This window comes from Agelaius phoeniceus, chromosome Z, assembly GCF_051311805.1.
Source record: "Agelaius phoeniceus isolate bAgePho1 chromosome Z, bAgePho1.hap1, whole genome shotgun sequence".
NCBI classification, from domain to species: Eukaryota; Metazoa; Chordata; class Aves; order Passeriformes; family Icteridae; genus Agelaius; species Agelaius phoeniceus.
In genome coordinates this window covers 27,788,264-27,860,352 of record NC_135303.1, presented here as the reverse complement: position 1 = coordinate 27,860,352, position 72,089 = coordinate 27,788,264, and the positions used below count along the sequence as shown (strand labels likewise).

At 38.4% G+C, this 72,089-nt stretch overlaps 2 protein-coding genes across 5 annotated transcripts in view; one reads left to right on the top strand and one right to left on the bottom strand.

Annotated features, from left to right (window-relative positions):
* Positions 1 to 25,332: 25,332 nt before the first annotated feature.
* GRAMD2B (GRAM domain containing 2B) lies at positions 25,333 to 56,106 on the top strand. Of its 4 annotated transcripts, none has more exons than XM_077171547.1 (14): positions 25,333 to 25,484; positions 38,712 to 38,834; positions 40,840 to 40,921; positions 41,234 to 41,300; positions 42,246 to 42,349; positions 45,769 to 45,864; positions 46,551 to 46,622; positions 46,739 to 46,819; positions 47,453 to 47,564; positions 49,208 to 49,330; positions 49,519 to 49,606; positions 50,080 to 50,181; positions 51,710 to 51,803; positions 54,850 to 56,106. In XM_077171547.1, exons 2-14 carry the CDS (start codon positions 38,794 to 38,796, stop codon positions 54,889 to 54,891), a joined length of 1,104 nt encoding a protein of 367 aa, XP_077027662.1. In that variant the 5' UTR covers positions 25,333 to 25,484; positions 38,712 to 38,793; the 3' UTR covers positions 54,892 to 56,106. The 4 variants fall into 4 exon arrangements, with proteins under 4 accessions (XP_077027662.1, XP_077027660.1, XP_077027661.1 ...); XM_077171545.1 differs by having other exon boundaries at positions 25,368 to 25,598; positions 54,856 to 56,106; XM_077171544.1 differs by having other exon boundaries at positions 25,369 to 25,598.
* Positions 56,107 to 68,675: 12,569 nt separating this feature from the next.
* Positions 68,676 to 72,089, bottom strand: part of ALDH7A1 (aldehyde dehydrogenase 7 family member A1) — a 16,483-nt gene continuing 13,069 nt past the window's right edge. Inside the window, exons 14-18 of the mRNA XM_054651932.2 lie at positions 71,515 to 71,631; positions 70,981 to 71,078; positions 70,742 to 70,815; positions 69,923 to 69,998; positions 68,676 to 69,170 (exon numbers count right to left, since the gene is read on the bottom strand). Coding sequence (XP_054507907.2) covers positions 69,116 to 69,170; positions 69,923 to 69,998; positions 70,742 to 70,815; positions 70,981 to 71,078; positions 71,515 to 71,631 — 420 coding nt within the window. The 3' untranslated portion in view covers positions 68,676 to 69,115. The remainder of the gene's footprint in view (positions 69,171 to 69,922; positions 69,999 to 70,741; positions 70,816 to 70,980; positions 71,079 to 71,514; positions 71,632 to 72,089) is intronic.

Genomic DNA, 72,089 nt, shown 5'->3' with positions numbered 1-72,089 from the left:
CAGGCCAGGACAGCTTTGCTTTCTTCACTACACTCCTTGCACATTTCACCAGCATACTCTTTAACCTTTTAAAGACTAGGTGTTCTGAACCCTGGAATAACAGCAAGGCATCATGAATTTCACATACCAGCTGAAGCTCCTCTGAGGATAAGTGAACACAGGCACATTCAGCTAGCAGTTTTATCTAGCTTTATAACAGGCCTTGGAGATTACACATTACCATCTGCACACTTTGGATTTAATTTCCATAGTTTGGGATGAGCTGAAACGCCAATTTGCCAACAGCATACAATTGCCTGCATTTTGATTGACTGGCAGATGAGGAAAGAGTTTTGTATTTACTACAATGAAGTACATTCAATAAGTAACATTGGTAGCATTACCAAAATTAATAGTTCCATCTTGCCAATGGTACTCTTGCTGAAAGAAGTGTACTGACACCCTTCTGCCTTCCTGCACACAAAGGCTTCATACAACAAAATCAAACATAATAGGAAATCAAAACACCTCTAAGTCCTTCATAGCACACACTAGCTCATCCAGTTGTTACCATAACAACAATGAAAGATAAAGTGGATGAGACTTTACTTTTAACACTGAAATATCTGAAGAACTACTTTCCACACGAAAAAATCGAGGATACTAGATATTCTCTTCTTCAGTGGCAAAAGTACTGCAACCTCTCACAAGCTGAAAAGCTGCTTGAAGAAGGAAACCTACAAGATGCAATTTAACAGAGGAAAAGAATACACTAATAGTCAGATTTGAAAAATTTGAAGTAAAGTTTTTTTTTCTTCTAGCTGTGTGAAGGTCAAAGGAGCTGTGACAGGACACATAATGTCCACGAAAAAGATACTTAGTCCTGTATTTATGTAACTAAATAATGAAATTTAGCAGATGAAGAAACAGAGCTTAAGCACACTCAATCTTTGTTTTAATTTATGCGATACTGTTTCTCAAGACCACAAAGTTTGTTCATATAAGCAAAAACACAAAATGTCTAGTTTAAATATGATATCAATACAGGCAATCAGCTATTCTAGCCATCTAGAACCCTGACTGTGGACTTTGTGACTGTCTGAAGGGAAGAGGCACAACTACTCACTGTGTAGAGAAATTGGGCAGAAAAATTCAGTCTTCAGATTAGAAAATAAAGTCAAGCACTGCAGAAGCCTTCAAAAGTCATGAGTTCAGAAACAGATGTAGGTGAAAAGAAGGTAAAGTAGAACACTTCAGCACATTTCATGGAAAAATTGATATTTCTATCTCTTCTACTTCTTCTATCTGTCTCCTTCAAGAAAGTAATTTATAAATTTTTTTCAGATACTTTTGGTCCTAAAGAATCTAAAAGTGAGTTTGGGGTTCTTTTTAGCCAAGGGGTGAGGAGTTCTTTTGAAAATGAAAAAGCCAAACAAGAAAATCACACAAACATTTTTCCCTCCCATAAAGAATTCTAATGAAGAATAAATGAATTAATTCTTGCAATGAATTTTCAGAATTTTAATAATTTCAAGTACCCAATGAGTAGCACTTCTTGCTAATACCAACCAGCACTGTATGTACTTCTGTGTCAGTCTGTGCTGACTTCTATGACTGTGTGTGCTGGTTTCAGCTGAGTTAATTTCCTTTCCTTCACAGTGGCTGATGTGAGGCTGTGTTTTGAATTTGGTCTGAAAACAGGCTTAATAATACAGAAATGTTTTTCTTATTGCTGAGCAGGGCTTACACAAAAAGCCAAGGCCCTTTCTACTGTTTGTACTTCCACTGATGAGGAAGTTGAGGGTGCATGGGAGGTTCAAAGGACAGCTGGGACAGGTGATCCCTATCTAAAGGGACCAAAGGGGTTTCCAGGCCTTCGTGCTCAGTACCTAAGGCTGGAGGGAAGAAACAAAAAGGGGGAATATATGTCCTCCCAAACAAGTGTTACACATGGTGGGGCCCTGCTCTCCCAGAGATTGCTGAACACCTGTCTGCCATGGGAAGCAGTGAAATAACTTTTTTTTTTTGCTTTGTTTGTGTACATGGATTTGGTTTTCCCTATTAAACCGTTTTTATCTCAACTCAAAAGTTTTCTCACGTTTGCCTTTCTGATTCTCTCTCCACTGGTGGGGAATGAGCATGCGGCTGGCTGGGGTGAAACCACAACACTGTGACATTTCTCTTTCTCCAGCTTCAAGTGAAGTTTCACTGAGTTATGCAAGCTCTATGTTTCCAGCTGAATATTGCTGTAAGATTTTTATGCAGGTTTACATCCAGAGGTTCAGTCTGTCAACATGTTCTTCCATTACCATACTCCTTTGTCTTTAGTACTAAGGGGAGCTACAAAGGAAGGAACCAATATCAAAACTAATGCATCTGTGCATATGAAGAAATCTGAGACAGACATTTAATGGGAAACAGGTTAAGAGCTTCACACTACTAAGTATGTCAGTTCTTAAGTAAGAAATTCTTCACTGTGAGGGTGGCGAGGCACTGGAACAGAGTGTCTAGAGAGGATGCGAATGGTCCATCCCCAGAAGTGTTCAAGACCAGGTTGAAATGGGGCCCTGAGCAACCTGATCTTGTGGAAGAAGCCCCCACCTGTGATGTAAGGGTTGGAAATAAATGGTCTTTAGGGCTCCTTCCAACTTTTCTGTGATTCTGATTCTATGAACTCTTCATCTTAACTTTTATAACCTCCCTCATAAATAACAAACAACAAACATCCCAATCACAAAAAAAGATACACGTTATGTATCAGGATCTCACAAATACTCATACCTGGTGGACATATATTATCTGTTATCCAATAATCTCAAATGTAGAAAACGCAATATTGACACATAATGTAGACAACATTGAGCAAAAAGCCACATAAACATGCTTTTTCTAGAAACAAAAAAATTATGAAACTTCCTTCTGTTTACATAACTTTCTTGATTTTGCACTAAAACTAACAAGTGACATGCAAAAAGTAAATTATTAAGCATCTGTTTTGACACCTGCCTGCTGTTGGATATCAACTTTCTTGTTTGTTTCATCATTCTTGGCTCAACCACTTAAAGTAGCTTTAACTTAAATTCTTGCTAGAATAATCTAGATTTAAGGCACTTTATGAGAGTCAGAAGGGTGAATGACTCACAGTGGAAAAAGTTTTCTTTGAAAGAAGGCCATTGGTGAAGAGTCCTGTTAATACTCATAAATGCACTGCAGAGATAATCAAGAGCACTCTCAAATGAGGAACATTTGAAAAGGATGTTTTTAACTGATATTTTATCGGAATAGTTTTTAGAACAATTAAATTAATCAATGAATTCTTAAAGATTCTCAACTCACCCCAAGCTGTAGAAAAGGCATGCACTAAATTTCTGCATAATGCATTCCAAATTGACTATCATTGGCATCAGGCCCCATCCCAGGCAAATGGGAACTGGCAGCTGCAGCACCAGCCCGAGAGGTGCGGGTATGAGTCCATGACTGCGGCTCCGCGGGAAGAAAAAAGCAAATGCCCCGGCACAGGCCGCCAGGGTGGTGGAAGCCGCTAGATGGTGCTGTTTGACCACATATTTTGTACCTTTGGCTGAAAAATACAAAAAATACCTATTGAGAGCTACGATTTTTGGGGAAAAAAAAAAAAAAAGAAACCATAAAGTTTCGGAAGAATTTTTTTTTATCAGCTTTGTCCTCATCATTCATGTGAATGGTACTGGTCCCCATCAAATCTCTTTGCTTAGGCATTAGATCAGAAAACTAAACTTTGGCCTAGTGGGCTTAGAGATATATTCTCTCTTTTTTAACTGTTTTTAGGCTTAAAAACAATTTAACAACTTTACAATTCTTAGGCAGCTCTAGTGATAATGTATATTCTTCAACCATATATTAAATTACAGCCTGGAAAAGACGTCTCATTTTATTAATTCAAAGAAATAGTTAGGTTTGAAAAAAATTTACATTTCAGATTAAATAAAAAGCAAAACCTAGATTGTAGGAAACAGAACATGACCTTTTGTTTCCTGAACCTTTTCCAGTTTACTCACTGACAAATATCATAAGTTCACTGCACAGAAAGAAGACAAAGTTTAGTTTTTCCAAATGGCTTGTTCCACTTTGTCTACATTTCAGAATAAAAGTCTATACCAGCCTAACAGTTCCATAAACCTTGAGTGCATGCTAGGAAGGGGGCAGGAGTGAATTATGTAATACCTACAAGAAATTTTGGTGTAAAAATGGCAGCTAGCTCACAAAGGATGGCAATTTTCTCTTGGAAAAAGAAAGTTACACACACATACACATACACACATAGAGAGGTTAGACATGTAGGATTAGGAGGCAAGAATAATGTGTTGAGCCAAAAGGAAATTTTACTGAAGGGGGCAGAGACAAAGTATGTAAAGCACTAAGCCATTAATATACAGCATACTGTAAAAGAAGAATAAGAGTGATAATGGGAGACAATGAAGGTGTAATCACTAGTAGATTCAGTAGAATTTAGAAAATAGGCTGCTTATTGCTGGAGGCCTAAAAGTTCATAGAGAAGCTTTCAAGGATCACAATACAATTTACTTTTCCTGGTTTCTTATGAAAAGCTCAGAAACAAGGCTGAACCCAAAAGTTAGCTTTGACATCTAAGATAAATAACAAATCCAGTGCTTGCCTGAGCAAGAATATGCAGGAAGCAAATATGGTGGTGAAAACTGCTTATATATGCAAAATCACCATCATGCCTCTAGAACCTAGTATAAAACAGTGACTTTTAAAGCATTTTAAAGACATTGTTTTAGAGACAAGACAAGAGAATGCAGCCTCAAGCTGTGCCAGGGGAGGTTCAGGATGGACATGAGGAAGAAGTTTTTCACTGAAAGGTTTTAAGCATTGGAATGGACTGACCAGGAAGGCAGTGGAGTCACTGTCCCTGGAGCTGTTCAAGAAGAGACTGGACGTGGCACTCAGTGCCATGGTTTATTTGTCATGGTGATATTCAGACACAGGTTGGACCTGATGATCTTGGAGGTCTTTTCCACTGTCATGATTCTATGATTCTATCACATAGGATTTACATAGCCTTAGAATGGTGAGCACAAAATACAAACTTCCTAAACTACACAACATTTGGTTTATAATTCTGATTATAAACCAAAATTGATTCAAAGTATGACTGCAGGTGTTTAATTTAGTCTTTCAGATATAAAGCTGACAACAAGGTTAAAGGTAAACCAGAAAACTAAGAACTAAGAGAATAAAGTATTTCTGATATTTTCTGTCTTTCATTAGCACAAATAACATACTACCAGAGTAGATTATTCAGTAAATTAATAGACAATATTTATTATAATTTCTAATTGCTAGTAATTAAAAACAACATCAGTGAAGTTCAAGATCTTAAAAGACTTGAAGCATTGTTTTCAGTTTTACTGGAACACTGGGCCATGTCTTCTGTTTAAGCGTAAACAGCCTTTGTTCACTGCTATACTACCAATGACAACTTGATAGCTTGGCATAGCAAACTGACCTACAAAACATAGATTTCAACATAAAAGATTTTTCAGTACAAATCAACAACTTCTTATGCTATTAGCTTATCTGGTAGTTTACCACATATTTTATTGTTCACTGTAGAATACAGTGAGTACAGAGAGTAATGAGCTGATGAAAATTTCAATTCTTCTAATTTTTAATAATAAACTATGTTAGCACTGAAAAGTAAAAATGGGTTGCTATATAATGCTAGATCTAGTAAAAATTTTAAAAGTGCTTCCTTATATTTTCAAACTGTATCTGGATATACTAATTACTGATAAAAATTTCTAGGTGTACTAATACTGATACAAAGTTGTCAACTTTGCTGCACTAGTCTGTTTTAAATTTGTTCACCCTCATTCAAAGGCTAGGAAAATTTGCTGTAAGAATATTAAAACAGATTTGTAAAAAAGGTTGCTAAAAACCTAAACCCAATTACCATCATCTGAGGAATGCATGCAGGCACACATAGACTAAAATTACCATGGTTCAGCTCCATTAAGTGATGCTATCTACTGCAAACTGATCCAAAGCATAGCTTTATGTAATTCATCTAAAGTGGAATGGTTTTCAAGGACACAGTCCTGTATTGCTGGTCAAATTGAAGAGTTGAAGTTTTGAAGGCTCTCCCTACCCCACTTATTTGAATGACATGGGCTGCTTGAACAGGCTTTTTAAACACTCAGCGTTAATTGGTAACAGAGACTAGATTGAAATCAGTCGAGTTCTTTTAACCTTTCCCAAATACCCTCACATCTTCAAGTTTCACTTAATGTAATTGTAAAAACAGGTCTACTGTTACTCAACTCTCAAGGGTGGCATTAACTTCATTAGGTGCTGTTTGTACAATGTGTTAAGCTCCTCATTAGAACATGCACAGAGGTATTTTAGACTAATGAGGCTCTATTGTTATAACCTATCCCTGCTTAATTGCAATTTCTTTATAAGTAGATGATGTGGTGCAAACTCTCTTAAATGGCAAGTACTGGTACAACAATCAGTTTTAATTGATGTGTACATTAAAATAAATCTTCCCATTAGGCTGCAGGCTGTATGCCTATTAGCCTCAGAGAATAAAAAATATTTTTTAAAGAGGAAAGAAAAAATACATATGTCCAACCATGGACCTTACCCATTTGCAGAAGGGTGCTGCAGACTCCTTTCTTCTCTACAGCCCTACACAGCACCACCACATGGCCCCTACAGCTACTAGTGAGATAGAAACATGGAATCATTTAGACTGGAAAAGACCTCTAAGACACTGAGGCCAGCACTGCCAAGTCCACCACTAAACCATGTCCTCAAATGCCACACCTATGAGTCTTTTAAATACCTCCAGGAATGACAGGTTTCAGCTCACCACATCTGTATTTTATAGCAACAGCCTTCATCGTCACCCTCAGTTCAGTTCATTCACTGCCTTCTCTCACACTAGAAGAGATACACACCCAGAGGTCAGGATAGTCATTCTCTCACAGGACCTAAACTCTGCTATTGGAACTGTGCTTGTGGTGATAAAAGGGATAGATGAGGTCACTCAGCTTGCAAATGCCTCAAAAAATCCTCTACACAGGACAAGCATATACAGCAAATCATTTGGAATGAAATAAATTAAGCAAATCAAGGCAAAAACAAAAGCAAAATCAAATAAAGCAATATGCAGGCTGCAAGTATGAATTTTGTTTCTGAACAATGTCAATTCTGTGGTCTTCTGTCCTCTTCATGCAGGAAGGATGTCAGGCCTATATAAATTTAAATCATGACAAATACCAAACCTCCAAGGGAAAAGAAATGCCCCTTCAAATGCTCCTTCAAATTATAATTCCTGGGCAAAAAAGTCTTTAGATTTTAACACAGAGAAAGACAGTAGATAAAGCCATGTCTTTGTATACAGGGATAGAAATTAACCTCTGAAAAGGCATTCAAAAGGAAAAAGTATCTTTTAAAACAGAATATGTCTTTTTATTTCAGGAAGCTTTCTACTTTCAGGAAACGCTCTACTCCACAATCACATAAGATTAATCTTGTATCTCTAACTTTTCCTTCTACTGTTTGTGTTAAATAAAAATATATGGTAAGAGGTAGAAAGGGACAATATAAACAAGCGGGGGCAAATTCTGCTTGGGACTACATGAAGGCAGTAAACCACCACTTTTCTTATAGAGAAGAGAAAAACAGGTTTGAAGTGCTTATATTTCATGGATCTGTTTACTTTCCTCCTGGCCTATTCTAATTACTTCCTGAGAAAATCAAAGCAACCAAATCCATGAGTTGTTCAGATCATCGTTATGATTACTGTAGGCAAGTTTCTATCCAGTGAGGGTTTTCCATGCTTCCTACCTGCAAATTAAGTTCAGTGTTGCAGCACAGGGTTGTCTGACAGCGATTGGATCCAAATTCTGATGAAGTTTCCATTCACCTAAGTGGGGTTTTGTATAATACCTCAAATACCATTCCTGTTTTAATTTTTTGCTACATGGATATATTAATAAAACTGTCCTTGTTGGCTTCCTATAACCATGTTGTTGTTGCTTTGCTAACCATGTTGTTGTTGTTGTTGCTTTGCTGTATTATTAGGTGGTATCTCTTTAATGTTATTATGGTCTTATGCATCTTCTTGGTGCTGCTACTCTAGCTGAACATTGCTGGAATTTCCTATTTTATTCAGTAATGTCTTTGCCCATGCACCTCTTGAGAGGAAGTGTCACTGTACAGTCAGCAATGATATTTTACATGGGACATACCAATACCTCATTTACCAAATGACGTGTTTAATAAAGCAGAGGTCTAGCCAGGAGGCAGCTAGCCCACCACAAAGATGACAATAGTATGGATAAGCAGAAATTTCCAACATTTCACAATGCTATTCGCTGAATTAATTTCTTTTTTTCATGTCAGCAGCCACCAGCTTAGTAAAATAGTTACTTCTCACTCCTAGCAACATTTTACTCTAGGTCTCTCAGTAATCTCCATCATTAACAGAAAATTTGAATCCATGACCTGAACAAATTCATCAGATTCAGCTGTGCAAATAAAGATATTAACATTAGTATTACAGTACTGAAGAGAATAGATCAATTCAAATATTTTAGTGGACTGATAATACAGCAAAAGTCTATATATCATTTAGAGAACACAGCCATTTACAAAGCTGAATTTATTTAACTTTTTAAAGCATATCCTACAAAGAGCCAGTATTTATTAATAGTAATGGTATTTCAGTCAATCAGATGAAGTGGGTTTTTTTCTTCTTAATCATAAACCCAAGTCTCTCACACAGGGCAACAAACTTGGGGTTTTTGTCTCAGACACTTTTTGTCTTACTTTTCCTTATCAGCCTCAGGTGCTCAAAAATTAAGGCTTGAATTTTGAGGTTTCAGTGTTTCCTTTTGTTAAAAGAAAATTTTGCAAAGTCTCATCATCTAAGGTAAAGTTGCCTTTCATAACCCCACATCAGACTGTCTCCTCCAGCCCAATGGCTTTCTTCCAAATTCATTGGGTGTGTTTCTTTAAAAAGCTTTTGCTGCATGGAAGTAGAAGCTTCCAAACACAAATACAGACCTCCAAAAGTTGAGCATATGGGAGTTCCAGGATGAGGAAGGGAATTGGATGTTCATACATTGGAGTAACTGAAACAGCATCTACTAAGGTCACCATCAAGAGAGGGAGCAAAAAAGACATAGTTTAAAGAGCATGTTCTAACAACAAGATTACTGAAAAGCAAAACAGTCACTGGCTTCCACAAATATGGACACCGCACCATTGTTTTAATTCCTGTGTACTTCTAGGCATAATTCTTCTATGCTACACGTTCTTCTATTGCTCTCACTCCACCTGACCAGTTTTCTGTCCCCTTGCTCCACAAACTTGTCTGTGATTTTACACATGAGTTCTGGTCCCATGCAGCATTCAGAGTAGCACAGGAGGAGGCACAGCAATTCTACATATCTGCCTGTAGCATCCCACATACTCAACACAGCATTTGTGTAAGTTCAAGCAGGAACAGGCAGAACTGAAAACTCCCTACATACAAACTGAGTGTTTCTCACTATTGCAAATAAAATACAGATTAGAACAGATTAAACCCCAGTTCAAGAGGGAAACCAAGAAATCTAAGATCAGAAAAAGGAATGGAATATTGGAAACTAGATATAAAACTTAGCTAAAAATGTCCAAACTGATTTTAGAGTTACCAACATGTGACCCATATTTCTTTCTGGAATTATTTGTGGAAAGGTGCACTTTTCATATGTCCAGTTAAGAGGGAAAATATTATTTTATGAATAGACTTGGTACAAGCAAGGAAAAAAAAATGAGACAATCCTAATCATGAAAGACAATGTTGGCTCTGAATCACAGCAGCTGCTTCTGTATACCACAGAAAACAAAAATTATGAGAGCTAAACCCATAAAGCAAGAACTCACCTCCCCATTATTCTAGGGATCATAACAGACTAATTATGCAGTCCAATTTACAGGCCAGTAAATTCTGGAACTCAGAACAAACTGATAAAATGACCACTCATTGATTCCCCTACTCCTTACTAAAAAATCTATAAGCTTTTGTGGCCACATTCCAGCCAAGATGTAAGCTCTTATAAGAATGTACATAATAACATTCACTACCATCTCAAGTCACTAATATGACCTTCAGCCACAAGTTCAGCAGCTGGTTTATTGCTCATTTGGTTCATTCCTGGATGGTAATAAAATTGAATGTTTTTTTCAAAATACACTTCTTGACATCTCTTTACAAATTCTGTCTAACAGCATCTCCCTGTAAGATCACTTCAACTTGCGATATTTAGGCAGTTTCTTAGCAGTCATCTATCACAAGGCACAAAGTCATCCCTAGCATAAATGAAATCTCTTGCTCTGAATGCCCAGATTTCACCACTTTTTTCTTCCTATCGCATAACAGGAGACCATTTAGTACAGACAAAAGGACTTAAAATGTGTGTAACACAATTGGCATTGTTAATATATTTCTGAATATCTCTATCTTCAGAAGATATACTCCAGGGACTGAGAAAGCAAGAATAATCCACAATTTCTTTTCCTGAAGTAATTCACTTTATTTTGATGGGGGAAAAAAAAAGCCAAACAAAAAAAGCCCACAGTAGTCATAAGGTAAAAAAAAAAGTGTACATTTTTCCAGATAATTTCTAACCTTTTAGTGACAACTGCTGCAGACTGAAAATAAAATTGTATGAAGTTCAAGGACACCAGCCACATTTTTTCCCCTCCCTGACTGCCTATCAGAAATAATTGCAACAGTCCTAGACTCCACAAGATATAGTCTAGCAGATAAGCGATAACAGAGTGTCAGTGACAAAGGTCAGAATTAAAGGGCATAGTTCGATAATTGAGAAAAATAAGGATACACTTGGTCAAATATGAATATGGAGTTCAAGAAAAGTAGGTTAAAGGGAGAGGAACTCAAGAAATAAAGGGGAAAAGTTGTTTTCATTGTATGAGACAGCAAGAGATAGAGTAAAAAAATTTACTCAAGCTTACAAGCTACTGAGCTACCAGTTTCTTCAGAACATGAAGAACAATTCTCTGGGGAGAAGTCCACGTACAGCAGATAGCCACACCATCAGGAGTATCAACTTCTTCCCACACCTGATCCATCGCATCAGAAAGAGAAAAGATACTGGTGTCTGTTAACTACTGCTAAGGGATGTGAAGTGAGCAGCTATAAAAAGTAAGTTCTGTATCTGCCCCACATCTCTATCGGTGACACTTCTGTAGGTATCTAGACCTCTCCTGAAAATATTTATGAATATCAGAAAGACGGATGGAGCGATCAACTGCTTTTAAATTTGCCTAGTGGTTATAAACTACACGGTTTTCATATCCTTGCATCAAAATAGGGCAATTCCAAAGATTATAATACAGCATAGATCCACATGAAATAAAAAATGCATTAATCCAAGTCGTATCACTTATACAGACACCATCAGGTCAGCCCTTCTGGCCTCCTAACTACAACTAACCATCTAATATTTTCAGCCCTAAAATGATCTCCAAAATAGCTCGAGATCACAGTTGTGCAATGAGCTGGAAATCAATAGTAAACTCAGGTTGTGTGGGCCTGATAATGAGGAAAAATCATCTCTTGACTATAGGTGACAGCAGTACCACCACTGTACCTTCCTGTTCCCACTAGAAATGCATCTCATAGGCCTGCTCCTTTTCACAATCCAGGGAGTTATTGCTGCAACATTCAAGGCAGATAAGACCTCTTAATAAGCAAGAGCCATGAGAGTCTCGGGGCACTGTCACACAAACCTGTTTTTCTTCACATGGCCATACATAACACTGATTGTCACTACAACAAAGCTCCAGAGGTGGAACTGGCAGTGTTAGGTCTATGGATTGACTTGATTTACATGATTCTGTGATGGTGTGTATTCAGGCCTGAGCTGACCTAAACTATCTCAGTAACACCAGCTGTGTAGGCAGGAGCATTTGACTCCCCAGCCTAGTCCCTGACCTGGTTAGCATTGCACTAGCATGGCAAAACTAGAAGCCCTTCAGCACAGGAATATACAAGTAGCCATATAATTGTAGGCTGGAAAACACACACTTACCACTTACTGCTGTGGTATAGGATGGAAAACAGTAGTTTAGAAGCAGGCATGGTCCCCTCTACGAAACTGCAAAACTTGACTGTTTTGTACAACAGCAAAGATGCATAAAATTGGAGGAAAGGAATTGTGTCATAGTTTTTTCTTGCTAAGAATGCTCCTGCAATTACTCATTTAGGGAAAAATTCAATTGCCCTCTCACTGTACTTGCTCTTTAACATAGAGAAAGAACACAGTTGCTATTCTGACTCTTAATGAAGGGGTTTCATTACATTCTACTGTACAAATAGATTGCTTTCAAAGATAAATATGTCATATTAATGATTTACAAGCTCATTATGTCACTTAAGTGTTCTAAATAGTTCTAAGAATATTTCTTTCTTTGGAAAAGATAAAGACTTCCTATCCTAAGTGAATAGATATGAACACAATAGAGCCAAAGCAAATTCTTCTTGTGATTAGAGAAGGAAAAAGCTTTTGTATTTGTTGAAGGTTATATCACTTGTTTTATGGAAGAGTAATAGAGTACAGAGACTTTGCCTGGTTAGGCAGCTCCATGTTTGTAGCCTATGATCATACAGGATCAAGTACAGACTAACAAAAAGGCCTAGATAGCAGGAAACCAAACATGTACAGCATAATGACTCAAGGAGGCATTAATTCAGAATCCAAGTAGCTTAAATATAGCTCCTTAAGCACAGGTTTCATGGGGAATACTTAAAGATGATGAAAAGCATATACTTTATTTATTTTCTGTCTTTTTTATTAAAAGTCTTCTCACATTTATTTGGAATTTTTGCTTCCAAGGAAGCAGCTGTTTCATCTTTACCTTTCTTAGCTATTATGCTAATCCTGTATTTCAATAGTTACTGTTTCACACATTTATAGATTTCATTACAATTTGCTTAACACTGATCACAAGCAAATTTTATATTTAAAAAAGTCTAGGTATTTAGTTATGCAAAGAAACCAGACAAAGAAATTTAAAAAGAGAAAAATGCATCAGTTTGTTTAGATGTCTTTGCATTTACCAATAAAACCTGTGGATAGTCCAAATGGATTTGTACTGTTTCACAAGTTTTTCATAGATGCTGAGAACAGAAAGAGTTTTATTACATTAAACATCTTTGGTCAGTCTCATAGACAAATCTTCATTACATGCTGGTCCAAGATGAAGTTTAATAGGATTTCTAAATGCTTTGGATGTTAAATCAGTACTATAAGAGGATTTGCAATCTAAAGATTTCTGATTATTTCACTCCCTAACCTAATCATTATAGTAATCTTCAACAAACAGAAAACCATGTACGTTTGTAGTTAATGTTTGCCAATTTATGGAAAACTGGTTAGACAAACTGATTTTGTCCAGTTGGGTCCCTGTGCACTGAGAATTAAACAACTACCTGTATTTAAATTGAACTGCAAGGATTTGACTTTTATAGCAGCCACTTGCACACACGTGGGCCAACTGGTCACTGGAGAAGTGCAATATAATAATTTTGGCATCTTCACAACAGGTAGATGTAGTCATTTCTTAAAAATATACAAATTCGTTATTCAAACTTGGACACTTAGAGATGGGTAGATAGATCACAAAGTAGAATTTATGACAGAACATGTTTCAGTTTTAGGTACAAACTTGAAAACAAAACATAATTTGAAATAGAGTTCATGTTTTACACTCCTCAACTCAGCCAAACAAGTTATTGCTATTTATAATGAAATTTCAAAGACACATTTCACCTAGATTTGATAATTTTTGTTCTCAGGTAAACGTCTGAAGTGCTGCAGATAAAAAAGAAAACTCCCTTATGATATCACAACACTACGTTACTCATTAACTGATTTTTAAACCTAGTTTGAGCTGGAGTCACACCGAGACAGCACTTCCTACAGCAGAGAAAGGCTGTGTGTTTCACGGATTGCTCCAGAATTGAACTTACCTAAGTCTGCAGTTAGCTCCATCAAAATGCTGAAAAAAGGAAGCTCCTTGGAGGACTCAGTTTTTCTTTCTGAAAGTCAGAACAGCTTCCGAAAATCAAGTAATGACACCCCAGCCAGTCCTACGGAGAGTGTTGGATCAGTATTTATAAGGTAAATCCCAATATATTTGAATATTTTGCATGTGCTCAATGATGGGGAAACAGGGCAGCAACAGAGGAGGGCACTGGGACAAGTACACTAACGAAAATACCTAGATAAGGAAGCCTAATGCAAAAAGGATGCACACAGAGATGGTAATTTCATGTATGCTACTGATTGCACTGGGAAGGGAAGCACTACTGTAAAGAAAAAACTTGTGATGGAGGACAGAAGGGTATTTTTTCTGTTTCCTTATCTATTGACACTGAAATAGGGCTTTGAATGTGTATAACACTATATACTAATAAAATTCAAGTTTTAAAGTGACTTCTATAGGGTCACCCAAATATCTATAATATTTGAACTCTGTAAAAAACAAATGTAAACCTTGTTAGATCAGGGAGTTTAGCAAAATATTTTCATGTGTGTTTTGGCCTAAAGAGACTTCATCATGTTTATTAAACTAATTTTCCAGATGAGTGTCACCTTATTCACAAGAAATACTCAAGGAAGTAGAAAACTTACTAAATGAATTCTGGTAAATGGTTTCCTGATAGAACATTGCAAAAAAAAAAATAGGGGAAAATCTGTTTTCTTACTTTGGAAGTGTGGACTTGTTGAATTGCGAATTCCCTCTGTGGTGGAATTCATTGCAATGCAGAGTTCTAGATAAATCATGCACATTTTAGACAGCACAAAAAAATGAGGGAAGGCAATGTCAGAGGGCTTCCTCATCTACTTCATCTACTTCTTCCTCATCTACTGCAGGAGCAAGACAAATGAATACACACAGTACTTATGTCAACCCATCATGAATAAAATAGCTTAAAAAGCTATTCAAAATATCATGAGACATTTATTGGTTCTTAATCTGCTTGAAAATTCTTTGCCAAGGGCTGGTCCTGTATGGTGCCAAACAACCCTGAAGAGTGATTTGGAACCTCTACATGGTCTTTGTGTGGCTGATTACATTTCTTTGTGGCTGTGCACAAATTCTTTATATGGGGTGACAGATCTTATCACTAATTGGGTCACTACTATAAAAGAGCCTGTTGGCCTAATTTTTCTCTTTTGGAATATTATTAGGGCTTTTTAATATTATATCTGCATATCATCCTTTCTTCCAACTCAAATGTCAGAGAGATAATGTCCAACAGTTTGAACAGATAATAAAGAATCAGAAATTTAAAGTTTAATTAGAGATTTCTAAGACTTTTATCTAGAATTTTGAGCTTGTTTTTAAGAAAAAAAATTCACATGACTTTTCATATGCCTCTTGATCTCATTTTGCATGGGACATAAGTAACATACTTATGTTACTTATGACATATACAATACAGAGGTATTCAGAGGGTGACAACACAAGTTGGTGATTTTTACCCACTTCCTAATTTGAACAATATAAATTTTGTCCTCCTTTCTGTGTCCTGTCCAGAACACTGGGCAGACAGATCTACCTGCTTTTTTATTTACCATTAAATAACCAGTACCCAAAAAGCTGCCATATATGCTCTGGGGGCAATGTGACCAGGCCTTACGAAGAACAGGTCCTTTACCCCAGATTTCTCAATAATCAACCTGCCTGCCAGGTATTGAGTGGTAGGAGCAGGCCTTCTAGAAAACCAGTTTACTCAGTTGCTGGTTCAGTAAGGATAATATGATTATAAAACCTTGAAACCATACTTCTATCAATAGTAAAAATGGAGTAGCAGGCTGCAAATACTAGGCAATCGTATAAGGAGGATGCACAATAGCACGTAATGAGCTAGATGGACTGAGCTCTCACCAAACTTGTTTTTCATGTGTTTTCAAGTCACAGTCATGATATTGAAAATGAGCCACATGAAAAATCATGGAAAATTATTTTGGAAAAAGTAAATGCAGGCTCTGCATTTTTAGGTACTCCTTTCATACAGTCTTATTTATTTGTAGCATATTTTCTATATATGAAGATTCACCCACAGAGAAAATTTAATGATCCTTCTTGTTCATTCTAATTATTCATGCCCGAGGAGAAAAACTGCCTATACGCCTAAGTTTTTATATACATCTGGTTTAACCTCACTGTAATTGGCATGTGGATGAGCATGAATTTGGCAGAAACCAGGGAGTTATTAACATTTCATAAAGGGGAGCTCACAGTTTATTGCCATGGCAGCATGTTGTTCCTGACATAGAGCAAAACTGATTTCAGAAGGAAATTGTGCTAAAGCTGAGGTGTCAGCCACACATTATCGATAAAAAATTTCTATTGATAAAAGTACTGGCCACGTATCTTTGCAGCATTTTATCAGTATGAACGTATAGAGTTGTTCTGACATTAGAACAAAATATGGGCTAAAAAAACAGGGATCCCCAAGCTCCAATTTGGAGCCCATCCCTGTAATATGAGTCAATTCTCTGTATCCAGTTCTCCTAAAATTTAGGAAAATCTTAAGGCTTTTGGTTTTGAATAATCCCCTGAGTGAGTCTAGAAAAAAAAAAAAAAACAAACATATTGAACACAAGAAAATTAGTTCAGCAATTTAGACCACCAGTTCTGTGAATGTCATAATGCTATGTATGTTTACATCAATCTTAGCAATAATCACATTGCAGGTTATATATTAAATGCTTTAAAAAAAATTCAGCATTGGTCAGTAACACTGATATTAGGTGAGAGTTAAAAACATTTTTTTTTAAATTACAGAACAATGTTTTTAAAATTACAGAACATGGAGAGGTTTGTTTTCTAACTGTCTCATCAAAATGGAAATCAAAAAGGTTCTCGACTCCAGTCCTGACACAGAAGCTCATTTGGTGCACTGCAATATACAAATACAGTAAATACAGCACTCACATTTTGCATCTGTGATCTGGCATTAATATTTACCTATCTTTTGCTTACAACAAAATAACAGAAAAATTCTGTTAAGCAGTAACAACCGGTAACATAAACTTTAAAGATGGTTTTGTTACAGACAGGTTTTTGTTTGGACACAAAAAGGAACCCTACATCCAGATTTCCTCTATGAAGATTTTTTTGACAGAAAGCTTTTTTAAAGGAAATTCTGCATTGAAATTATATCCCTCAGAATCTTCCAGTGTAGTGCTGTAAGACTAAGGCTTATCTCAGACTAATTTAAGAAGTCATGTTAAAAAGATAGTCACACTCCACCTTCTAAAAGGTGTGTTATTTTTATAGCTCAGTTATGAAACAGTGGCAACTACCTTACTGCTCAGTGGCTTGTATCTGGGTTCTGGCATTCACCCTTACTGGCCTGAATATGAAGACATATTTACACTTGTTTTGGTTTCTTTTTCCCCAGAGTAATATAACTCCTAGCTCTAAATAAGACAGAACAGTAACTGTACAAGCACAGTCAACTAGCTTATTATTCACAGCCCCATCTGATGTAAAGACTGTGAAAAAACTGAGAGTATGATTAATTTTTTCACATTATCTTGAGTTCCTCACTTTAACCTTCCTCTTCTAAAGGTAAGGACAAACCTTTCCTAATCTTCTGGAAAGTCTGGGCACTCTATTTTCTTGTAGAAGATTCAATTTATCCTCAAACAAGTCTGTTTTCATTTTTTTACATACTTAATGTACCATACTGCTGCACTTCAGAGACTGCCAGATGACTAAAGGTTTTTCTCAACAAAATGATCACCATATTTACACATATCATGAATGTTTGCATGCACTTGGGCATATGTGATTCCAAATAGGACCCACATGTATTCATTTATGATACACAGATTGAGTAATTATATACATGCATGCGCCTTATTTATTAGATACACATCATCTGTGTGTATCTAATGAATAATAACATAGAGCTGTAGCTGGATTGAAATTTTTGTCCAAGTCATCTCTATACAGAGATGTCACACTTGGATATTGTCCAGGATTTCCTTGGACATTTTTAATCAAAGGATGACAAACCAAGCTAATGTGACCCATCAGAGTAGAACAAGCAATACTTACATTTATCTTTTTTAGCACCTATGGACAATATATTAAATGAGAATATATAGCTCTTTTATTAAAAATGGAAATATCTTTTTTAAATTATAAATGGAGAAAGCGCGGATTTTGCTGCCATGAGATTTCATACAATCATTTTTAATTACAAGATCACAGTATTCTAATATGTTAGCACTGATATTCATGAGGCATCCAGGCCAATATACTACATGAAAATATGCCATAACTGCTTTTTTTTTTTTATCATGAGCTAAGAGGAGACAGTGACATGTATTTTTCAGCAAAATGCCAGCTGGCTAAGTGCTTTCTCATAGCTGGCAAATTCAAACTGTTAACACATCACAAGGTTGCTTTTTCCAGTATGTAAGAAAGTTGCCATGAACAATTTGGAGTGAGCTGAAGATTCCTTTATTTCAACGGTTGTACTGGAGGGTTTTTCCATTAACCCTTCATCCCATACTGTTCTTTTGATCACCATGGCACAGTAAGACACCGTGATGAGGCTCACAGCATGAAGGGTGTCTTCGGTGACTCTACACAGGTCATTTTAAAGGTAATTGGTCCTAAAATGGCAGTAAATGTGCTGACGAGTACCTGTGCAATGTGTTACATGGTCACTGAGAGGTGGGCTGATACCATATAACTAATACCCCAGAAGTTTTGGTGGCAGTCTCTCTCCTTTGTCCTGCTAGGTCTTACAGCACGAGTGTAGCATGGTCTCGTTACCCAACTGTTTCAGCATGGAGCCACAAGGAACAGCCCTGGTATGCTCCTGCATTTGTGATAAACTCTCCAACTAGCTTTCAGCCCAGCTTACTTCATTTGCCCCATGCACTGCCCTGTCTAAAGGGGGGTTCAACCAATACAGTAATCCAGGCTACTTTAAACAAAAACCAGGAAGAGATAGTCAGGTAAGATTTTCAGTAAATAGCTCAGAAGAAAAATATTACCTGACATGGGTATCTATAAAGTAATCTCAAACTTCTAAAAGCAAATAAATTATTAAATTCTTAATCCAGGCAAGGAACAAGACTCAACTGGCCAAAACTGCTTTTCACTCATTATAAAATTGCACCATTCACTGTGTTCTGGCCCTAGTTATCTTCCACAAACTATTTTGGACCTTGGCTCCACCTATTTTGAGCATACTTCAGGTATGCTGAGTAACTTGAACACTGTTTTTGAATATTCCTGATAGAGTCAGGAGTATCATCAACACCAGCTCAGATCAGGTATGGCTTTGTCTAGCAGGGTCTTGTACCCTCCAAAGACAGTCTGTAGCCACTCTGGGCAACTTCTTCCAATGCTGCACCACTTTTTTAGTCCAGTTGTTGTGTTTTTTTTGTAGTGTACATCTCACAAGCTGGCTTCACTGTGATTTGTGGATGACTTGTGTGTATTCTAGAAATTAGAATTTTTTTCCCTGTTTCAACATCTTTTCAAATGTCTATTAGTTTGTGTCTCATACTACCAGAGCACCTATTTCTATAGTATCTAACATAAAACTGCTTTACTATCACATTTCAACTATAAGGACTTAACAGGTCTTTCAACACTTAAAGGCTTTCAAAACATTTGCATAGCCTTCACAGAATCCTACCAATGCAGAATATCACAAAGAAAACTGAAGACATATACAATGACCTATTAGGCAAAAGTACTTGTATTCAGGCACTATTGAGGTTGTAGCTCTTAATACATTTTTACACCTGCAAAGACATACAGAAGAACTTTCTACTGAAGAGAAATGTGCTCAAAGCACACAGAATGCTTGTAACCACTTTACTAATTTTCTGCTTTGTTTCTTTCCAAGGAAGTTCCCTCATATTCAGGCATGCTGACACTTGCCAGATAAACTGAAAAATACTTTATGAACAGCCACAATGAATGCACTGAAATAAACCTTGTTGATTAAGACAGCCTCTAACGCTATTTCCAGCTAGATTGTCTTTTTCATCATTCAACAGCAATGGCCTAGCCATGAATCTCTAGATCTCTAGGCATGGATAGCAGTTCCACTGCTTTTTATACTGACCAGTATAAAAAGTGTGTGTGATTAGGGAATTTTACTGTTTCTTCCTTCATGTCCTTCAAGATATGATTCATAACTATTCTGATAAATTGAGAAAACAGATTGGAAAGAAAAAAACAAAGAGCAAAATGCACAAAGGATATGTAGATAGTCATACTCAATCAAGTCTTACAATTTGCTGCTGATGTACTAGAGAACAGCATCTCAGCTGACATTTATAAAAGCTTCATTAGGTCATACTGCTTGAATACTAAACCTGAGCCAGCCTCACCTGTCGTGAAACACAATGAAGACTTTACCACAAAATATGACCAGTGGTACTGTGTATAGGAAAGATGAAGTAATCTTTTCAACTCCTCTTTATACAACCTTCATAAAACTACTGGTGTTGAGTATGAGGGATCATGCTTCAGAAAATAGAAAATACCTAAACCTACAAGAGACAGTTCATAGAAGGAAAAAAAAAAAAAAAGTCCAAAGCCACAATTTATATGTTTTATCTGAGACTACAGATAAAATGAAAATGATGAGAAATTATGAGAAACAATAGACAGGTTTTCACTGTTTTTCATATTCAATAAGTTAAGAAGTAATGCCTTTAGATTTCAGCAACGAGGATTCAAGACCATGTTGTGGACTGAGGACATCCCCCAGATGATAGCAAACACTGGAATTGGTGGCCTGGGCACACTTAGGACTTTTAAGAAAAACTAAGACAGGAGTCTTGCCAGGACTGACACAGGAATATCAGGCCTTAACTCAGGACAGGAAATTAACTCAATGACTCAGTGAGTCTCCCCCCATTCTGCTTTTCTGTAATTTCATATGTATCGTAAATCTTTTTATTTTGCAATGAAAGTTTTTCCTATTGTTCCATCCCTAATTTTTTATCCTTTGTCATGTTACACATAATGTTGAAGGTTCTAATTACTGAAAACCCTGAATACCCTCTAAGGTTTAATATACTCTTCAGAGTAGGAACATGTGAATTTTAGTCTATACAGCATCACCAGTACTGCAGGCATTAAAAAGTAATCAGTAACTTTATAGTACACTACTTTCTCTTTCTCTCCCCAATTTGCCCTTCAGTAGTTAGAGAAAAACACAGCCCAGATTTTCTCACAAGGAGTCTGTTGTTGACAGCTTGATCTTCAAATACTTGCTTTACTGTATCTGTATATATGAGCAATTATCACATTACAGTAAAAGGTCCTTTGTGCTTTTTCTTTTTATGTAAGACTTGATCATAATAAAAACATATGCTTTTCAAGTATATTCCATTCACATGAGCAGTCCCACATTTGCTTGTTTAATATAAGGCACTCCTCCCTGAATATTCCTGAGAATCCTGGTATTCAGAGCTTTTATCACTCAGGAGAGTCCCCTCTCAGTCTGAAGTTGCTGCACCATATACAGTTTGACAGAGCTTGGTCAGAGAGTTTCTTTTTCAAATCCTAAAAACACCCCACAAGCTATAGTCCTGGTTCATTGCTTATTACTTCCACTATCATTATCAGAGCAAAGAGCAAGCTGGACTAACATTTATCACCAATCTGCCAGAACCAAGTCTCTGACAAGAATTAAGATATCATTATATGGAAGAAATAACTAAGCAAGGATTCCTTTTTTTAGTGTCAAGGTTTTAGGCATCAATTTATTTTAATGTAAGTTTCTTCTGCACTAAATGACTAGACGGATTTATTTAAATCAGAGAGCTGTGCACACCTTGAGAATGGAGTCAGATGAAACTACAAGAGAGACTGAGCTCCAGGACCAAGCAACTCCTTTCTAGTTCTTGCACCACTGAGGTGAAGACAGGAACCTCTGGCAATGAATGAACAGAACAGTCAGTGGCAGTGTTTATCTCCAAAAGAGGTGGTTACAGCTGACAGACTGAAAATCTAAGCACTCAAAAGAAAACAAATTTTATTTATTCAAATATCTAGAAGTCACATTCTCACCTACTAAAAACAGCACTTCTGCTGAACTGCATATAGTTACACAGGAATTATTCAACCACAAGTCTGCCTCAAAATTAGGACTAAATTAGCAATTATATTTTTAGTGGAATGAAAAGCCTCCAAAAACAAGATCAGGGGTAGGCAGTCACTTTTCCTACTGATTCAAATCATCCTGTGTATGCCTTGTTAGTGCACATTTACACAATCCCCAGGGTACCTAAAACCTCACACAGGTTTCTGCACCCAAGAAAAGGGCCTGAAGAGACACATGATGCCTTCCCCAGCCCTTTCAGTGCCAGCTCTACTCATAGTCCAGGCAGCTGAAATGGCTCCTATTCTGTTATGGTTGGATAAACAAAATGCTGTTATATTGCCACAGGTTATGTCTGGTGTTAGGAGGTGGGAGAGGCTCTGCAAAGCAGTGCCAAGTACACTCAGGGGTTCCACAAGGAATAATAGTAGCAATCAATGTTTCACAGGTACAGGGCCTAACAGGCTGAATAATCTCCCTTGTAAATTAAATCTCATTTCTTTTCCACATGTGCCTTGACATTTATGTTAAATACTATGTGAACATTAATGGTGTCTCCCAGAAATACAGTCATTTTAGATGTCTTCCATTCTATACATCTTAGCACATAGTCTTTAAATTTTCCTGTACTGGAGCCAATTAAACCCACACGGTCTAGTAAAAATCATACAGCAATCTCACATTTTTTGCAGGATCTGTGTGCCCAAGCAGCTATGGCAGTCTTGAGGCATTTCACCATTAACCTTTTTATCACTGATTTCCTGAAAGTATTGCAACAATACCTAAAACTTCTTTCTTGTGTGCCCTAAAGACTAAATATCCAAAGGTGATTAATTTGCTTCATACACTTTTCAACCAGAAATTTACATTAGTATCTATCTCCTACACAGATATTCACTAAAAGAAACCTCTCTACTGTACATATTCTCCCTTTAGCTCATGTGAATAGTCAGCTCTTAGGAAGTTATTCTATTCATAATTTTATTAAAAGATGAAAATAGACCTTTGCCTAGACATGTTATTTTGAACTCTCATCCCAGGATTTTCTCTCCTTTGATTGCCTACTTACAACCACAGAGTCCATTTAAGCTTTATTAAAACATAATTTCACCAAACTGAAACCTAACTTACTTAACCAAGTAGTAAGGACATTTTTCATAGTTAGTGCCTGCCATGCAAGATAACTTGTGTGTGACAAGTGCTGCCTTAAATCTAACCTTCCTGAGGGCACTCAACTTGTCCCACAGCTCTGCCAGCACAGGCCCAAGGAAACTTGACACATGGGCCCCAGCAGGATGCACACAGGAGTGCTGAGACAGCTGATGGACATCATAGCTATGCTTCCTTATCTTTCCACCATGACCTTATCCTGCTCATGGTGATCAGGACTAGTGTCTGAGGACTGAAGAAAGCAGATGTCACCCCGGTCTTCAAAGAGGGCAAGAAGGAGGATGCAGGGCACTATCAGCCAGTCAGCCTCACCTCAGTCCCTGGAAAGGTGATGGAGCACCTCATTCTGGAGGCCACTTCTATCACAGGGAGGACAAGAAGGTGATCAGGAGTAGTCAGCACGGATTCATTAAAGGCAAATCATGCTTGACCAACCTGATTGCCTTCCACGATGAAACAACTGCATGGATGGACATGGATGGACAAGGGGAGAGCAGTGGATCTTCAAGGCTTTTGACACTGTCTCTAGCAGGCAAACTCCAGGAAGAGGAAGATGGGGAGGTGGATTGAGAACTGGCTGAACAGCAGATCCCAGAGTCACAATCAATGGCACAGGCTCTGGTTGGAGGCCTGAGTGGTGGCATCTCCTGAGATACAATACTGGGCCCAGTCTTGTTTAATTTACCCATCAGTGACTTGGATGAAGGGGCAGAGACCTCCTCAGCAATTTCACTGACAACACAAAGCTGGGAGGAGTGGCCGATAGCCCAGAGGGCTGTGCAGCCCTTCAGAAGGACCTCAGCAGCCTGGAAAGATGGGCACAGAGGAACCTTCTGAAATTCAGCCAAGGCAAGGGCAGGGTCCTACAGCTGGGGAAAAATAATCCAGTGCAGTAGCACAGGTTGGAGGCTGATCTGCTGGAAAGCAGCTCTGAGGAGAAGGACCTGGGAGTCCTGGCGGACAACAAGCTCTTTAGAGCCAGCAGTGATTCCTTGCAGCCAAGCAGGCTGATAGCATCCTGGGCTGCATTAAGAGGAGCAGTGCCAGCAGGTTGGAGGATGTGATCCTCCTCCTCCTCTATTTGGCCCTGGTGAGGCATCACCTGGAGTAGTCTGTCCAGTACAGGGCTCCTGAATACAAGACTAGAAACTCCTGAAGATGTCCAGCAGTAAGGACTAAATTGATCAAGGTTCTGGAGCTTAGCTCCAGTCCTCTCGTCTGAGTAAAGGCTGAGGGAGCTAGGCACCTTAGCCTGAAGAAGGTATGACTGAGTGAGGATCTCATCAATGCCAAGGGGACAAAGCCAGGCTCTTTTCACTGGTGCCCAGCAATAGGAAAGGCAATGGCCAGAAACCGATGCAAAGGAAATTCTACCTGAACATGAGGAAGAATTTTTTACTCTGCAGGTGACCACACACTGGAACAGGTTGCCCAAAGAAGTTGTGGAGTTTCCCTTGCTGGACATATTCAAGAACTATCTGGACACAATCCTGTGCCACACACTCTCGGATAGTCCTGCCTGAGCCAGAATGTTGGACCCACTGGTTCCTTCCAACATCACCTATTCTGCGGGTTTGTGATTTTTCTGTGCAAAGCAGCATGGGGTGCTGCTGTTGAGTAAGGAAGCATAACTGCCTACTTGTCTGCTCAAGATGTAAAGCCACAAATGGAAATACCAGCTAATAATTTCAGCAGTTCACCTTAATAGAGCAGTCCTGAGGCCAGTATCAGTATTTGGACTACTGCCTGCTTCCACGACTCGCCGGGGAAGGCGCTGACAGAAAGCAGGGCCCGGGCCACCACCACCTTCCCCCAGGACTGCGTCTGTGTCAAACCGCATATCTCCTGTAGCCCCCTATAAAACATTAAGGATAGCTTTTGTTGGAGCCGGCGGGAGCCGGTCTCTCACGCGACAGCGTCCCGACTGAATAATTTAAAGCTCGTAAGGGATCGGCCTCACGGGGAGCGAGGCTCCGCATCCCTCACAAGCTCCGCGGCGCGGGCGGCGCCGGCCCGGCCGGGCGGGCCCAACCGGTTTATGGCGGCTCCGGCTCCTGCGGGCCCAAGCGGCGGCGGGTCCGCCCCGGGGCGGGGCGGCGAGGGCGGAGCGGGTCCGGCCCGCCGATTCGGAGTGCCTTGCGGCCGCGGGGTGAGTCCCGCTGCCCGTGCCGATGGTGCTCATGACCGAGCCGCGGTGCGATGCGGAGGAGCCGAGGGCAGCGCGGGCCGCCGGGCGGCGGGAGAACAGGGGCGCTCCGCGGCTGTGAGTAGTGCCCCGCCGGGAGGGGGGCTCCGCGCGGGGCTGTGCCCGGGCCGCCCGCCGGGCAGTGCTGGGGCCGCGGGGAGCTGCGGGCGGGGCGGCGGGGGAGCCCCGAGCGCTGGGGCCGCGCTGCAGGGGCGTCGGCCTGGAAGTTCCCGGGAAAGAGTCACCAAGGGGCCTCCGCCTCCAGGCTTAAGTGAGCGCGAACACCCACCCCTGCTCGGGCAAGATCCGCGCTCGAGTTCAGCGTTGAACTCCGAAGTTGCAGTTTTAGGAGCAAAGAGTATAAATACTGCTTGTAGTAGTTTCACCCAACAGCCTGAAAAATCTTTCTGCGCTGTGGTACTTAAATACAGTAATTGTGCTTTATCGCTTATGTTAAATCGCACGGGCTCCTGTGGGAAGCTGTGATCCTTTCTTCTGGGTGCTAGGAAAACCCAGAACTTTATCGAAAGTTGACATAGTCTGATACAGGCAAGAGACATTAAAATGGGAGTTCATTCTGATGTCCCAGAAAGCAGAGGATGTCCCTTCTCAGGAGAAGGATGGTGGTCACTTGCTGGTCCTAGCATGGTTCCCCGCGGGGCCATACCCATACTCATGTTTCTGCTTTCTAACCTGAGAAGTACCGTAAAAATTGAGCAAGTGAAGAGGTCGGAAATATTCTTCATGAGGAAGAGGAGGCCCTGCTGGCTTGTTAAGGCAGTCTGCTTAGTCTGCTTGGACTAACTGATGGAAAGTAGGGAAGTCAGAGTGCTCAGAGGGGTGGGAGAACTTCCCTGAGGCTGCTGACCTTCCCAGCCTCTGATGATGGCTGAGAATGTCCAGAGTTAAAGGTTCACTCCTGCATTGGTCTCTTGCTTCCTGCAGAGGTCTGCAGTTGTTTAGGTGCTTGTGAGCCATGGCAATGACCATCACGTGAAAATGTTGCTGAAATCAAGCAGCTGTCTGTTTCCATACCAGGCTCCCAATTCACATGGGTCTTGGCAGTCCCAAGGACAGAAGTTAAGCATCTGTGAAACAAGAAACTAAAACATGTGGAGCTTTCTCCTCAAAAGAAATAAATAAGAGTTAACTTTCTCCTAAACTGGGATGATTCCTCTTCCTGAAGAACTTTTCTTCACAAATATTTAATCTTAAACAGTTTCCAGGAGAAAGGCAAACAAGTTATCACCAGCTAGCTCTTTCTCTTGAAACAAATTCTGAGAAAGTCTGTGTTGGTTTTTGGGTATTTTCCCCAGCTGTTGTATGCATGCTGTCTAAGCAGGTGTATTCCTCAAGTATGTATTGCAGTGAAATCTGTTGCCAGAAATAACTTGCTTGTCAGAGAGCACTGGGAATCAAAGTGTCTTCTAAGTGTCCTTTATCCTGTATGGTGTAATCACATCAGTGACTTCACACCACAAATGAAACATAAGTCCCAGACCTTCGCTACAGTCTTCTGACTTCAAGCCTTGGATCCTGGTCCCTGCACAGAATTATGCCAGTGAACCTAATGAAATTTTTCAGGTATGCAAGATCTGTATCTGATTTTTCTCTTGAAAACAGAACTAGGAGTCCAAGGTAGTATATGGAGAGCTTGATCTCAGAGGTATTGAACATGCACAGGTAACTGACCATCTGTTTTGCCCCCAGGTGTTTAGTCTTTCAGTCCTTCATCAGTTAACAGTTTTAGAAGCAAGGTCAGTCTTAGCAAGTGTGATAAACAGAGAAGTCTTACTCACTATGACTCTCTGGCTTTTTTTAGCTATCAATTTTTGCTGTTCAGTAGGTGTCATGCAGGGAAGAGCTAGGTGGTCTGTTACACTTTAAGATACAGTGTTCAGCAATAGTAGCCTGACAGCAGGAGGGTGAAAAGACTGGGAGAGAAAAAAAAAAAGAAAAACTTGAAAAGATTGTCTTAAACTAGAAAATTGTTGAAGCGTTTGCTCTTTGGAAACAAAGTTGGAATTTCTTTTCCAGCCTCATTTTATTGAGAAACTTGTCTGAGAAACTCTTGTGTTCATTTGATTGTGAGTTAACCTCACAAGCCATGTATCTTTTGTTTGACTGACGTGAAGTTACAGGGGAGATTGTTCAGATCAAGAACAGAAGCATGGCTTTAATTCAGCTAGAAATGAGATTGCTAGAAGTTGAATTGTTGAAGATTTGGTATTAGAAGATGTTGTACATAAGTGTATGTGGATTTGGTGGAGTTTCATTCCCCTCATGTACTTCCAAGGAACAATATGCAGCTAACAGAGTTCATGATGACTTCTATTTGAAAAAAATACTAGCGGGATTATAGAGGTTTAGGGAATCTTTAGTGTTTTCCAAAGCTCAGTGGGAAGAGAGATTCATATGTGTGAAGAGATTTATGTACCTGTACTTCCTGGAGGTATGCTTACAGTGTTGTTCAATTTAGAGATGAACTTCATAGCTTACTATGCTGCTGGTGCCATAAAGGTTCTCTGGGGGGTAGATGCATCTGAAGGACTGAAGCTGTAAAAGTATTTTGGGTTGTTTTGGTTTTTTGTGGTTTTTTCAGTGTTTTCTTGGATTAGTTTTTCTTAAGTGTTTCAAGATTAGAAACTTCAAAGTTCATATTTATCCAACAGTGATTCAGAAGAGTGTTAAGTACTTTCATACTGAATCAGAAAATGGCCTACTCTGGCATATTTAGGGATACTTACATATTTGCAAAGTTTCCAGTAGAGCTCTGTGAGTTGTAACCCCAGAGATAATACTATGAGGAAGATGGGCACTGTTATTATGCAGACCCAAAACAGTGATGTGCCAAAAGTTTGTCATTATGTGGAGCTCCTTCCAAGCAAATAAAAAATTTGTGGATGGAAAAAAACTTTCCAAGTGGAGCTCCCTAACCATTACCTCCTGATGTGGCCTTGGACCAAAAAGGAGTTAACCCTTGATAAATACTGTATCACTGTATTTAGAGATTTTCTTTTTTTTTTTTTTTTTTTTTTGACTGGGAAGTGGGGTATGTTTGTTTTGTGGTGGCACTGGACCTCCCGTAGAAGCTGTCAGCCTTATTTCAGGGACCGTAGGTGGAACAGCTGTTTGAAAATTGAGCACTGAAAATAAGAGTGTGGCACATTAAGGTGAAATGGCAGAGGAGTAATAGCAAGTAGTTCTCATGCTTTGTTAGCATCCCTCTGCTTTTACCCATGCTTGCTTCTGACAAAGTCCATGTAGCACGTTCTGGTGCCACTGGTAATATTTGTTCTCATATTATTCAATCTGTCTGTATAAGTGTAATGTGGTGAGTTACCATACGGTACCATTTCGCTAACATTAAATGGCACATTCTATCCCCTTATGATTTACAGAATCAGGTAATGTCCAATTACTGAGTGTAACTTAAAGAAATGAAGGGACTGGGACTTGAAAATCTGAAATATGTGGAAGGTTTTCAATTTTTATTTTTTTCTTTTTAGCAAAAATGCGTTGCAGGTACTGGGGAAGATATGCTACTGCTAGCAGTGGAAAATGCTTGCAAGCAATTTGGGTACTTCTGGGCAGGGAGAATGTGATTTTTATGGTTTGTTTGTCTACCATATTATTCTGCTGTAACAGATGTTTCTTAATAACTATTTATCAATTGATAAATTAAAACAGAATTAATTGAGTGGCTTGTGCTTAATCAAAATTCACTTCTTTTTCTTAAAGTCTCTTACTTGAGAAAAACACAAAGTGCAGAGAAAAAAGAGGAAATTATTTATTACCGACTTAACCTAGATCAAAGTTGAAATAAAACTTTAACTCCTTTCCAGCAAAAGTGGGGGGTTTTTTTGTTTTTTTTTGTTTTTTCTGCAAAGAGGAAAAGTGTAAGTATGTATTTTCAGGGGATGAAAATATGAATGCATACTAAGTATCATATTTTTTAATTCTTCCCTAGTAGTTCTTCCTTACTTTTATAGCAAAAGTTGTGACACATGATCTCCAAAGAAGGAGAGGCTTGTAAATGAAACATTTAAATTTATGTGTGTGACAAGAGTTTTCCAGTCTAGGTTTGAACCTTCATTTGTTCATTATGATGTTTTTTGATCACTTCCCTCTTTTCCCTTCTCCCTCCCATTACTATGGTGTTCACTTTATATGCATGCTTAAGTTATAAAAGCAGATTTTTAAAAATAATTTTTCTGTGTGTAAATGCATGGTATGGATCTGAAGAGATTTTTCTTTCCACCCAGATGCCTCATGTGGCTAATGTATTTACTAGTTATATGCAATCTGTGAGAAATGCTTGTTAGGCAACATAATAACTACAGCTTTGGGCAGCAGGATTTGTTGTTGGTATTTGACAGGTGATGCATAAACATCCCATCACAGTATTGTCTTACTTACTTCCATCTTACTTCCATCTCCATAGCTATTGCAGTCATGTGGTTAGAAATTATGTGTTTATCTAATGAGGCCGCTGCTGAGACTAATGATCTGAATGCTCTGTACATAGCTGTTGCCAAGTCCACGTATATCCTTTCCAATGAATCTTTTCAGACCTGTGTTACTTTAACTCAACTTCTACTTGGCACTGACTGTCTTTGCCTCTGTCCTTGAAAAATAGCACACTAAGGTTAGGGAGGTTAATAAGCTCCAGAAAGAGTGACAGGAAATAATATGTAGGGTGCAGATAGGCAGCAGACAATTTCAGCGGAACAGAGAACATAGAGGCAGACTGAAGCCTTCACCCTCAGTGGATAGAAAAGGCAAACCTAGTTATCTGGCTATGAAACAGTAGTTCTGTACATGCCCCATAAAACCAGCCATACCCTGGCATGACCTGCACATGCCTCAGTTTAGGCCTCTGACTGTAGTTTCAGTCTGTTTGTGAAAGACAGAGCACAAAAGACTGTTGATGTTCTTTTGTAGCTGCCATCTATGCTATACTAGTTCAAGAAGAGCTGTTTAGATTTGCTCAGCCTTTTTCTCAACAGGAAGGAAGTTTATCTTAAAAAAGTCCATTAAATAACAGGATTATATCTATTCCTATTTGGTTTTGAGAAATTTTAAAATATATGTAAACGTGCTATGGCCAGCATAAGAGTGGGTGTGTTTTGCCGTGGAGGACAGCTTGTTGCCAGTGGAAAGGCTCAGACTGAAGAAGTAAGCTTTGAGAGCATTCAGACTCAGTGTCATGGTGACATAGAAAAATAGAAAAAAATTTGTGAAAATAGAAAACCAATTGTCATTAGCAGATGTCTGGCTACCATGTGTCACATCTGATCCTAATAAGACTACCTTTTTCCAAGACTCTGGAAGGAAAATGGTTCCTTATATTTGGTGTCACAGTCAAAAGCACTGTTGTGACTGGTGTTGGTTAGATCCGTTGTTGGGAGCTAGTATTTCCTAGTGTGAAATAGTAGCTTTTGTATTCAATTATCCACATTGTTCTAGTCTTTTCCATGAACACATGAGCGGGTCTGTAAGAGTTAGTCATAGGTTGAAAAGATAATAATGGGAAATTCAGCATTGCCAGATCCTTGGTGAATGGTTCACTTCTGTCCTTGGTGAAAAGCATCAAAAATGTACTTGGGTGTTTCTTGAAACTTTTGTCTCCTTGATTAGATGTGTTTTAAACTAGGAAAGCCTGGTAAAGCACAGTAGATAGAAGCAATGAGAAGTTCATTTTCATTTCATTGTTTTTCATTTGGCTTTGTTGTGCACTATTCTTGCTGGGGAACCTCGCAGAAAATGTAAATAAGATATTTAGGAGCAGAATCTAACACACTTTAAACAGCAAAATCTTATCAATGATTTTGGATTATCTTTTATCAATGCCAGTTTTCAAAGACACTGCTTTATTAGAAAATTCAATCCTCCTTCTCTTTGTATATAACCTGTCAGAAGAATAATTTATTTTTTTCTCATGTACATTGATTAAAACACTTTTTGTACAGCATAGTGCGTCATTATTTCTAAACCTACCATAGAAGAGAAGCTGCTGGTCAAGGGTTTTATGGCAGTTTCACTTTTTAACAGCAGAGAATGGAATCAAAGTGTTGATAAGATTGTTCCCAAACCTCTGCTTTCTAACTGCATTCTTAATAACAGTTGTTAATATAATTGCAGGTGTCTGATTTTTTTTTTTCATTTTGGTTTTTGGGTTTCTTTAGCGGTTTTGGGGTTTTTGTTTTGTTCTGTTTTTAAGTATTTGAGTCTGATGTAACTACTTAGAGTTTTTTCAAAAGCACAATTAATGCTGGAAAACTGTCATCCAAGTCTTGCAGTTTGCTGAGCTACGTTTCTCTGGAGTTCTTCCAGAACCAGAGGTGCAGCTTCAGGCAATGAGGCCAAACCTTTATGATTATTCTATGGTGTTCAGGCCTTATTTGTAAAGATGCTTTTGTTTTTTCAGATAGGTACATATTGTTTCTGGCTGAGTTAAGGAAAAGCTCTGATTGATAGATGTTTATATGGTAGCATTGAACATAGATAAATACTGCACCTATATACAATTTCTTTCTCATTGAATTTGGTATTGAACAATTGGTAGACCTGGCACGTAAGTGCCTTTTTATCTTTTTTTGCACCCTGAACGAGTCATAAATCAGGAATTTTTTCTTTTCCCTTTCTCCTGCCACTTCTGAAAGCTAAAGATAAAAACGTGAGTTAAGACTGTACGCTGCCTTTTCAGTATGAATTGTGATTCTATTTTTGTCTTGCTTTGGGTTAGAAGATTAGGTAGGCTAGAACTAAGGAGATATGAAAACATTTTCTCCTAAAGGATGCAAGCAGGTTGAAGAATAAGAAAAACACATGCTCCTATCCAAAGTAGGGAAAAATTAGTGTATTTTGCTTCATTTTCTTTTTTTTCTCCTCAGAAATGCGTTTGTCCAAGATTTCTGTTGTGTGCTAGATTTGACTATGCCTATGTTCAGATAATAGTTGTTGGTCATCCTACTGAAACTCCCATGGAAGCTGCTAGATGGGAATCTTGTGGAGTTGAGTGAAGATACATATGAAAGGGGTTTTGCTTTTTGAAGTGGATATATGAAACGGAAACTCTTGAGAAGACAAGAGAGCTAAATGGCTTGTGTTCCTGTTCTAGTGTTAACTTAGTAAAATATCTTGTTATAGTGTCTCTGGTTTCAGAGCACAGGGAATTCTTCTGTGGTTGTGTTTTTTGTTTTTTTTTTCTATGGAACTTGATAGCAGTCTGGTTTTGATTAGACAGGGAATACAGACAGTTAATAATAGATGGTATTTAGAGCAGAGAATTTACATACTTGCTAATGACGTCTGCAGTGTCACAGTGATCTTGCTGATGTCCAAGTGGTAAGGCAGTGTGAAACTTGATCTAGTTATTATGTGAAATGTCTATTCAGTTGAGGAGAAAAACCTGGCTTTTTCTGTGCTTAACAGTGTTGGAGGGCTTTCTGTTCAGTACTAACTCCAAAATTTCATTTGTGCTTTTAATAAAGCATTACACCACAAACATATGAACTATTCACAGGTGAGTAATTGTTTTCTAAGAGATAGATGAGTTATAGAACACAGTAAGCATTTCTGCAATTAATTAGCTTGATACATAAAATTAGTTTCAGATTTTGAGGAAGTCCTAAACAATTGGTTTCATTTCTCTTTTGGTGCCATCTGACATCAAGGTTCCAGCTGTGCCTACAGATGTGTTTCATCCTAGAAATGCCTAGAGAAGCACGTGGTGTATGTGCAACTGTGCCCATCCATATGCATGTTTCACACAGTTAATGTGCAGCTGTGTAACTCTGCCTCCATTATGCCGTGTTTGACTCTGATCTCATGAGAAGAGACTTAGCCTGATCCCTGAACAACCAGAGGAAGTTAAATCTCAGTCTGGTTCATACCTATTCATATTGGCAAACTGACCTTCTCTGTCATGCAGGGTTTCGCATCTCCGCATCATCATTAATGCTTTGCTGCTCTCTGATTTGGTATAAATACATCTGCTGGGTGTAGATTAACTGTACAAAAGATGTACTAAATTGTGCACTTCACAATCAGCTGCTTTCTTACCTTCCGATTTCAGCCTTAAGTACAAGCTATGTACTAAGTATATAGAATTATACAAATACCAAATAGATACATTATATCAATCTAGTATCTATTTAGCAGTTGTTAAGCAGCTTTCTTCCCCTTTGTGTTTAGAGTAGCTGTAGCTTGTTTTCTGCCTGTTTTGATAGTTTGAGAGTCTTAGTGATAGTCAATGTTTGGTTGTCCATTTGCATGGTAAGAATAGTATGTGGTCTTCAAAGCAGATTAAATCACAACATTCTGAAAAATTGTTTCTGAGGGATGTGTTATCCTACATAAACAGTGTTGTGTGCCACATAACACGAGCACGGCTGTAGAGCTGCAGGAGGCATTTTGCATCTGAGTGACCAGACTGTACAGACAACACCTAAATCCTCAATTTGAGCACTATTGCTAGTTTTTCCAGGATGGAGAGGACAGCAGGAAAGTTTACAGTGGAAAGGTATTTGCTTCAGTCCAGGTGTGAAGTAATTGAACTGTGTACAGTATGAATGCAAGCTCATCAGATAAAGCACTCCAGAATCTGATTACACATGCCAAAAAGGTTTGTTCAGACTGGTGTAGCATAGAAAAAATATCTAGTAGAATGATGGGACATCTCTTCTGAAAGAAAACTTCAAGACTTAAATCCTAGTAAAAGGTAGTTGGAGATGATTGCTTTGCTAGCACATGATATGTCAAGGAAACAATGTGCTTAGGAGGAGACCTGTGACCTGCAGCATGCTAAACAATGTCCTTCCAAGCATTGGTGCATTCCATCTTACCCTCTTGTAGTCATCTCTGCTTGAAGCATGTTGCTGGTATGTCTTTTGGATAATGCCTAGATAAATCTCTTCATCCCGCTCCATATTCTCTGCTTTTAAAAACCTGCCAAAGTCTGTCCTCTTTATTTGGGACCCTTAAATGTTTGGAGTCTCTCCCTTTGACTTTACATTTCTGTAAAAGTGACACAGTCCTTTACCTGAATAGACTCATGTAAGAGAGTAAGAATAGCTTAAATAACTATCTCTTAGCATTAGGACTATTCACACTACTTTGATTTCTTTGTCAAATCCTGTCAGTCTGCCAACAACTACCCAATTAATCAAACAGAACCAAAAGATACAGAATGTCATTGTATTTAATGATGGATATTTTGTCTTGGGTTGTACCAAGCACAGTTGTGAACTTTGGGGGTGAATTGTTCCCCAACTTCTTGGGTTGATCATTTGCAGTAATGCAGCAATCTAACTGCTGTTGCAAAATTAATCCTTTTTGTATAACACAAGTGAAACTGGACCAACAAGGCTTCTAAGGTAACATGGTGATCTAATATATATGCTCCATCCCCAGAAGGAATGTTGCACCAATGCTGAATCACATTAAACCCTTGGGAAATATGCTTTGACTCCAGTTTTGTAAACGAATGAAGATCTAACATCTTAGATTATTCAACAGGTCTTTTTTATTCCTACATAACAGATCTGCAATTTGTGGAGTGGCAGACTGGTTTGTCACAACTTATTGTGGTTTCTGAACTTCTAGAGCAGTTATCAGGCAGACCAAGTAGCATGGGTGTCCTGAGGAAGGATTTTCTAGAAGGATTTGTGTGGTTGCAGGGAATTGAAGACAGTAGCCACCATATAGTTCTGGAATTTTGGTCTCTCTTGTTTATGCCTGAGAAGTGTTTGTGTCTGGTTCAGTACTGGGGTTGTCAAAGACAGCAGTTGTTCCTTGAGGTTCACTTTCCAAACTCTGGCCTATTAGCACTTCTCTCTCTCTCTCATTGTTTTTGTTCTATGCTTCTTACTCAAACTGTACTTGAAGGGAATAGAGGAAAAGTTGCTATTTGAGATTAAATACATTAATCTTTTTTCTCTTGAAAAATTCCCACTAATGTGGTACAGCAATGTGGTAACTTACACAGTGAGTCTGAATTTTTCAGGTCCTGGTGAAGGTTAATGCCAAACAAGAAAGTTTGAAGTTCAAAGAATTTTATGCAACACAAGGAACTTGACATATGCCTGCCACAAACTTTTGTTTTCCTATAAACCATTCAGATCAGAAGAGATGAAGTTCCTCTAGCTTTTAAAATTTATTGATGAATAATGTGTTTCTGAACTACATTAGAATGGGACTAAGCCCACTGCCTTGGTTTATGTATTTCATAGCACTTTCCCTTAAACATAACTAATGTTTGTGTTAAGTAGCTTAGATGAAATGTATGATTGCACTGTAAGTGCAGGACTTGGCTTTGAAAATAATCCCTATGACAACTGTTCTTTATTTGGAAACTAGAGACAACTTCTTTTCTTTTAGCTATTATTTTAATAGGCTTGATGGTAGTACCAAATATATGAGGTTTGGGTTTGTGGGGGTTTTTCCCATTTCAATGGTCGCAATGTCACAAAGTTATTCTGCTTTGCCCTGATGTTTGCAAATCCAGGCTCTTTTTTTATGTGCATCTACTCCCAACAGTTGTAGTAAGAATCACTACAGTGATTCTAAGTGCTCTTAATCTAATTTGTTGTTGTTGTTCCTGACTTTTGTGCTCTTTTTACAAAGCATTTATGAGTACTGACTCACTCATGAAAATTTGAAAAGTGATTTAATTTCCTTGTGATGAAGGGATGGTTCTTCAAAGCACCTGATGTGTGGAGCTGTAATTATCAGAAATAAAAGGACAAATCCATCTGTAGCTTCTCATTATGTGAAGGAGGCATAAGGACATAGGGTGAAGGATAGACATGATGAAACTGTATCAGTTTCTAGTAGGAAAACACCCTATTGCTACTGTCAGTGTCATGTGTTACATGGGTGAGTCTCCTCACAGCTGTGCTCCTGTTCTCTGGAGGTATCCTGGAGAGGTGAGCAGGCTGGCACAAGTTAGCTCAGCATTCCCACACACAGCTGTCAGCAGGATTAGCATATTGGGATGCCTGAGCTCTCTGCCACCTGAAAGCAGCTGGGTGGAATGGGTTCAGACACTAGAGATTCAGGAGTAGTAGAAGTTAGTAAAGAAGATAGAAAGAATGGATGAGGAAAAGGGAGTGTGAATTGTAAGTAAAAAAGCAGCAGCAAAGCATCTAACCATGTTGACAGATGTAAGTGAGTGGTAGAACCTGTGTTATAGATTTTTTTAAAAGATATTTGTACTATAGAGGCCTGAGACTGGCCTCCTTGATCAGTTGGTAGCACTGCCATATGAGAATAGCAGGCTCACCAAGGCCGTGATGGATACCAGTCAGGCTTCAGGCTCAAGCAACTAATCTTAAAAACAATGCTATGTTACGTAGTTCTATTCACTTGGGAGTTTCCATGCTAAGCTGCTTTTTTTGAACCTGGCGGTTTTGCCTCACCCTGTTCCTTATCCCACTCATTTCTGGTACTCTCTGGCCACTCTTGGAGCCCAAGGATTTGGGTAATAGAAATACAGCAAGACTGTGAATAAGACATTTTCAGGATTTGCAGACATTTGGAATACAAACTCCCCTATGCTTGCAGGGAGAACTTTGAGTAGGTAGTCTTTTTGTCTGTCCGTTTAAAATCTCAAACAGCATAAAACTGCTTATTCAGTTTTTTCAGGCAGATTGGGTTCCACTTGAATCTCATGAATTGCCTATTTAGTTGTCATTTATGTCAACTGAAAATAAAAGCTAATGATGTATGGTCAAGGGAGAGCTGATCCAAGAGTGAAGTTATGGGAATATAATAGGGTTTTTTTCCTTATCAGCTTTGTGTATAATTGAAAGAATTGAAAGTCACAGTAATAACGTGAGACTTTGGGAGTAGGAATTCAGTGCCCCTGTGGTGGGGAGTGCTAAGGGTGCTGAGGAGGGCTCAGATATGGAAATAACTGTTCTATGTGAATATAAGATGCCTTGAGAATGCAGCATTTGTCCTGTGACATAAGTTCTGGTTTATCTGTGAGGTAGGATAACACCTCATTAGACCTCAATTAGAATGAGGTGTATCTTCTGATCTTACTCATCAGAATGTAATAAAAGCAAAAGATCTTTTTGTGCCCTTCCTAAAAGAAGATTAAATTAGTTTGAGAAATTCTGTTAACAAAACTTTTGCCTTAGTAAGAAAAAAAACTGTTCATAGTAAAGACAGTGCCACATGATGGCTGTAGTCTTGCTGTAAAATAGCAGAAATTAAATATTATAATGGAAAGCTTCTGTAAATGGAATAATTCGGGCCAGGCATTAAATTAGTGGGTGACATCGTTTGGCTTTCCTCTTTAATCCTAAGAGCATTCTATGGTTTTTGTGAAGCTTCAGGTTTCTGCAGGCAAGTGTGTGTATGTATTTGTCATGTCATTTTAGAATAGCATCATTCTTCACACCTGTTATTAATAACAGCTCTTTTTCTCTAAGTTTTCTGGGTTGTCATTTTGTTGGAAAGTTATGAAAAGGGAAGCCAGGGGGAGGCTCTAATGGTACATTGCTTAGCCTTCAAACTCTGGGTCCACAACACACATTTCTGAAGCAGCGGCACGTGCTGTGAAAAAACAGTGCACTGTGGTGGCAGTGTTGCTTTTTAAAATGAAACCAATGCTTTTTGTACTTGGAAAGAAACCTTTATTGCAAAGATACTGCATGTGGACTCACACAGAAGATGGGAAGTGAGAGGCAAAATAGGACCTATCTTCCTCTTGCAATATTGAGCCACAAATAGTCTGCTAAGCACCACGTGCTGCCATGCAAGATGTTTTTCTCGTGGTTTGCCAATCAAATTAATTTCCATTAGTCATTTGAGTCTGAGTACTGGATATGGAATGCATTTTTCCTAACGGAGACGTTCTCTTCAGAACGGAAGCTAGAGCTACAAATTTTATGAGTGCTGGAATATCCATGGCAATCTTTCAATTTTCCGTTTTTCATTGCTGAAATTCCAGTACTGGAGCTCAGATGTATAGTACTGTTGAGTCAGTAGATAAAAATTTTTTCAGGATATCAGAATAAATATAAGTTACAATTATAAAGAACAATTTTGTTCTTTAATATATGCTGTATTGTCAACATGTTGCAGTGGCATTCAACATTACTGTGAGTCCTGTAATACACACTTTTATTTCTTTGGTTCTTTGTTTGTTTATTTTTTTATTTATTTTCCCCCCTGCAGTTCAGATGGAGAAAATGGAACTGATGAAAAAAGAAAGGCTGGAAAATCACCCACTGTGTCACTTCAGACCCCTACCAGTGAAATGGAGTATTTTGATGACCGGAAAAAAGTTGATCTTGATAGGTAATGCCAGAAATACTGTTAGTTTTCTTCTAGTAAGATAATTAAAATGGCTGCAACCCACTTCAAAAGCTAGACTGGGTAGCAATATTTATCAGCTCTCCTAGGGTTAATTTGCCCTAGGATACACTATGCACGTGAATTGGAATCCAGGCACCTTCCTTAGTTGCTGTATTACCCATTGCAAGCAGTCACAATAGAATTTAGACTCTGAGCTGGCTTAGTTCCCCTGTTCTAGGAAAAAATATATTGCACTGTTTGGTGCCACTGCTGGTTACATTCCTTTTGTAATCAATTTGACAGGCAGTCAAACAGAGCTGCAGTTTTAGTCCTGGCCTGTTTCCAGAACACTTTCATGCTGAATATTGATTGTCCACGGTAAAACTATGACATAAGTTTTAATTTTGGACTCTGTGCCATATATTGCATCAGATTTTTCTAATGTCTCTACAAAGATATTCATTCTTCTTTTGTTTGAGAACGGAAATGCATTTTAAGTTTTTCTAAAAGCTAAAATCCCACGTGGATGGCTTGAACCTTTGCATACCTTTCACTTTGTCAACTGAATAGTCAGTGCAAAAGTCAGTGGTGAGCCTGACACTGTTGTTTTGGTCACAAGGCAAATATTTTTAAAAAAAACATAATTTAATTTCATTAAGCATCTTTGAGGAAAAGATATTTGAAGGAATATGTTATCACTTTTTTTCCCCTCCAAACATTGCAGTCTTACCTCTCATATGCTATAATTGAGTACTTTTGGTGAAGGCTAAATATAAGATTTTTGTCAGGTTCACAATTTGTTTCAGTTTGACCTGTACTTTATATAAGCACACAAATACATGTACTCACATATTTTTGAGTTTTTAGGGACTGCCTGAAATATGCAGCTGGTTTCTCTGCTAAGTCAGTGTCTAAGTCAGATTGCTATAAAATCTGTTTCCTACTGTGTCTCCATAGCACTTAGGGTTTTTCTTCCTCTCACTCATATGGTGCAATAATGGAAACTTTTGTAGCACCTTTATTTCCCTACTATATCTTTAGCACAACATATTTTTCAGTTCATTCAGTATGAGTCATGTGATTGTTTTTTCTTCTACTGTTCAGTTTGCATCCTGAGGGCCTCTGAAAAAGAGCTACCTGATTTTTATAGTATGTTAATATGCATTTATTCTGTGCCACATAGATCTCAGAGAGAGTGCTCTCAGAGAGTGCTCTCCTCTTTCTGATTTATGAAACAGTTGTCCCCTTCTCTGTTTGTTTTTCTGAAGAATCCATGCCATTAATTCCTCCTGTATAAAATAGCAAAACTGTTTTTCCCAGCCATCCACAGAGAATTTGATCTGTACTTGATTTTTTAAAGTTGTCTGAGGTTTTGTCTGGATTCCCAGTATAAATGGCTGGAGCTGTACAAGTACAGCTACCTATACAGCTGGCACTCAGAATTCCATTTCATTTCCTGTAGGGTTGCTGGTTATCTTAATGATTTCATTACATTATGCTACACTATACAGTTCATAGCCATCCTCTGACTTGTGCACCTATTCTTTGTTGCACTTTTCAAATGAGCTCGTAGCTTGTGTTACAAGGTCATAGCTTTCTGTACGCTGCCTTCCACCTCAACTACTAAGCTTTTTATCATTTTATCTTGAATTAGTAAGGAGTGTGTTTGCTTAGTATTAGTATTTCATATGTTGCCCAGAAACGAAGGTGAAGCTAAGCAATGTGATAATTCATTAAGCTGGAAAAATGTTTTGAACTTTTTGTATTTCCTTACCAGATAGTCGGTTATTTAGAATACCCCTTCTAAATTGAAAGGAGCCCTTCATCAGACTGTCACAGTCAGCAGTTTAAGAAAAGATAGAGTCCTCTTTATCTCTGCATAATCCTTGATGATTTAGATAAGTTATCTAAAGGATTATTATGTTCTGTGGAAAGGCACATCCTGTTGGTAACTTACCAAGACCAATGAACTGGGGCCAGGCTTACATCAAATGCTTTAAATCTTCAGGACCAAGAGCAGCACAGATAGTCCAGTCCTGACAAGCAAGAGCGACTCCAAGATTGAAAGGAAAAAACGTGCCTCAAATCAGGTAAGACAGAGACTCTATTTGTTTTCCTATATAGAGTAAAAGTAAACACAACTACTATGACAGGGCTTTTGTTTAGCAAAACTATAGTTCATGGTTGTGTAAGGACACAGGTTCCTTTGTCATCAGTGTATTTGCGTCTGGGTAAAGCACAATATAGTATTAATAACCACATTAAAAAAAAAAGGATTTCTTGTAAAACAAGTAGGCAGAATGGGAAGGTGTGTGGAGGACAGGAAGTGAAGCAGGTCACTTGGTTGTCAGACTGTCTAATAAAGTGTGTGTGGTTTTGTTGTCGGGCTTTTTGTTTTTTAGCTGAAGGCAAATGCACACTTTCATAAGCTGTTTCTAGATGTTCCCATTGATGAGCCGCTGAAACAAAGTAAGTATTAATCCCTGTGTTGTTGTTGTCTGTGGATCCTAGATAATGTTGTTACCCAACCAATGTGGTGATGTATAAGAGAAGCTACCTAAATTTAAAAAACTTTTAACTCCACTTACTTAGAGCTACGGGGCCTTGATCCATGTGCAATGGGCATTTTATTATAGTCTTGGAAAACTTAAATTTCTACATGTTTGGTCTATTTGGAAATTGTAGCCCACTTTGCCATTCCTGGAGAGTAGCCTAATCTAATGCAGTATTTTTTGATACTGAATCTTTCTTAATAAAGACATTACTTGAGACAGCATTGATCAAGTGATTAGCTGGAGTTTTTGCTGTTGATGATGTTTTAATGATGTTTTAATGATGTAGTACTTAAAAGAAGAGAATTGTACACAGACATGTATAGCAAATGTTTCTTGAAAGGAATGCAGGGAAGGTGGTTCATGAGCAAGAACTGGTTTGCTCAATGTCTGTGAAGTAAAAGCAGTATTACTTTACATGTGTTGTATCTCTGTTGGACATCCATTTTAGACAACAGCTGTAGAGCTGGAAGTTTAAAGACAAAATCTTTCATTAAAATTCTTCACATTTAAGTAATACAGTTACCTAGAAGTTAGTAAAAAGGTCATAGGAAGATGGGTCACATTCTCTCAGAAAAGATTTTTGACCTTTGGAGGCCACTTGCATGTTGCTATTCATTTTATTCATTTCAGTTGTTTTCCTTCAAATACTTTGAGTCTAAACTTAGGCCTGTGACATCATCTGAGCTTGTCAGTATTAGTTAAACTTACTGAAAATTTTAAGGTTTGACAATGTTAATCAAAAGGCATAAACCTAAACATATCATAGCTTTGTAAAAAGAACAAAAAAAACCCAGAAGCCAGATTGGCTTGGCTTGGGTTGTGATTTACATTCAAGATTATAGAATTCTATTTGTTTCAGGCTTTACATGTGCTCTGCAGAAAGAAATTCTGTACCAAGGAAAGTTATTCCTTTCTGAAAACTGGATTTGCTTCCATTCCAAGGTCTTTGGTAAAGACACTAAGGTTAGTAAAATGTTTGTATATAGAACAGTAATGCTATTCTTAAAAACTTGTTCATCACCAGAAGTTCAAATTACTGTGCGAGGCTACAATAGTAATATTTCCAAGTTTTATTGAATACAATCACTATTTATAAGTGATGTTTGAAATACAGTCTAGAACTGAACACTATTATTATTAGAGATTGAATCTTTTGTTTAAGGACTTCATGTCTGAAAGAAACAGATGAGAGGAAAGGATCTGACAAGCAGCAGTGAGGGCATTGGCAAAACCATGCAACACAATTTGCAAAAATGTTTCTCTTGGGTTAAGTACATAAAAGAGGACGAGGAGCTGGAGGAAGGAAGGCTGAAAAATATTAAGGCCTTCAAGGCTGTAGCTGGGGCACTGGAGAGAAGGATCAAGCATATTAAGGGATTTAGAAAGCAAGAATTAAAACTGGCTTCTGACTTGAGTAGCAAAGCTCTCTGAAGGATTCTTCTAGCAGTCCTATTTTGCATAAACAAAGAACAGGATAAAAGAAAAACAAGTTGGCAAGGTTTTTATTTGTGAGCCTAGTGTGCAGATCAGAACTGCGATGTGAACTGTTGGGAAGATCATAAATTAGTCTTTCTTGGTGATCCACCTAAAGCTTAGTACCCCTGAGGTGAATCATGCGCATACAGAAAAATCAAAGACTTGGGTCTGTTGATTTGGAGCTTTTGGACTGCGCTTTTTTTACATAAACTGCTTTGATTTTGACTGCGTCTGGGGAAACAGATCAAAATGCTTCAAGGATTTCTTTGGCTTCTTCCTTTCAGGTGTATCCTTGAACAAAGCTTCTGGTTAGGTCCAGTGATCTAGGGGTTGATTAGGGGTTGAGATTATCTCATTTCTCTGGGGTCAACTGTTTTGATGGTGTACCATCTGTTGTTAAAGGGCTTTTTATAAAGTATAAAATGTTTAGAGATTGTTTAATATTATTGACAGCGCATTGTCCATAGTGACCTTATGGGTTATTGTCTTCCACCACTTGTCCCAGGACTATTGTTGATTTCTAGTTAATGGATTCTACTAGTCATAGACAGTACGTTAATGTGGATGGGTGTGTATCTTGGTGAAAGCTGTATGACACAAAATAAAAAACAAATGGTTGACTACTGTCATTCAATATTAGTAACACCTATCTTTGCAATTTCTTAACATTTAAGCTGCTGTACTAGCAGTCTTTGGTTCACTGTGAACAATTACAGCTACTTCAAACTGTGGAACAGCTTTGGAGTGCCAACTAAGCTAAAGGTATACAAGAATATGGTAAAACTTTATTGAGCAGAAAAACTGGTAAAATATGCAGAATGATGATGATGATGTAGTACTAGGAAATTATTTGTCAATAAGGTTTTAAATTCGGGAATATATACATGCTTACATATATGCTGAAGAGTGAAAACATTTTACGAGATAGGGTAGAATAAACACTGGAAATGTAATTATAGCAATATTGCAAATTACGCAGTTCTGGGTCTTATTTTCAGAAAACATTGCAGGGAAAATTAAGAGTGAAGGAGATAGTCCTTATCATTTATTTACAGCTTCATTCTGCTTTTAGGAATACCGTCAAGAAAAAAGCTTGAGAATCAGGGATACAGTAAAAAATTATGTCATGGGAAAGGAAGGAGGAAATCAAGCTGGACAGGAAGAGGAGCATTCTTAGCAGTCAGATACACTGACAAAGTTTTCAGGACACAAAGCTTCTGTTGATTAAAACTTGTAAAACCATATAAGCTTAGGGATAAAGTGTTTTATTGTGAAAAACAGCAGATCTACACATTCCAGTTAATTTTTGATAGGAGTTCTAGCTGCAGGTTTGTTTTTTTTTTTTTGAAAGCTTTCATGCAGGGAACAGCTATGCAATTCAGGAGTTTTGAGTATGCAGTAAAAACAGTGTGTATATTTAAAAGTAAAAGATTGCTTCTGCAGGATTGAATAGGCATTGAAAAACTTTTTTTCCAGGTAGCACTCATTTGGCTGTATATGTTGGCCTTGAGTCTTTCTTGGATTTAGACATTGTTTTACCCTTTTAAATTACTTTCTATGTTGCCTGCAGGTAAATCTTTTATTCTGAAACAATTACTGTTCCAGATAAAAGTATTTGTGATCAAACAGTGATTCCACCCTTCCAATCTAATGCTGTGGGAGCAGTGCAGTAAGCAAGTGCTGAATGCACACATTAGTTTTGATTACAGTGATGTTGTCCATCTAAACTACACACAGTAGAATGCCATTTACATCTCTGATTTAAAGTTCTTTAAGGTGAATTGTGAACTGAACCAACTAGAAAAATTGTAAGCTGCTTTCTTGTAGCAGGATTTGTGTTCAAGCAGTATTTGGCAGTCTTGCAACCAAACTGTTATTTACAAAGATTTTTTTTTTTTACCCGGTACAATTTTTCATTTCATGATTTTGTGTTACTGGTCTGAACAAAAGTTAACAAGAAACTGCACAGAGTAAATTCATTCTCCTCCAATGGCATATTTTAATTCAGTGTTGTGATTGCAGACTGAACAAATTATGAACACTTCTAACCTTGCTTCCAAATTTCTCAGGTAGATCTGAGAGCCTGTGCCAAAAATATTTTTAACAGGATCTATTTCTTAATCATGGGTGTTATTATATTATATACATATCCAGGATTATTATATTTGCCTAACTCACTAAATCTCTAGGGTTTTCAACTCACTGTCTTCAAACAGATTTTTACCATTGTAAATTGGGATTTACAGAAAGAACCCATGCAGAATATCTGAAGCAAAATACTCTGAAACTTAGCAGACATTTCTCTAATGGTGTTGGATGTAAACATAAAGGAGGAAGGAAAATTGAGAACTTTTCAGTGTAAATGTAGACTGCCTCCTCGGCACACACAGGAATCAGTTGAAGTCAGCAGGTGTATCAGTATTGGGTCTTTCAACCTTGCTGAAGGATGAGCTGTTTACTCACCTGCTTGTTGCAGATCTGTAAGTGGTGAGAAGACTTTTGTGCTCATTATTCAACAAGCTTTTCTTGTCTGATATGTTCTGAAATATTTGGTTTCTAGACAAAGAAGCATAGCTTTAAGATTGGTTCATTTTGCTGATCTGCAGTGCACTAAGCCCATAGTCTTGTGAGAGCCAGAAGGGATCAGGAAAGGAAGACACAAACAAATGCCTGGATTAGCATATAATAAAAGGAGAAGTAAAAGTAGTTAGGTGTGATTTCAGATTATTACTATTTCTTATTTTAAATGAAATAATAGTAATCAGAAGGGCAGTGGAGACATCTTTAAAGGGTGAGTGTTGAAGGTCTGGCTTATCCCAGTAGCTGGGCTGGCCCCTCAGGAGAGAGTGTGATGCAGATTTGTATGTGAGTATTGGGATTCCAATGCTACATTTACCTTGTTTCAGATTAGTATACCTGTGCTGTCAGTGACGCTTCTGAAGAAAACCAAAACTGCCCTTCTTGTGCCAAATGCTCTGATCATAGCGACAGTGACAGATAGGGTAAGTACTGGTAGAGGACAAGCTATTTCAGTGAGAAAATAAAGAATAGAATCTCTGTTTGCCACATGGTCTCTGTAATCATTCACTCCCTGTTTTCCAAGAACTCATAGCACCAGAGGAACTGGAAAAGCTGAGTCAGGAGGTGCATGCACAGAGGGTTACCTTCTTTGTTAGCAGCTCTGTCAGTGTTCTTCCATTTATTTGTATCTCTTACCTAACCAGTCATACTTTAGACACACAAAAACCTGTTGCTTACAGTGATATTCAGGAATTGTACTTGCATCAATCAGTAGAAAATATGATTATCCTATGAGCAGCTTCAGAAACAGTGAATTTTCATTGCACAAATATTCTGTGGGTGCAGGAGACAGTACCTAAAAGCAAGTTTGGGGTTTTGTTTGTTTGGAGTTTTTTTAAGGGTTAGGTAAAACATAGCATGAAAAGCGTTTTAAAAGAAAGAACAGATCTGGATTATGCTCTTGTTCCTGCAGCAGAACATGGTAACTTTTATGTGCCTGTTCTGTGTTTGTGTGATAAACATCAAGTCAAAGGCTTAGAAAGGACTACAGGTTTTTACTGCCATACTTTGTTACTTGATCACCAGCAAAATCACCTGTCAAGTTTTATTTAGATAAGAGGAAAACTGTATGTCTTCTGCAAACACTCTTGGAACTTTTATTTTGCAGTACATGTTTGTCTCACTACTCTCCAGAGATACCACCTACAAGCTATTAAAATCTATCTGTACACATCTTGACGTAAGTACTAGTGGCAATGAAGATGGTATGTAGTTTGTGTTCATTATTACTGCTATCTTGCTGTGAAGTGGTACTTTCTGCTTGTGTTCCTTGTTGACAGTGCTACTTTTTTTCAGGATACAAGCATGGGCAACAGTCCAAATCCCTCTTCTGCAGAAAACAGCTTCAGGGCTGATCGCCCTAGAACTCTGCCCCTGGTAAATGGCTTAGAAGTTTGTTCTTTTGTTGCATGGCATCTTTCATTGCAAGTACTATTTATAATGCCTGAAGAAGGGAAACTGAAGAGAATCATGACATCTGTTTCTAAAATTTCCATGAGTCTTTAAGCTGGAAAACAGTTGGAATAATTAGCATAATTATCTGTGACGTGCAGTTTATATACGTGCATAGGCTTTGGATTTATTCAAGGTCTGTGTGTTCTCCATATCTCTGTCTAGCAGTCAGATTTCACTGTACTGACATAAAGTCTGCCATGGGCAGTTTTTGCAGTGTTTCTAGTAGCAAACCTTCCCCTGTAAAACAGTTAGTCATCTGCAAGAACTCTGAAGCTGCATGTGATAACCAGAGTCTAAGTCTATGGACTTGCCCTAGACTTCACAGCTTGTCTAACTTAACAGTCTTTCTTATAGACAAGGCAGCAGATGAAGCTTGAATTCTGGTGATCTTATGGACCTTATTTTTTAGTTTGATCTCAACATGTTGATGTCAGAGATTGTTCCTGGTTAAACAGTTCTAAAGCTTGGATCTTTGGTTCAGATTCTAGAGGAAATCAGATTGTTTTGATTTAGAACAGGGCTAAGCCTTTTTGTGATTTTTTTTCTCCCCATCAGGATTTCAATGAAGATTATTCTGATCTGGATGGAATAGTGCAGCAGCGAAGACAAGAGATGGAAGAGTCCAGCAGCACAGGCTCACAGACACCAGAGCTGGAGTGCTTCCAAGGTGAGTGGGATCATGGAGCCCCAAGAGAAGGAGAATGGACTAGCTCTCAGTTTTGCTTCTGTATCCCCTTCTGATGTGGAATCTAGATTTGTTTGGTCCTGGAGAATTATGTGCATTTTCAGATCTTCTTCAAGGCCCCAGTATCTGCATTTCTGTTACTATGGCCCTCTGAAGTCGAGACTCAGGCAATGACTTTGTCATCAGTAGATCTAAATTGTTGCTGCTTGTTCCAGTTGCTTAGCCATGTGAACAGAGATAGAATGTAGGAGCCACATGCTTTAAAACACGAAGGAAAAACAAACAATCAAAACCCATTTTAAAGTAGTTCAAGTCACAGTGCAACTTCTGATCTATACAAATAACACTTTGTACTATGGTCACTTTTGGTCATCAAGCTTATTTTTGACTTTTTTTGTGGGGATTTTTAAACACTCATTTTATTCTTTGCTGCTATTAAGGTATTTGAAAATACCATCCAAAGTTGTTCTTTCCTTACCACACTCTTTGTAATCTCTTGTATCAAGTTCTTCACCTAACTAGCAGCTGTTCTTCATAACTCATACTTCATAACTTCATGAGTACAGCAATACTTGTTTTGTGTAGCTCATGCTGAATGTTGTTATGAAAACCTAGAGTATTCTCTTACACAATTAATATATATTAAGATATTAATGTGTTGTTATGCTGTTAGTACTCTGGGTTCCATCTTGACTAATTTGTATAAGAAACTGCTGAAAGACAGTGTCATTTTTTATAGCAGTTCTCTGTCATGTTATTTTTTATTAACTCCTTTTTTCTCTGTGTCTTTTGTTCAGCCAAATAATTTGGAGTTATTTGCTTTCATTGGTATTTTACATTTACAGTGCATCTGTCTTTAATTGTGTGGTGCTGTTCATTAAATTGTGGCGTCATCACATGCCACAGAGTGCTTCTAAATAATTTTTTAACTTGCTGTCTTACTTCCTGATGGCTAGTAACTACTTCAAGCCATTTCTTTTTCCACAAATGAAAACTAATATGCAGGCAAAGAACCATCCTAGGAAAAGGAGTTGAAAGTAGGGGTGAAAGGTAGCACGTCTCTCACTCATGGTTGTTTTTTGTCCATCATTAGAGCAAGTCCAGGGTAAACCAGTAGAGCATAAAACTGAGTGTGATTAGATTTTTCTGTTCCATTTCTTTCAAGATACCACTGGCATTTTTAAAGACAGTCCGAAGGGGAAGTTTTAATGTCCTTTTTAAAGTGACAATGCACTATCCTCATTTGGTGTTGCTATTAAAGTAATTTGGAATCATTATTCTAGCAAATTCAGGCCTTTTGAGAGATTACTTTTGTGACTATAATCTTCTGCCTGGAAATTCAATAGTAGCTTTCAAGATTTTCATGGGTTGCTATCTTTTAAAAGATCTGGAATATAAATGCAACATATATTATCTTTTTTCAGTCCAAGTGCTTCTTTTTATTTGTGCTTTTCTTTTTATGTTGATGTGGAACTAGTACATAGTTTCAACGATACTTGAACCAACTTCTGCTTCTCACCCAAAAGTACAGAAATGCACCTTTTAAAATTTTCCTCTTTTTCTATTTCTTGACCAAAATAAGCTATCAACAATTTCACCTCTGTTAAAATTCTTTCTTTTGACAGATTATCATGTTGTTGAAACAGAGACTCATTTGAAAGTTTCCAAGCCTGAGGCCAAGTCTGTTCGTTCAGATCCACATAGTAAACGTGGGCCTGATGGAAAAGCCCGAAACAGTCCTCGAAATGGTAAGAAATCAAGGACAGATCTGCAGCTGGAATAACTTGAGATAAGTTTACAAAGTGCATCAGTTCACAGAACATGGAAGAGCTCTTTCTTGTTTCTCCTTCTACATTATCTGTTGCATTCTTCAAAACACTGTTTATATTCTGTGGTCTGCTCTGCTCAAAGTAAGACTTGGTTCTTTCCCTTGCAGGCCATTCTGAAGCCTTCAGATTCCTCCACAAAGTGAAGTCCCAGAAGCTGTTATCTCTGAACCACATACTTGTATTTTATGCAATTCTGTAAGTTAGCAATAACAAGATTGTCAAAAACTAGGATTTTCTTACATTTACATGATTGATATAATCTAAGCTTTACTTGAGAAAAGGAAATTATTGGGAATTGTGGCCTTTATACTTCCCAGAAATGTGTATATACATACATACATATGTACATATATAAGCCTGCTGCATCAGGCTTATACTTAACTGGCCATTTACTTTTAAAAGCAAAGGGTCTTTTGATTCAGAAAATTTTAAAAGTGTTTAAGTACTTCCAGAGGTTCCTTTTGCATGTCACTTAGCGAACACATACTCAGGTTTGAGATTTTCATAACTGTCTGAATGCCATTGATGCTATTCCTGAAATGTTTCTAAGAACAATACCTTTATTATTGAACATGTGCAAGTAATAATTTAAATAGCTTTTTACAACGAATTTGTCAGTTGCTGCTAAAGTTTCCTTAACTGATACACTTTATTTTTCTCTCTTACAGTGTTTGTGTTTTAATACTTTCTACCTTCTACATGAGATATAAAATCAGTGTCCTGGAGGAACGCCTTATGTCCATGACAGCCTTTGATTCACATATTAAGGAGTAAGATAAACTCTGGAAAAGTATTGGGGATTTAAAGTCTTTTTCCAGAGCAATGATTCCATGAAAAAGGTGTAACTTCTGTCTTCAGTCTTAGTGTAATTTGATTAGTATATTCGAAACATACTTCATGCTCTTTGAGCTAATACATCTGTTTTGCTTGTATAAAGCTTTGTGTTGTCTATATACCATTTAGAAACTGATATCCTGCCTTTCTGAAATAAAAAACCCCACACTAGAAAAACAAACCAAAGCAAAACCCAAACACACCAAGGGACAGGTATCTGTGTATTTGAAGAGAAAATATGGAAAGGGACCATAGTTACATAAATAATTCCTTTCTGTAGCTGAAGTCATGGCTGTCATCTGCCCCTGCAGTTAGGTTTTTTTGTTTGTTTGTTTGTTTTTTGGTTTTTTTGGTTTTTTTTTTTTTGTCTCCATGTTGCATAAATGGGAATGTGCAAACATTAAATGGAGCAGCAGTGCAGAGGTATGTGATTTTTTTCCAGAATAGTTTCCCTCTATAAGTTGTATGGGCTCCCTGCTCTTGTCTTTGGAAGTTAAACTGGATACTGCTGAGAATACTAATCAGTTTATTGAGTATTAGATTTTGCATTAACTCTTCTCCCCTTCTTATAACAGATTTTTTTCCCTGAACTGCTCTGAAAAATATGGCTTTGAGAGTCATTTATAAACTCAGTGCAAAACCTGCAGCCACATGCAACATGAGTGGAAGTGATGACAGCTGGAAAAGCACCACGTAAAAAAGAGAAGGGAAAAATAAAATTCAAGACAGAGCTGACTCAGGCATGGTGGAATTGTTTGTAAAGTGGTTCAAATTTAGCAAGCTCTTACATAAGTGTGCTTTTAAATTCAGCTTTCTTTGATTACCCATCCATGACAAAACAGGTCACTCTGACATTGCACTTGTGGTCATATCAAACAATGACTGTGCTGTTTATGATCCAACTGGTCTCAGCTGTCATGTGTGGAAAGCAGTAGGACTTGTATGCATGTGTCAGAAGACAGAGCCAGGTTCTTCATTAAAAAAGGGATAGAAGGAAATGATGCTCTATCTATGCAGCCTTGCATTTATATTTTACCATTTTATAATCCAAGAAGTGGGGTAAACATGTCCCACATATTAAGCAATGTCAAAAGCCTTTTTTCTCACTTTTGGCATATTTTTATTAGCAGGATACTGTATCCCTCTTCAGAAACACTAACACAAGAAAGTCCTGATTCTGTTGCTCTGATCCCAAACAGTACAAGATACAGGAAGGAAGATCTAATGTGCGCTTCTGCAGTGTCAAGGGCTTGGGCTTTCCAATTTCCTCCAAGGATGTGGAACTTACAGAACTTTTCAGGGGAAATAGCTCAAAAGTGTTCTATCCAAACTTCTGGAGAATGAGATTTCTGTAAACTAGTACAGTTTGCAGTTTTGGCACTGTTGCCATCTACGTATGTGTCCAGTTCTGTTTTCCTTATTTTTTGAGTCTGTTATACTTAACTTTTTCATTCTATTTGACAGGCATCAAGTGCACCAAGATTTGGGATCTCACCTGCAAATTAATGCCGATGCCCTTTGTGATGAGTTAACTGCTAATCTTAGAAAATTGGAAAAGGTAACATTGTATATATAACAATATATATATATGTAACATATATATAATGCAAATGCTGATAGACCAATCAGGTTCTTGCTGTGTTTCTATGATCCTGTATCTTGAAAAGTGTCAAGTTACCCCAAATTTGATACCAAAAGGTGGCATGTTTTCCTAGACAAAGGACTAATTTTCAGACTATAAAATAACCCTAGTATAAACATTGGCATGTGTAAAAGCTTTGCCTTAAACTGAAGCTTATAACCAGGCCAAGTGTCCCTGAGGCAGACACTTCAGGGTGATTATTGCATTATGTAGTGATCTCAACTTTTTTTTTTCTTTTTTTTTTTTTTTAGTCCATCAGGGATAAGGATTTTAAAATCAACCTTTATTGGTATTTGATTAATTTTTCCTGTTTGGGGCTTTTTTGGAGTTTTGATTAAGAAAAGTGGCACTTGCTTACATATGCAGTCAGCTACTTCACACTGAGTGGCTGAGATCTGCTTGTTTTATTCCAGTAACACAAATGCTACTGCACCTGTTGTGCAGTTCCCTATACCTGACCCTTGCTTTTTACCATCTGTAATTGGAAAACTAAACTTACTTGGTGACTTAAATTGGAAGCCTATGCAAAACAAGTGGGTGTGCAGACTTTATTTCCTTATTTGGTGTTTTTCACCTTTCCAAAACACTTTACCAGAGACTCCACTGCTCTTGTGGCTGTGCCATGGGGTGGGTCTGCTGGATGCTGTTGGAATAGTTGTGTCCAGCACAGGGCAGCCTCTGGCCCTGGCATACTGCTGCTGCCCCTGCAGACCTTGCCCCACCTGCCCCCAAACCTTGACAAATTCGCCCAGTACAGGTGGGTGAAATGCTGTATGTTGGGTACACATACACAGGCAGAACATGATAAAAGCACTAGTGGAACAAAACCAAAAGTTACTTGAATTCCTTTCTGCTTAAGTCACATGGGATATTTTTGCCTCTGTTTCTAAAACTGAGTCTGTGCCAAAGTCTTTCAATGCCTTTTTTCCCCCAAACCAAATTTTTCAAATAGCATAAAGCTAAGAATATAAAATATCACTGTTTACATGTATGGCATAGGTTTTAGAAATAGTGCCAAAAATGGGTTTCTTCCCCCACATTGTCACCCTCTTGGCTATGGAAATACAGAGTAATGCTGGCTTAACCCCTCTGTATTTTCTGGATAATAACAGCGTGAATACAAAGGAAAAATGCTCTGGTAACCAGATGGTTATCAGATACAGTTTTCAGCCAAATTAGGTCATTTAAGAGGTTACTGCTTTCTGGCTGTCTGGGACAGGCTGGCAAGATGGTTCATAGGAGACCTCATTTCAGTGGGAAGCCGGCCAGCCCTCTGCAGCAAGGCTGGGCATTGTCCCACTCCCTTATATAGTCTCTGCTTGGAGACAGTAATGGACAGCTGGATGGTTAGGTCATTCAGCTGTTCCCAGAGAAGTGACCCTCTGTCCTGAATTAGAGTCTTAAGTGGTGTGCATTTTTTGCTTAGTGTCTTGCTTTCTTTGTTTAGTGTTTACAGGATTGGAGCCTTAAAGATTTACCTTTATCTGCCAGATATTCAGGGTGATGAGGTGCTCTGCATACAAGCCAAATCAGAATTGCCTGTACCTGCATATTGCCACATCCTGTTCTAATCTAGATGAGCAGTGGTTGGAAATCTAACAGCTTTTTGTTCTCTGAGCAAAGTTGCTGCAGTTGTTTACCAGTTTCATATGCCTTAGTGAAAAGTGGCTGCAGCAGCAAAGGTAGCATACATGTTCTAGTATAACTTGTCATGTCTTCCCTTACTTTCCCTGTGACTACATCACTGTAAACTGGAGCACTGAGATTATCAAGATTAAAAACTAAAAATTACTCTGCAGTTAAAAATTGGTTAATGCACGAATATGTAGCAATGACTTTTTCAGTGTGACCTTGTGATTTTTACAAGTTCTCCTTCATACTTGGAGTCAAGGAACTGCCATTGTTTAGCACAATTCTGCTAACTTGGCTTTTAATTGCATTTAGCAGCTTGTTAAAATGCAGCGTGTCTATTAAAGGATAAAGCATTAAATTGTGGGAGGGAAAATGTGGCCTAATATTACTCATTCTCTTACACTAACTTACCAAGCTAAAAGGAAATTCCTGTTTACATGTTAAGCAACTCTCATAAAATTAGGTCTTCTTAGTGTTTCCCTTTCCTCAAAATGTCCTTCTTGAGAAAGGTGTGCATCTGTGATGGAAATCATGACATAGGACTGAAAAGTGGTATCTTTGAACAGGAAGTACAGTGGCTCCTCAAATTAAAGCCTGAAAGTAGCTGTGACTATATCTGTAACCAGTGCCAGCAAGTTACTAAGATACTGAGATACTGAGAATGTGTGTGTCTGGGGATGTGACCCACTCTATTCCCTCCTCTCTGCTTTTAAGGACAAGGAGATGAAAAGTGGATAATTAGGCTGTGTAAAAATAGATCTGTTCAAATTATTCTGGAGGATGCAGCTGGCTGACATTACTTTCATTGCAGCTAAAGGAAAATAGTCCACAATCAGTTCACTGAATCTGTTAAATGGGACATGTCTGCTAATGGTTACAAGACTGTACTGTGCACATATCATGGCTGAAGCTGTTAAAAAACTATTTGAATTATCCATTTAGCCATAGAGCTATGACTTGGAAGTTTGAGGCTTTTACTGGATTTTGATCAAGGTGAAAATAATTCATTTTCTTGTCCCATTGCTTCTAGCTCTGGTTTTTATTTCTATCTTATGACTAATGGTGGAGACAATCTATAGGAGAAAATTTCAGAGGATATTCATTATATGAAACTTGCCGGTTGATTGTCTAGGTGTTACATTTGATGCACTTTTATTACACTTACAATAAGGGAAGCATTTAACAGGGATACCAGAGGTATGAAAAGGTGTGACAGAATTAACATGCAGACAGAGTATATTGAAGAGTATGTCTTGATTTTTTTTTTTTTTTATTTAAAATGCAGTGTAACACTTCTTGCCTCACAACTCTTTCCCTCTCTTTTTCTAAGATACAGAACAACTTACAAAAACTACTTGAAGATGGTGAATGAAACATCAATGTTCTTGGACTGCTTCAGACCTCATTCTTCTGTCTTGACAAACTGTTCCAAAGGAGCTCTGCTGGCCAGAGTTCAAGCTTCTTTATTTTCAGTCCAAGCCAAGCTTAAACTACTGTAAAGCTCATGTCATAATGCAAAAAAGTCAGTTGATTCTTCAGCATGTATCTATATATTTTGCAAACATATATGGTTTGGTCTACATGTATCTCTGTTTTAAAAATGTGGGGATTTTTCTTTCTCTGTTGTGTGTGAATTAATGGATTTTATAGCTTGCTTGATTTTAGAGTTGCTTTCACCACTGCAAACCTTGTGCATATCCTTTTACCTCAACATTTACTTTATGCCTATTGTCATACAAGTATAGACGTGAAGAATGTCAGTCATCATTCATGTACTGAAGTGTTGTGTGAATGAGCAGGTATCTGTTTTAGCTGTGATTATAGATTGGTGCTGTGCTCTTCATTTTAACTTACTTCTCTGCACCCTGACAAAAACAGATGCCTCTGTGTTTGGGTATGCTGTCACGAATGTTTGAGGTCTGCTCAGTTCTCCAGCACTGTAAAAAAGCTCAAGTCCACTTTTTGTGACATGGTATCACCACTGAGGGTAAGGTCTGTTTCTGCTGGGCATTCAGGTTCCATTGAAGTCAAGCCTGAAATCTGTATGGACTTGCCAATTTGCAATCAAGTTGCTTATGAATAGCAATATGGGTGTGACATACCTGCACAACTTAGAAAAACTGGTTGTTTTCTGTCCACTCATGTGGTCTCTGTCCTTTAAGTTAGTCAATGTGAAGATCCTCAGTCAGCTTTCCTTGGAGTTCATGCGGTTTTGTTTGGCTGAGCAAGTGCAATTTGTAGTCCATTAAATGGAAGTCTGGTCTTGGTATATGACTCCAGGGACTGGATATTTCCACATAATGAGAACTGGCAAATTAATGGTGCAGCAATACAAACAATCAGTAGAGTGAATGAAAAAGTGGACACCTGCTTCATTGTATCACATACTGTTTTTTTCCCAGAGTGCCTAAGATGGGGATTTTTAGCTTTCTGATTCACCAAGCAGGCTCATTAGTTTTTAAAAAGCAATATTTAGTAGAATAACTACTATCTGTGAAGTAATAGTACTCTTTATAATATGCTATGCATTTTATAACCATTTCTGTGAAATGTACCTACTTTGTTTAAATAAACTTTTTTAAAACCAGTGACTCAGTACTGTAATTTGGATGAACCCAAGTCCCTCCATCAGTTTTAGTCAAGTGTGATGTTCATGAGGCTCATACCTCATGGTACAGTTTGTGCAAAACCCAGCACTCAACACAAGGGGTTAGGAACTGCATCCTGCTTCAGTCCTTCCTCTGACTCCATTGTGTGTGACTTCTTTCTGGAGCTCAGTGACAACGGTAAGAGCAAATTCGGCCCCCAGAGTTTTGGGGACATGTTAATAGTTTTCTCAAATTCCCCATGTTTCTCAAGTTTCCTCCTTGGAGGATATTGGATGGGTATCAGAATGCCAAGGCAGCTTTGAGGGCTCTGCAGGCTCTAACATGCCTGCCTGGCTCAAGATTCCACATGAGTACAGTATGTAAGAAATTGAGATTTGACTGTTCTCCCTAATAAAATACCTGCTTTTGCTTCCTCAGCTATTGTGACTTTATTGGGAAACTCAGCTTCACAAGAAAACTGTTGAAAAAAGTTTGGTTTTTTTCCCCTACTTTCCACTACAGTTGCACAGCTTATGTAATGTTTTGGACTCTCACCTCATCCTCTACCTTGTTCCCTCCCTTTAATTCTGTATCAGAAGTCTCTAGCTCTGTGGTTGAAAAATTGATGCCATGAGTCACTTTTATCAAAGGAACTACAAGAAGACTTGGTTATATCCAGCAGCTGAACTGAGTTAGCCTTTTACTTACCTTACATTGTCAAGTCTGTGCTTTTCTACAGGAGAACAGAGAACATAATATTTGATAGGTGCCTTAAGTGAATCAGGCAGGCTAAGGCCTTGTCATTAGCCATATGGAACACAATTACTGTATGGCATGAGCAATCAGAGGTAGGTGTGTGCCCTTCTGCCTGCTGCAGCAGCATGCCAGGGGAGGTGAGTCTGCACAAAGGTGTAACTGTTCTTCTAACGCAGGAAAGTGAGCTGTGCTCCAGAGAAAGGATTGGATTGTGACAATTCAGTCACAGCAGCCACTTGAGCGCAGTGGCGCAATTCTGTGTGACCCCTACCCTGCCCCTCTGGTGCTACCCTCACTCCCCCTTTTCCTAGAGGGAGGAGGAGGATGTCACACTCTTCAGGCATCAGGGCATAGGTGGGCAGCATGCAGCGTTCAGGTACCCCAGGGAGCCTTGCAAGGCCCCACATGGAAAAGCTTAGAAGGGAGTGGAGTGATTTAAATCCTGTGATTTAGGCCTTTAGACTTGGGATGGAGGGGGTTTGCCCCAGTGTTTGGGAGAGAAGAACTAGTAGCAGGGATAAGCAAGGAAAAGCTGCTTCTCCCAAGGCTGGGAGTGTGTTAAAGAGCAAGGAGACTTATTCCAGTATCTGTGGCAGGTAGTGCATACAAAGGCAACAAGGAGGGGCTTTGCCTTTTGGCTAAAGTGCAAGTTTGCAGAAGTAGATGGGAAAGATGTGTGACTTTAGGGAAGTCAAAAATGCACACAAAATTCTTAGCACACACTCTTATAACAATCATTCATAATTTGCTGCATATCTGCTTTTAAAAGACGGTTTTAAAATTTCTTGTGCGTTTGTTTTTCCAGCTTTGTCTACCTTTTGTCCTTGACAGCACGGAGGCTGAAAACAAAGAAGAAAAACAAACAAGAAAAACAGCTGAGTTCTGCCAGCCATGCAGGACTAGTAATTGATAGTGCCAGGTTCTGGGAAGATGCTTTGAGTTGAAGGTGGAAGGCAAGAGGGACACATCACTTTTGTTTTCTCTAGTTGTGGTTAGTGAAAAAAGTAATGAGGATTTGTAATGGCTATTTGGATTGAGGGGTTGTTGAATTAGTTTTCTGTCAAGGTATCAAGGTATGAAGTTTACAGTGCTGTTGGTGTGAAGGATGCAGCTAGCACTCTAGGCAGGAAGTATGATCAGCTGAAAGCCTCGCTCTCAACAGTAGTAGGTCCCATTAGCATTTGCAGGAAAGACAAACAGTTTTGCATGTGTTTTTGTCTGAGTATATCTGAATTTAATATTATTAACCTCTTGCATGTGAACCTTTGTACAGGTGTGTGGTAATGCTTTCTGCTTCCTGCTACATCTGCACTTTCATTTCCACGTTTCCACCTCATAGTCAGTTGACAAATGATAAAGAAATATCCGGGTTGCTGATATCCAGGCCTTTGCAGGCTATTGCTCAGCTGGTTCCAGCTATTGCTAGTGAAGTGTTATTACCAAATACATAGGAGATTTTGCATTTACAGAGCAGGTGTGACATGTAGTAATGATCAGAAAAAGCTGGCTGTTTAGACAGAAAACTGAGCAAACAGTGACACAGAGCAAACAGTTCTTTTTGTGTTCAGTGCCTGTGTGTATGCTTCTATAAACAACAGAGGAATAATGTCATTTGAAAGGATTTTACCAGCACCTGCTTTTCAGTTTCCCTGGTGAGACTATCTGAGTCTGACAGGCAAATTTGCTCAAGAGGGAAAATTGACTCATCTCATTTGACGCTTCTAGGTTTATGGTTTGAACCCAGTGGACCGTTCTGCTAAACATGGTTGCATGTAATGAGACTTTACAAAAGAGATGGGTTTTTTGCCTTCTTGGGTTTTAAAATCGGTGTAGTATCATTTTATGAATGTAGAGCCTCATAATATCCTGTTTTTCACTGAACAGCCACAAAAATGTATGTCAGTAAATTTCATTTAAATGCGTCTAAAGTTACTCCCTGTTTATCACAACCCAGCCTGGATTTTAACAAAAAATCAGTCAAATGCAAACAATAAAACAACATACAATCTACAGTAAATCCACAACATGTGTGAGAGTTTATTCCCTGAGCGTCATGGAATGTTGTCATGCCTGTCACTAATCCTGTCCAAAATACAGGCATTTCACTTATACTGCTGTTGTTTCAGACCTTCTGGTCTTCTTCCTGGAGGCACCTACTTCCCCTCAAGTTTCCATTTAGTCAAACTGGCCAGTGAGACTATGCCTACTCATCTTGGATTAAATCTCAAATTATTTGGGTGACAAAGCCTAGATCTAGCATCTATAAAACCGTGATTACACTTGCTATTTGTAGTACCCTCAAAGGGATGATCCCAAGAAGGAACTGATTAGAAGTGTGCTATGAGAGGATACTAGCAGGGTTAGTATGATAATCAGAAGCAGGTTTTTTTCTCCTGTACTTAGTTTCTTATCTATTATAATTTACAAACAAGGGGTCAGGATGCAGCCCCTTAGCAAATAGACTTTGAGCAGGAATTAAAGGTACGTCAGTGAAGCCTTTCCCAAGACTGTGTCTCACTTACAAAATGGACAAGAATATTCCAGTTATCCCCTACTGAAGTGGCAAATGCTTTGCTTGAATCACTTCATCTATTTTCCCCACAATGGGCAGTATTTGTGCCAAAAAGTTCACCCTGGGTTGGATGTCTGTTCACTTAGTAAACACCTGTGCTAATGACTTTGGAAATTAGTTCAAGTTCTTGAAGACAGTTGTTGTAGAAAAGATTGCCCTGCCCTGCCAGCCTCCATGAGTTCAGTCTAGATAGCTCTTCCTCCTGATTGTTTTTTTAAATTTGTCCACTGTGGATAGAGCTTCTACTGATGTATTTTACTGTCTATGTGACTTTTTTATTTTTCCAGTTTCTGTACTAAGTCCATTAGGAAACTGCTTAAATGTTCATTTTGTTCTTAAATTTTAAAAGATACCTTTCCCTGGCTTTACATAAACAGCAAGCTCATGTCATGATGATATAGTGGCTACATCATGTTCTGGAGGTGTGACATTCTACATTAAGCTTTATAACAAGGATTTTATAGTCTTTGGCAATGCAGGTACTTTGGACTGTACAATAAAGGCTCCTTCAACTCCTGTTCTCACTTAATGGTATTGATAAGGTAATTTTCCACTGACTAGGCATTTTAGCAGGAGATTAAAGGAAAGTCATTCCAATGTGCTGTCAAGTACTAAATTAAAAATCAGCTCTTCACACTATCTACAGGTAGATGGATAAAGGCTCCCTCCAAGAAGAAAAGGTAATGAGTAACTTAATTATAACCTTACATGCTGGATCTGGCATGCAGGACAAAAAACAGCTCTGAATTCTTCCTGCACTTAAAGCTTGCTATCATGGCAGTGTGCACACGTGGGCTCATTCCAGAACAAAGGCAAGGTGGGAGGAAAGTCAGCTTGTACTAACAGCTGTTTCCACAACACATATAAAGATCCACAGACCTTCTCTCACAAATGGATCATGAAACTTAAATGCCTCAGCACTGGCTTATGATACTCACATGAAGAGGTGTCCTTCTATGTTTTTTCCAAAAACTGTTTAAACGATGCCACTGACAACACACATGAAGAAAACAATATAATCTACGTTAGTAGCTTGAAAATGTCACACTTCTAAAGACTCTGATCAATAGTAATGGCTGTAAGAGTGCTGTGCGAAAGACCAAGTTTGTGATTGTATGAACACATCTTCCACACTTCTTTTCCAAGTCTCTTCATGTATTTCTGATTCTGCAATCACTCTTTGACCATCACAGTAAATGCTACCACAAAAACAGTTTGTGGGTTGGAGTTTAATTGAACTAAGAAAGTACAAGATTTGTGTTAGGTGTAGGACTAAGGATATGAGAGTGCTTGTAGTTGAATACTGAGAGTTCTAGTATTTAGCTACTCCCTTCTTCTCTTTGTAGACCATCCTCTGCCTCCCTTTCTGATGTTGTTCTACCAGATGTAGCCTGGTTCCAAAAGCTGAACTTCTTAATAGTAACCCATCCAAAACCAGTTAACTTTCCACCAGAGATAAGGATAAGAGTAAAAGAGCCTAGTATCAAATGCAGGCATGTTGAGCAATGCCTAAAATAGTGCTTTAGGAGCTTTGCTGACATTGCAACTTTTTTCCTCAATTGTTTCTCTAATTGTATTCGATGTAATGTGAAGCAACACTGGAAACTTGGAAGAATATTGGCAAGAATATTCTGAGGTGAGTTCTCTGCACACCTGTCCTCTACCTGTGTGCTTCCACAGAGAGCCACGACCACAGACAATGGGCCAGATCTGTCAGCAGCAGTAAGTTAGGCTTCTACACAACTCTGGTGTCTTTCCTGAGATTAAAAATTAATTTAAAAAATCAGCAGTGTCTGATCCTTAAGGTTTTAGTCATTCATCTGCCTAAGTCCCTTCAGATTCTTGCACATGTCTGTCCCCTCTGCCATTAAGCACTTAATTCAGTTGTGACTGTTGTCCAACCTGCCAGCAGCTGCTTTCCTTACAAACCAGTATTGCTGTCACCCTACCATCACTACCTTACTGATCATGTGCTGCTGCTTCCCATCCCTACTAGTACACCTGTGGTGCAGTATCCCTTATTTTCTTCCAGGAAAATCAGCTGGAGTTATTTTGTGCAAAGTCCATATCGCAAAGGCATGTTGCATCACCTTTGCTGCATCAGCTTTGCTAAACAGATTAGAACATCTGAGTAATCAGTTTGGTGGAGGAATGTGGAACTGGAAATTATGAGAATAATACTTTTATATCTTAGGGGCAGATGGGGAAGATGCTGCTTTAGGTGTCTATTTCCCTTTTAGCAGCACTTTCCTGTGCTTAGGCCAAGGTTGAGTAGAACCATCATACACATCCCTAGACAAAAAAGAAAGCAGTTGCAGCAAAATTTTGTTAGATTCCCTGTCCTAGCATAAAGAAAGCTTACCAAATTAGGCTGACAAATGCTTTGGGACAGCAACAGGTGCAGACTTTTTGATGGGCCACAAAGAGAACAGCATTGTTTCAGAGGGGAGCACATGCCCTGTGTGGAAAAAGCAGGATGAGGCAACAGTGCAACCAAGATCCTGGTCATCCTCTGATTCAACACACAAGCCAAAATCTTACTCTGCAATGCTCTGACCACATCTGTGTAAAGGAACTCTCTTCATATAGAAATTTGTCACTGCACTGTGTGGCTGTGGAGCAATAATGATTCCTCTGGAAATCTTGTAGGCAGGAGCAGACCTCTCAGCCCAAGATGCTCCTGGATTGCTCTCTCCCAGCAGTCAGCATATGCTGCAGTCAAAACATCACATTTGTGGCTCATGCAGCGTGAGGCCTTTTTTGGTAACTCTGACCCCTGGCAGTCAGCCCTGCTGATGAGAAATTGGAAGGCAACCCCAGCTGAGTGGATGTAGGCTTCCACAGGGAAAGGCAGCAGAAAAGCATAGACAGCTTTTTTCTTGAACAAGTAGGACAGCAGAAAAGTATATTGGAGAAAAATACAGCTTTTTGCAGCCACTCTCCTGGGAAAGAGCTGAAAAGGAAATGTTCAGAACCAGATTTTTGTGAGTTGGCTTGCACTCATCTTGCCTGGGTGGAAGAGAGCAAAAATTTATATGTTGAGTTTTAGTTAAGTGGCCTGGTAGATCCAGATTCTCCATCCCCAGAAAATACAAATCTAGAGTAATTAGATAGAATTATGCAAACAGAAAGAGTACAAATTCAGAAGAAGAAAGAGCACAAATATTTTGGCTCTGCTCTCATGATTTACTGAACCATAACAAAAGTTAACTAATCCCTCAGTACCAAGGAATGAGAAGCTACCGAATGACAAAACAGATAATTTTTTTTTTTAATAGCAAGTTCATGGAGATGCTATAGAGACTATTACGTCAGTCTACAGGCATTAAGGGGGAAAATTAACTGTTTTGACTTGGATAATATCTGCTATATTTCTGCAACAGAACTTGGTCCCATTTACAGCAGGCAAATGGTGAAAGACCATGGCTTCCACGTTCTAACCCACATTGCAGAAAAAGTTTTCTTAGCAGCTTAAATACAGAATTCAAAATATGTTTTCAGTGTAGCCGAAAGTTATTGAAAACCAAAAAAATCATTCATCTTTTGCATATTCAGCAGGCTCCAAAATACCAATGTCTTATCCCAGTTTCAAAAAAATCCCAAAGAAACAAGCTAAGACTCTGAGGAATTACAATCTTCTCACTTAATTAGGAAATTTGTGGTGTGAAGAACTCAAAAAAGAATTGTGCAAAGTATTCTTCAAATTTACTGTTTCCCATAGGAATAACACAGCATGGAATAACACAGGCTAAGTACAAGGAAGAGTTACCCTTTCTGTGAACTTTCAGTATTTGTTCGTGAAGAAGAAGGCAGTGAACAGCCGGAAGAGAAAATGATATGAGCAGCACGCAAGCCAGAGTACTTAGACAAACAATGGATGTCATAAATCTCACAGAGATTTGAGATGCAGGGTTTGCAACATCAGAGATGACTTTTGAAAACAGAGAACAAAGAGACTGATGTGTTTTTTTGGCTTGGGTTTTTTTCCCACAAAGCATGCTTCATGACAATGAGACAATTTTTACAGCAAAGAACATATTAAGAGGAATACAACTTTCGAAATAATGTTTCTTCTTTTCTGAGATGTCTTTGTCTTCTTGGTGGGTTTTTTTTCCTTAATTGCAAGAGATAGTTTTGACAGCCTGTTAGATTCATGCTTCAATCAATGAATTCTGAACAGATCTGGAGGTTTGGGGTGATACTGTACCTTAGTGAATATGTCTATCTATGTCTCATCTACCATATGTGTTAGCTTAAACTACATCTGGCTCCTTTCCCTGCATTTTCCTCACACAGTAATTCTCTTATCTTTTTATATATTCAAAACCACACTCTTTCAATTTATCCTATTTTGTGCACTCTGCCCCACCTCCCACTTGAAATAGTCTGATATTTCCCAGCATTCCAAATGTATTATCCAGCAGCTAAAATCCTGGTACTAGGTCTTATCTGCCTAGAATCCTGCTTGTGCCTTTCATATTGGCTTCCCCATCACCAGCATCTTATAATTTTTCTGGTGATTTTGAATTCCTCATCCTCACTTTAAAGGCCTTTTCATTTTCTGCAGCTAACAATGAGTTGGTGTCTTCCAACATGTTCTCCAGCAAAATTAAGGTGCTTTTCAGACTTTGCAGGGAGTCACTTCAGCATTTCAGGCAGGGGAAAAAATAAATAAATCAGTAACACAGCTAACTAAAAAATATGGGAAGAAAACAAGCTGGCAAAACAGAGTCACAGCAGCCAGTGTTGGTTAAGCCAAACTGAAGTCCTCATGCTGGATTTTTAACCTACAAGGACTCACTACAACAGCAAATCTTCAGAGGATAGCTCGACTTACACTGTTTCATGAAACATCACCATAATTTTATTCTGCTATTTGTTCTGCTTTAAAGCAACACTATAAATCAACTGTTGTCTAGGTCAAACTGAGAAGAGGAATGTGGCAAACAGATAGCCCCCATCTCTCCCACACATAATCACAAGCACATACAGTTGTACATGAATACAGTCAAATAGGAGCTAGGAAGAGGTTTATATTCTCAGATTCTACAGAAATCCTGAACACTTCTTGTGGTACATGTGTTAAACAAAATATCAGCAGTTGTGGTAAAAAATTTAGTTAGACAAACTACAACTGAAGGAGAGGCATGTGCTACACTTTTTAGACTTATTTCTAGTACAGCTGCCACATTGGACTGAGCCGTTTTATTATAGGTCAGTTTAATCAGGCCAGTGACTGAGTAATCTTATAAATCCACAGAAGACAAGAGGCAATACCACTTAGTAACAGTTCGTGGATTAACCAAAAATCCTTAGAAGCAAGAGAGCTTATATTTATCCTGTTCCTTCTGAATCTCCCATTTTTAAACTCACACGCTGCCATTTCGTTACCTCTGTAAGACTGCTCAGTAAGCGAGCAGGTGATGTTAGTTAGCTTCACTGTCACAGCTAAGGAAGTTTGGGACACCTGTAAGGAGGGTGTCAGGGAAGCATGAAACACAATTGCCACACACTGACAGCTTTTCAGACTCTAATGTAATGAAAGGATGTGCCTTTCTCTGAAATTCAGAGATCTAATTTGAGCTGCTTGTTCCTTGCAAGTCCATCTTGAAATCAGGCTGCAGGAAAAGAGCTGTAATGCCAGAGAACACCAGCATACTGAGTAAAGTAGGCATTAAACCATTTGTTCTTCCTGGCTGAAACATTTTAACCTTTGGCTTTTGGAGTTAATGTTTTGTATAACAATTGCACTAATCAACTGAGGCTTTTGCAGAATAGAGTGTATTTAATTACTAGCTCAGAGGCAGCAGTCCCAGATGTACTGGAACATAAAAAGCATTCAGACAAAGAGGTCTGTGTTCTACACAGCTGGCTAGCAATTGAAAAGGCTGCCCCTGGGCAGGCTTTAGCCTGGCCAACAGCGACACCGGGAGGAACACAAAGGTTTTTAAAAAGGCTCTGCTATGCAAGTCCCTGTCCAAAATGCATATGCATTTTCTTATTATTTGGAGGAAAGTAATCAGCTGTATGGAAAATCAGTGCTAATAATTTAGCAGAAATGAAAGTCTTCTAACCAGTATTTACCTTTGTACCAGCTATCCATTGGGCAACCATGTTCAAAATGTGAGCCAAGATACTTACTTCAAGCAACACTTCAGTGGCAGCAGATGTTTGCACACTGAATGCAATTAATCCATTAGTTTTCAAACACCAAGCATGTACCACATGACAGCATGGTTGCTGATTAAGGAATACCAAAGAGAAGGTACTAAAAAAAATCTTTACTAAGTCACAGTTTTTTACTCAAGAATTTGATTCTGTGTGATTAAGTCATTTTACCCCTATATTATAAGCGTTAATTATTTTTCTGCTTCCACCTAGGAAAACAGGAGGACACACTTGTGCAATACATGACCAACACATTAGTGCAGGACCAAGAATGACAGCGATTCAAAAGGAAATCCAGGCAAAGTCTCCTTACTCTCCTGTAATTTACACTTTTTCACATAGTTACTGATGAAATTAATGCAGAGACACGAACAGGTTAGTACACGTAATGAATCTTGAATGCAGCACCTAAATACATGATTTCTTATACAGAAACACAGATGCCACAAATCAAAAGTTCTGGCAGCCATGTGGTTTTGAACTCATCCAGCAACAACACAGAATGATGAAAACACCAGATGAAAATAACATGATATAACATGAATGGGCTGGTGTATTACTGCTGAAAGAAAATGGTGAACACTTTCCCCGTTGATTTAAATTCAACACTGCAGGACCACTTTTTGCAAAGTCCAAAGCTGGGACCCACTACTAGCAAGTAGTGTTCTTGGTTTCTAAAAATCATCACCTCTGCAAGAAGCTGTGATAGGACACAACAGGATAGAAGAAAAGCAGCCTATATCTCCCATTCTCACATTTCATTAAAAATAAATTTCTCTGTTTATCAGCAGAAATATTAATAGAATTATCATCTTTCTTCAGGTAATAATATGGCAAAAAGAAAGGAAGTTACTTGTAAGACTGTTCCCATCAAGGTCATTTCACAGTAAGCAATACTGTGCTAACAAATGAATTATTGATCACATGTCATTTAACACTTGTTATTCACTAGTGTTACACACTCAGTGGTAATTAAGTTTATGCAACAGTGGAAGACGCTGATAGAATTTGTATTAAAACGGCAAGTTCATTATGTTGAACATACCAGTAGCTAGCTCCAAGACACATTTTATGAATTCTCAAAATTGCTTTCCTTGGATGAGACAACCCTCTGACAGCTAATGCAGTTCACAGTCTCCTGAGTGGACTTTCCAAATTAAAGCAGAAATTGAGAAACTGTGTGCTTACAGCATCTTTAAACCTCCTTAGTTCATTACTTCATCATAATGATAACTATTTATAGGCACCTGCATACCTGCCAAAGCATATTACAGTCTGCTGCAGTCTTTAAAAGATGCTCTTCCCAGAGCCACTTCACAGGAAGTCATTCAGCAAACCAATTCTAGTAGGATTGTTCATCACCACATGTAAGGAATTCAAAGCTGTCTGGAAAGAGAAGCAGCACTATGAGTACCTGCTCTGATGCCACGCTTGCAATCCGGTGACAGCACAGATAACACATCTTTGGAATAGTAATTCCCATACTTAGCAAAAGTGGAGCTGAGTTCGTAACCTACTTACAGAGAGCCCATTCTCTCTGCTGATATATAGCATGGATCTAACACACTTACTCCTAACACACAGAAGCAGTTACACAAGTACTTCACGCTGAGTCCCCTGTAAGGCTACCCTTACAAAAGCTTGTATTGAAGGAGGAATTATGTATCAAGATGTCAAGTTAGCCTTCAGAAGTTTAGTGTGTTTGCTATGCAGCCACCTCTTCATCACATTTGTACATTTACTCCATTCATATTAGTTTGCACATGAAGATTTGAAGACCAAGTCAAACACTAGACTCACCATACCAGTTTTGTTCTCTTCATGAGCTGAGTTCCCATACCTAAAGCCAGGTGGCAGAATCAACCTTATTTCTGTAAATTAAACAACTGGACTTGTGAGATTGTTTTACCTTAAGAAGAGCTTCTATTTTCAAGAAAAAATCAGATGTGACATGAGGCTATCCAAAACCGATTATAAGCAGCAAGAAAAGAGAATTCTTGAATTAATTTCCCATTGTTAACAGTTTCATAGTAACATTCAGTATCACAAAATAACATTAAAGAGTACAATTTCTATAAATTGGTGGTATTTGCTAAGCAATTATATTTGGGAATTGAATTGCTTCTCTGCCATATGTCCTAGTGATTATCTGCCTGTTTAGGGTACACCATTTCATTCTGTGTGCTAAGGTACAATGTTCTTTAATGAAATGCTCAGACACAAAGAAGTAGAGGAGAGAATACTTCTGGTAGTAAGAGATTCCATAAGAAAAAAAGCTTTTGCTGCCTAATGTCTGATTTACAGAACACCAAAATAACTTGTATAAATTCTAAACACTATGCATTTTAAAATTAAACACAAAGCTGAAAGGAGACCAGCTAGCATTGTGGTATGGTGGACTTTCAATCCAGTTTGAATGGCATTGCCATCAAAATAACATCAAAATAAATCAATAGTCAAATCAGATTCCTAGAATCTGAGCCCATAATAAACAGTTCTGTCATATTCAGAGATAGTGGAAATTTGGTATATAACATTGAGAAGAAAAGAAATCCCCAGAAACAATACATTAAGGTCCTCAGAAATTCCTCTGTGGAAAGCTAAAGTGTCCAATAGATTTAGAGTCTAATAGCACTGTGTCTTTTCTCATCCTGAGTCCTGAGCAAGGTTCCTAAATGAGCTGTTGTTACCTGTGGTCTCCAGTGGCCAAAAGAAACTCTCATTTGAGGTGAAACACAAGTAAACAATATGTCTTTCCCTAGAAAAGTATTTCCTCTGACTGCATCTCCAGGTCTCATCTCCAGCCAGTCTGCTTGTAGGGTATCACAACCTGATATGGACAACCTGAATTGGCTGTAACCCCTTCAAGTGTTAAATGAGATTCCAAGACACTACAGTAGACCTCTATCTCCCAAACGTATCCTGAAAGTCTCCTTTCTGGAGAGGCAGGAAAACTAAAGCAGAACTTTTAGCCCAAAGATTCTTTTCCCAGCTAGCAACTCAGTGTGTGAAAATGGATAGTCCTCTGAATATTCCTGCTCAAAACCAGTAAAACAAATGAGAAGCCCAAGATATTTCACAAAATGTACCTTTATTTATTCATTGAAAAATAGCCCTGTACTGGTTCCCAAATATCCCCCAGTAACTGGTACTGCAAGAAACTTGGCACACAGCTTGAAACACAGATGTCGTAGCTGGAAATATCAGCAAAAGGTGGGGAGGGGATAGAGGCAGTGTTAGTACTGAAATACAGTGTTAAGGCAACAGGTTAACCAGGCCACCTGGACCCAAGGTGGTTAGTTTCAGTCACCCTCCCTTCCTCCCAAAGACCACAGACTTCTGATCTGAAGACTAAATTAGTAAATACATTCATAGAAAGTGAAGCAATTTAAGAGTAGCTGATTTTCTGACAGAATTGGTTTCATGTAATTAATTTTTATCCCCATGATGCTTAGGAGCTGCTTGATTCAGAAATTCTAGGATGGTTCATAGCACAGCCACTCATAAGGTTGTTACTGAAACTTGATTCCTTGAGCCAAGGGCAAATCTTTGCTGTAGTTGATTGTACTGAAAGAGAAACAACAACTTAGAGACCAGACTTAATCACTGAGACAGACTGTGCAGTACACTTGTTATCTATAAGCTGTTATATCTAAACAAGACTTCTCTAAAGCAGTTTGCCTACTTAAAATTATGAACTAACTTTACTCCAGTTTTCAATATAGTAACCATGTACAGGAAAAGACAACATTTGCCATTTTCTCTTCCTTTATGGAGGATCTTACTTCTCTTTATGTATTTAATCCCTTACTAGCAGAACATCCAGATAGAAAAATCGAGGTGGGATTTCTCATGTTCATAAGTCTTTGCATGGAAAAAAAAAAGATAGCACAGGTAAGGGCTATGGAAGTTAGCAGAGAACACTAATGCTCATCCACTATTGGCTGTCAGGAGATTTGTGGATAGATAACCAATATATAGCTGAATCACCTACCAGAGGCAATAGTGGTGGCCCCTCACTGTGGCTGCAACTCAGTGTATTTCCTGACAAGTTTCAAGCATTTTTCAGAAGAATTTAAAATCAACCAATGGTGAGGGAAAACCCAAAACCACCTTATTTTTTTCCTTTGAAAAGTTAAAAAAAATGTCTTTATAAAAACCCTTCCAATGTTCTTTAGCTATGAATGTGAAGAAAAAGCAATTACACTTATAGATGGTTATCTCACATTCAGTAAAGACAGTAGCCTTGTAGCCAAAGATTTATATGTTTTGAACTTGGGGAAGTTCATCTGTAATTTAAATTTATTTGTCTGTCTTACCAAGTAGACCGTCTCATATAAAGTTTCCATGAATCACTTCCAGATTCTCTTCCCCCACCAGTGTGCTTTTCACCACCTGTAGCAAAAACATTTTAAATTAAAACCTATTTTTGGATATGGCAATCTGGACTAATTCCACGAGGTAAGACATTTTTATAAAAGTACATGGGAAAAACGATTCCTTTTCCTTGTCCTATATCTGAATTAAATTACCATCCCACACAACACACACAGCTAGCTTTCTCTTCATGCTTGACGTAAAAAAAATATCTCCCTGAAGTTCAAAATCCCTTCATGGTGGCACTAGAGGACCTTGTTTTAAAAACATTTGTCTTAACACAAGACAAGAGTACAAGAATGTGCTGGTTCTTGTACTACTTAAATGGTAAGGTTAATGCTTCTTCCACCCTCTTAGTTCCCTAAGTATATAAAAAAAGGGAAAAAAAGGCAAAATTTTTTATTATAAGATTTTCTGACAATAATGCTACATGCCATACATCTTATATAAACTTACCAATAGACACAGAATTGCCCAAGATTGTTTTAATTAAAACTTTTATATAGTTTTCCACCTGGCCATATCTTTAAATACCTCCAGAATATATATCTGAGTAACATTCCTTTGGTGGAGAGGAGGAGAAGGAAATAACACATGGAATTTTAAAAACCTAATACAGCTATTTTAAAAAGTTTAAATCTAACTGCTAGTCAATATCTGTTTTCTGCTAAAGCAGTATGATTCAAAATTAACTTTGATTTCATCACATTTAGTCATCTAAATTGACTGATTAGAACCTTGACAAAGCACAAGTAACATACCAAAAGCACCTCCAATCTCAGCTCCACTGGTTGGGATGTTAACATTCACAATGCCACAGTCAGATCCCTTTGGCCTACAAACAAAGATCAGGTATAATTCCTCCTTAGGATCAGGAAAGGTTGCCTCCCTACAATGAGGGCTGTAAAATGCTCAACTAGCATTATGCAGAGGTTTACAAAAGACATGAAAGACTAATCTTATGTACCTCAGGAAAGTAAAAAAATAATATAAATTATACCCTAGCCAGCGGAAAATCCTTCCCAAATCCTTGGTAAAGATACTGCTGGAAAGACCTTGTTTTACTTCATTATTCCACGCAAAAACCTCCTCTTCCTCCTAGAAGAAGCATGTGTCAATGGTTAAGCCATGACTATCCAAAGCAAAGCAGTTACAAAGAAGCTCTGTGAGAAAAAACCCAACAAACCACAGCCATAATGCAAACGTACAGAAGGGCACTGGGCAAATACATATGTGCCACGTCAGCAATACCTCCACTCCTGCACAGAACACAGTCTGCTTTTGAACAGATGTGAACAGTACTGACCATGAACACTAGCAACAGCAATCTGTTCCTGTATCTCGTCGTAACTCCAGCGCTCTTCACAGAAATAGAGCTACACTGAGTTGAACAGTGGCTATCTCACAGTGCAGAACAAGAGCCACCACTTCTTGAAGTGCTGGGACAACTGTATAGATGTGACACATGTCTGATTTCTCTCTTGTCACTCTACTGTTACCATCCTTGACACTTGTTTCACCACTGTTATTTTACCTTAAATTTCAGCACATACAATATGGGGGCAAACGTCTCAGTGTGGACAATGGGCGCGTTATGAGGAAGGCCAGTCACAATGGTTGGTTCAACATAGTTCCCAGGGCGATTTATAACCTTCAAAATAAATAAAAAATAACCAAGTAAGTTCCAATCAGCATCCAGCTTAGTATTTGTGTAGAAAAGGAATCTTACACGGTCTGACCACTATAGTTGAGAAATCAGAAACAGAAGGCCAGATAGGATGAGTAACTTAAATTTTACTTATTTAAGTATTTAAAATATATAAGCACAACTTATGTCCTCTAAAGATATAATCAAGTTGTAATGTCTAGCAGCTGAAACTTCCTTTCTCCTACTTGTAAGCTACTTAGAATTTTAAAGTATATAGAGGTTGCAAATGAAAGACAAGAAGCCCCAGAACAATAAGTCAATGAGAATTAAACATCCTATATGATTAAGATGTACAAATGGTTGTCTTCTATCTCCAGTATTTCCTCAAGCTAGATATTGTGAGGGACAGAACTGCAATTTTCCTTTTGTACATGTTTGACATTCACCGTTTGGGTTTTTTT

Bases quoted from the DNA above. Each gene is read 5' to 3' on its own strand.
- GRAMD2B (XM_077171544.1), top strand. From the start codon at position 25,507: ATGGTGCTCATGACCGAGCCGCGGTGCGATGCGGAGGAGCCGAGGGCA. The intron at 42,350-45,768 runs GTTAGTAAAATG...ACCTTGTTTCAG, and splicing joins TCTTTGGTAAAGACACTAAG to ATTAGTATACCTGTGCTGTC. The intron at 49,607-50,079 runs GTAAGTTAGCAA...TCTCTCTTACAG, and splicing joins CTTGTATTTTATGCAATTCT to TGTTTGTGTTTTAATACTTT.